Here is a 72,089-nt window from a genome sequence, read left to right on the forward strand (position 1 = left end):
ACTTAACTTTACTAGCGGTTTATTTAACTTAGGCACAAATCTTGGAGATACGAAAGACAAATTAGCACCACTATCAAAAAGTATCCGTGCCGGATTAGAGTTAACCATGAAAGTACCTGAGACAACTTAGTTCGATTGTTTGGCTTCATCATTGGTCATCAAATAGTTTCGACCCCTTGCCGTACCCGCCGCCTTCTCTAACGTTTAACATTATCATTGCGCATCTCGGGACACTCCGGCCTCTTGTGCCCTTCCTTTACACAATTAAAACAAGTGAGCTTGGTCGTGGACGATGATTTAGGGCATTCGCGAGCCATGTGCCCCTTTTAACCACAATTGTAACAAGAATAGGAAAAATCACCGGAAGTACCCTTCTTCACGCTACCAACACTCTCGGAAACCTTCTTGTACTTCTTGTTAGAAAAATTGGAATGACTAGTAGCTTCAAACTTTTTCTTGCCTAGGGTGAAGCCACTCTTTCTAAAGATGAGCGACTCGAACCCCTTGGCCATATCGAACAACTCATCAAAACTCTTCACCACATTTACACGTATCTTATCTTGATAATAATCATTCAACGTTCGGTAAAAGTCTTCCTTCAACATCTTATCATTCCCGACATACTCCGGGCAAAATTGGGTCTTGGACAAAAACACGGTTTTGAGAGTGTTCAAATCCATCGACCCTTGCCTCAAGGAACGTAACTCGTCCTTAAGCCTCGTAAGATCGGCCGAAGTTCGGTATTCGTCGAAAAACTCTTTCTTGAATTCATCCCAGGTGAACTCCATGCATTGTTCTTCGCCATAAAGTCGGATCTTCGCGTCCCACCACAATTTAGCATCACCTCTTAACATGCTACAACCATATCTCATCTTTTTATCGAGAGGTCATTCACACGTACGAAAAGCCCCCTCTATATCGGAGATCCAACGGGCACTCTTAAGTGGGTCCCGTTCACCTTCAAAGGTGGGAGGTTGAGAATCCTTGAAATTCTTAAAGAAAAAGTCCCGTCTCCTCACATTATCCTCTTGAAGAACGGCCTTAACTTGCTCCTTTACCACATTGACTAGTTGTTCGTCAATCGTATCTAGGAACATCTTTTTAACATCTTCGAGAAACTCCGCTTTTTGACGTTTAAAGATGGTCTCAACTTTGGCCGTGAACTCAACGTCCTCACTCATACTTCCATCACTGGTGTCGTGTCCATTTCTCATCTTCATTCTATAAAACGAAGTAATTAAGCAACGAAACGAAAGGTCATAACACATAGGTATATACATATACGCCACACTACCCCATCTTGCTCAACAATCGTCGGTCATCGCTCGTTTGACACGATTTGAACCAGTAACAATGGTAGCTAATCATTGTTACGTGAACACGTCGCATTAACTTGCTAGTACAACGTCCATCTCGTTTGATGATTGCTAAACACAACACAAATCAATTAGCACAATGTTAGTTCATATAAATCAAGGCACTAACAATTCCCGATTAGACCCAAAGTCCTACAAGTCCCGCATAAAGCGTACACACAATAAAGTCTAAGTCTAGGCACCTATCTCAAGTAACCTAAATCCCTTAGACCATGCTCTGATACCACTTGTAACAACCCGACATCTCAAATCCCCAAAAAAAAAAATTCTGGGCCTGACCATCTGGACGGCGTCCAGGTTTTGGGACGGCGTCCAGCTTTTAAAACTGGGACGGTGTCCAAGCAATTGGGACAGCGTCCCAATGAACTGCCAGGGACTGACCTGGTGTCCCGTTTCACGTACGCGGAAAACCCGCTTCCTTACATTTTTAAACGAAAATCTTTTTACCACAAGTCAATATAAGTGAAACTAAGAGTTTTGCATAATCAAAACAAGTTTTACATCATCGGGCCCACGTCTCCTATTTTACGAGTTTCGTTCAAAAATACAAGCTTCGACCAAATACAAGTTTAAGTTCCAAACGACACTAGAGCATGGTGTTTGGGGTTAAACTACCCAATTTCGGTCGAACTCCAAAAGCTAACACCTAAAAGCATCCCCTATCAAAACGAGCGGGAGACCACTAATCCAATTGAATGCTCTTACCCTTGTCAACGCCCGAGCCTATAAAAAGGTAAACAACGAGAGGGTAAGCAAAGCTTAGTGAATGTAATAATTATACAAATACATATATAATATACCTACTTGCAATCACTTACACAAATACCGCAAACATGCTAGCAAACACAATTAGCTTATCGTCACAAATACAAACTATAACCTCCAATAATCAAGCTAGCATAACACAAGCGTATATAACATGAACAAAGTAATATGCTTACACTACAACACAATGACCATGGTTAATCAATCGTACAAGGAACGGTGTTTAAAGACCGTCGGTGTTCACAACAACCATTAGTGCACTTAACACTTCGCACACTAACCCCTCGGGTGGCATCTTAACACTTCGATGCTTCACCCTGGGTGGCACCTTAACACTTCGGCACTTCACCCCGAGTGGTGTCTTAACACTTCGACACTTCACTCTTCACCTTACTTGGAGTGGCATCTTAACACATCGATACTTCCCTCCCGAGTGGCGTCTTAACACATCGACACTTCACTCTCCATGTGGACGTGGTGTCTTAGCACATCGACACTTCACATCTCACACTACACAAATAAACACATTATATATCTACGCATATAATTATTCCACTCACCTTAGAGTCTTCGTGAAAGATAACCGAACTTGCAACTTCAATGTAACGTACCACCACAATCAAAACGAAGCTAACGAGGATATGAACAACTTTAATGCTCGAGCTAGAACCCGAAACAAGCTTCTTCCTCTCCTATTTGAGCTTTCTCACACTTAAATGCACTCTCACTCTAGAGTTGAAGTAGATGAGGTTTGGTGGTTGGAAATAGAGTAATGAAGCTCAACAAAACTGATCTAGGGCCTTTAATTCGTCCACAAAGTGAAATTACCAAAATGCCCATCTAAAATTTTAAAAAAAATAAAAAGGCTTGTCTACCAGCCATTCTGGACGGCGTCCAGAAAGTTGGACGGCGTCCAGTCCTTTAATCTGGGATGGCGTCCCACCTGTCTGAGAAAACCGGATCTTACATCACTAGTAGTAAAAATGGTTATTTTATAACTATTATTAATATTAGCGTTATTATAGTTATCATTAAAACTAAAAGTATCATTATTTATAAATCTATCATCTTATTAAAAATTAGTATTATTACTAAGAATATTATTAGTAGTATCATGATTACTAACATCATAAGTATCATTAAAATTAGCACCCTACATAAAAATTATCATTTCTTGTATTATTATTATTATTATTATTATTATTATTATTATTATTATTATTATTATTATTATTATTATTATTATTATTATTATTAAATCTAATAGTATTAATATCAATATCTTAGTATAATCAATAATTTAAGAAACAAATGATATTTATATAAACATATACTTAATACACATAAATAAACTATACTAACACCTTATGTATTAAAACATATAAAATGAATACATTTAATTAAATAGTGAAATATATAAGTTATTAATATAAAAACTATATCACTAATAATATATATATATATATATATATATATATATATATATATATATATATTTGTTCAATTACAAGTATATGTTTTAACGTATATACAAATAATATAGGTTCGTGAATCCGAGGCCAACCCTGCATTGTTTAATGTCGTAATATGTATTTTTACTACAAAATATAGTATGGTGATTTTCATTTGCTCCCTTTTTAAATGCTATTGCAATATATATTTTTTAGACTGAGAATACATGTGCTGTTTTATAAATGTTTGATGAAATAGACACAAGTACTTAAAACTACTTTCTATGGTTGGATTATTAAACCGAATATCTCCCCTTCAAGTCTGGTAACCTAAGAATTAGGGAAATGGCCCCTAATTGACGCGAATCCTAAAGATAGATCTATGGGCCTAACAAACCCCATTCTGGAATTTGGAATGCTTTAGTACTTCGATTTAAAAAGGTGATTGCGATTGCCGTTATATAGCATACTTGCGAGTATGCAGGGGATATTCTATATGCATTATGTTAATGTCGGTTACCAGGTGTTCATTATACGAATGATTTTTATACACTTGCGAATGTAATGTTATTTATGAAAAATGAGAATCTTGTGGTCTACTATATAATTGAAAATGATTGAGTATGATAAACTAATGAACTCACCAACCTTTTGGTTGACACTTTAAAGCATGTTTATTCTCAGGTATGAAAGAAATCTTCCGCTGTGCATTTGCTCATTTTAGCGATATTACTTGGAGTCATTCATGACATATTTCAAAAGACGTTGCATTCGAGTCGTTGAGTTCATCAAGATTATTATTAAGTCAATTATAGTGGGATGTATTATGAAATGGTAAGCATAACGTCAACTTTCGATGTAAAGAAAGTTAGTCTTTTAAAAACGAATGCAATGTTTGTAAAATATATCATATAGAGGTCAAGTACCTCGCGATGTAACCAAATGTAATGTATTCGTCCAGATGGATTAGGACGGGTCGTTAGAGTTGGTATCAGAGCTGGTATAATGCCGTCCATGTGTGGCGAGTTAGTCGTAAAGGAGGTTCTCACATTGTTACCTGTGACGAAGCATTGGCTCTTACTTCTTACGATCCCTTACGAGAGTTGGCAGTAGCTGAGAGGCAGGCCCTAAAATCAGTATCTGAGGTATACTCAGTGGTCACCAGGTGGTTAGCTGGGAAGGCATTGGGTGGGACGGTGGTTGTCCCCAACTATGTTAGAGTTGGTATCAGAGCGGTGGTCTTAGTGAACCAGGTCTTGCATTAGTGTATCTAACTGATAGTTGTTTAGATTCATTAGTGAGTCTGGACTTCGACCATGTTTGCATGTCAAAAGTTTTGCTTATCATTTCGTGTCAAAAATTAACTACTTATCATCCTTAGAAAATTATCTGCTTATCATTCTTAGTCTAGACACATTTTACTGCATTGACTGCATGAATAGTGTATAGACAAAATTCATATCTTAGCGTATCTGATAATTCATATCTTAGCGTATCTGTTACTATAGACTTATCTGATATATTCCGTAAATTCCTCCGTAATCTACGAAATCCTTTGTTCTATATATATAGATATTCTATATAATTAGAATACCATCCAATAGCCGAAAATCGTTTCATATCGCAACATTCTTTATTCAATCGTACGAAATGAAACTTGCCACTAGTTCAAGTCCCTCGGATTCCGATATGGAGTCCCACTCAAGCTCCGAAAGCAGTGTAACCGGAATGGATCAACCAATTAGCCATCATCTATTCTGTATGAATTGGGGCTGGGTTCATAGCTTAGTCATTGGAGACAAGAAGAAGGTGATCCTTTCCATCCACCACATTGCCCTCTTGGAAGAACCTGAAGCACTTACCGGTGAACCTGTCCGAAACACCATTTTCACTCTCATTTCCAGAGTATCTCGTCACGATTATATACTATACCAAATTCTAGATCTTGTTTATCCGCTCGTCCGAACCGACAATCACCCCGGGGTAATAGAAGAAGTCAACGAGCTTCGTGCTCGAGTAGTGGCTTTGGAGAATATGGTGCAAAGGTTACAAACACCAGCAACAGCACCAGCAGCATAATCAGTATCACCATCATCAACGCCAAAATACCATTACCACCACTAACAACAACCGCATCGCAACCCTCAACTTCACAATCTGCCTCACGAGCATCAACGTCATATGCACCATAGATACCAAGGAATACCAACAACAGTAACTGATGAAGTATCGATTCATAACTTCATTGGAGAACTATTCTGCGGCGATTATGTAATCTCTAAAGTCTTAGAGATTATTCATTCTAGTCTCAGCCGAAAACCAAATGAGCTTAATATGATATTAACTCATTAAATATATATTACGTCTGAAGAAAATATATATGTATATATATTTTCATAAAGATTGTAATTAAAAATTATTTTGTACAAACTATTAATGTTGAAAATATTTTAATGGGAAGGTAATACCCGAGGAATATTTAAATTTCACATTAATGAGTTACACTGTACATTCTTCGAATCTGCTTCAACAGTCATTTACTATCCTACTTACATCCACATATATACCTATCCATTCACATCAGAATAACCATTTTCATTCAATTTCATATTTAGATTTTGACTTATCAGAATCTAATAAGTGGCATAATGAAGAAAACATTGGACAAAATAAAATTTGTTAGAAACAAACAAATTAACTATGAGAAATTCTATTAAGAATCCACGCTAACAAAATCCTAGCTAACTGTTCCTAGCTAACTGTTAATTTCGTATTACCTTTTATTTATCGCAATTTATTTATCGCATTTTATTTATCACAATTTTAATTCTCGCAATTTTATTTATCGTCATTTAATTTTTGTTATTTATTTTACGCACTTTAAATATCGGGACACGTATACAAGGTTTTGACATATCATATCGACGCATCTATATATTATTTGGAATAACCATAGACACTCTATATGCAGTAATGATCGAGTTCTCTATACAGGGTTGAGGTTGATTCTACAATAATATATATACTTTGAGTTGTGATCGAGTCTGAGACATGTATACGGGTCACGATACGTATTAATTAATTCGAATATTATATATTAAACTATATATGAATTATTGGACTGTTAACTGTGGACTATCGACTGAGGACTAATAACATTGGACAATTAAAATGAATTAAAATACTGATTATAACATATGAAACTAAACAATTCTTCAAGTTTGCCACTTGATCTCATCTTAAACCTCATTTGTATCTTGACGATTACAATTTGCGTTCAAACCTTTCATGATTCTTGAAAACACCTCAATCGAGAGGATGAATCAACCGTACTTCATCTACGGAAGAAAAGATTGATACATATAGTTATACACCTGAAAAACTCTCAGAACCTAGGTAAACGTTTAATACGTATCTGTGCTAGGTCCTTGGACATTATTATCAAAAGTAACCTGGCAATTCTTTTCAAAATAGACAATTTTATCACAGCTCCAGCAAATTAACTTCAATTTTTCATTCGGATTAGCCTTATTATAACCTTAATATATATAAGTTTGCCTTTCGTCAAAGTTACCGGAGAACCGTTTATATCTCACCACATTAGCAGTAAACTTACCAGCAACTTTATTACTCATTGACTTAAGTCTCTCCGAAGAACCATTGTATTTGTTCATTAAAAACCTGCCTTCAAAGAATCCAAATAATTCAGTATCTACTGAAGTCATTAACGAATACCTTGTTCCTGACTCTACACTTTTAATGACAAATCTTCATCATCAAAGATATTAGAAATTCTAAGATATCATCATATCTTTCATTATAAATATTCTCAATATTTCTGAAGATATCTTCATAAATATTCTCGTCCAATATTAATTATCTCTCTGCGCTATCTTTGATATATCATAAAAGGAAACTATTTTAGTTTCTAAAATTCTGAAAAATTAGAATTTGAATTATGGATGTTTTGAAGTAGTGTTGGAAATTGATGCATGAGTTAGTATAATATAATGACACTTGATCAATGTGATTATATTACAGTAAGTTATGCTGAGTTTTTAATGGAACTTGATGATTCACAGACCTTAACGTCATCAGGTGCCATGTTACACGACTCTTACATTCTATCTAATCTCCAAACATATCAAGAACGTATCTTCCTGATAGTTCTATCTTTTCTCGCGACTTCTGGTAATTTGAAAAGTCAGACTGAACAATCGAGACATATTGTTGCATTTAGGCAAAGAAAATTTAATTTCTTTAATTATCGAAGAATCGAATCTTATTAAGAAGATTTTCTTTAAATTTCTTGATTTTCGAAAATCAACCATGACTACGTCATCAGACAAGACGAATATGCATTTATTCATTTCACTCTTTTATGATAGCTTCATTCGCACTCTTCGAATAATCGAATTGTTTTTATCCATATTACCCACCGATGATAAAACTCTATTTATCAATTCATATGTGTCATGAAAACATACTTATTGTCATCCATGACCATTCCACTCAAATTTCGGTACGAAATTTCTTTAACGGGTAGGTACTGTGATGACCCGTAAATTTTTGATCAAATTTAAACTTAATTTTAATATAATTTCGACATGATAAACAAAGTCTGTAATGTTGAATCTCAAAATTTTGAAGTGTTTTCATTTATGCAATTACCCTTTGACTGTTCTCGATGATTCACGAACCTATCATGTATATATAAATGATTATATATGTAAATAGTTATATATAATAAATTAAATATGTTACTGAACTATTATAAGATAACTTAAGGTAACCAAAACTTGTTATTTGAATATGTGGAATATATTGACTATAGATAATTTTGAATATGATTTGTCAACGATTAAATGTATACCTTAAATTATTTGTTTCAAAATAAATAATTAATATATTTATCTAAGTAACAAAACTTAAAATTTAAAACAATTTTATATATATAATAGTTGAATATATATATATATATATATATATATATATATATATATATATATATATATATATATATATATATGATTGCAATACAATTGATGATTATATGTTTATTGTAATATATTAAAATATTAAATATTAAATATATGTATATAATTAGTAGACATTATGTAAGTAATAAATTGTGATTGAAGTATATTAAATGTAACTGCGAGTTAAATATATACTGTTATGACAAATATTATTATTACCAAATCCATTAATATCAATAATAGTAATATTAATAAATACTAAATATTAAAATTTTAATAAATTTAATATAATGATTATCAAAATGAATACTTAAAATATAAACATTATTATAAGAATGATTAAAAATTTTATTTAGTTATAATTTAGATATTATTAGCTAATATGAATAAGACATGTATCATATATTGATTATTAGTAATGTTATTATTATTACTAGTATTATAATTATTATCATAGTGATATGTTTCATAATCATTTTTATTTAACATTATTAATATCACTATTCTTAAATATTAGTAGTAGTTTTATTGTTGTTGAAAATATTCTTATTATTATTATTTCTGTTAATATTATTAATATTGTACTATAGTTATTTTTATGTTATTAATATTATTATTATTATTTTTTATTTTTATTATTGTTATTAATTATTATGATTATGATTATTATTATTATTATTATTATTATTATTATTATTATTATTATTATTGTTATTATTATTATTATTATTATTATTATTATTATTTTTACTTCTATTATTATTTAGTATTATTATTGTTATTATTATTAGTAATGTACTTATTAATATTGTTACGTATTTATTAAGTATTAGTATTAGTATTAATATTGTTAGTATTATTATTATGACTATTATTATTATTATTATTATTATTATTATTATTATTATTATTATTATTAACTATTTTTATTATTATTAGTATTATAATTATTACCAAAGTTATACGTAATATGACTATTATTATTATTATTATTATTATTATTATTATTATTATTATTATTATTATTATTATTATTATTATTATTATTATTATCATTTTGTGATTATAAGTATTAGTAGTAATATTAAAGTAAGTAGTATTATTAATGTTTATATAAGTATCATTATTAACCTTATCATAGTTATTATTATGAGTATCATTCTTAATGAACTATTACTAAAATTAATATCACTAGTAGTAAAAATGGTTATTTTATAACTATTATTAATATTAGCGTTATTATAGTTATCATTAAAACTAAAAGTATCATTATTTTTAAATCTATCATCTTATTAAAAATTAGTATTATTACTAAGAATATTATTAGTAGTATCATGATTACTAACATCATAAGTATCATTAAAATTAGCACCGTACATAAAAATTATCATTTCTTGTATTATTATTATTATTATTATTATTATTATTATTATTATTATTATTATTATTATTATTATTATTATTATTATTATTATTATTATTAAATCTAATAGTATTAATATCAATATCTTAGTATAATCAATAATTTAAGAAACAAATGATATTTATATAAACATATACTTAATACACATAAATAAACTATACTAACACCTTATGTATTAAAACATATAAAATGAATACATTTAATTAAATAATGAAATATATAAGTTATTAATATAAAAACAATATCACTAATAATAATATATATATTTGTTCAATTACAAGTATATGTTTTAACGTATATACAAATAATATAGGTTCGTGAATCCGAGGCCAACCATGCATTGTTTAATGTCGTAATATGTATTTTTACTACAAAATACAGTATGGTGAGTTTCATTTGCTCCCTTTTTAAATGCTTTTGCAATATATAATTTTTGGACTGAGAATACATGTGCTGTTTTATAAATGTTTGACGAAATAGACACAAGTACTTAAAACTACATTCTATGGTTGGATTATTAAACCGAATATCGCTCCTTCAAGTCTGGTAACCTAAGAATTAGGGAAATGGCCCCTAATTGACGCGAATCCTAAAGATAGATCTATGGGCCTAACAAACCCCATTCTGGAATTTGGAATGCTTTAGTACTTCGATTTAAAAAGGTGATTGCGATTGCCGTTATATAGCATACTTGCGAGTATGCAGGGGATATTCTATATGCATTATGTTAATGTCGGTTACCAGGTGTTCATCATACGAATGATTTTTATACACTTGCGAGTGTAATGTTATTTATGAAAAATGAGAACCTTGTGGTCTATTATATAATTGAAAATGATTGATTATGATAAACTAATGAACTCACCAACCTTTTGGTTGATACTTTAAAGCATGTTTATTCTCAGGTATGAAAGAAATCTTCTGCTGTGCATTTGCTCATTTTAGCGATATTACTTGGAGTCATTCATGACATAATTCAAAAGACGTTGCATTCGAGTCGTTGAGTTCATCAAGATTATTATTAAGTCAATTATAGTGGGATGTATTATGAAATGGTATGCATAACGTCAACTTTTGATGTAAAGAAAGTTAGTCTTTTAAAAACGAATGCAATGTTTGTAAAATGTATCATATAGAGGTCAAGTACCTCGCGATGTAACCAAATGTAATGTATTCGTCCAGATGGATTAGGACGGGTCGTTAGAATGTTCAACCTTTTAAAATTAATGTCTCGTAGCTAAATTATTATTATGTTTATTTAAGCCGAAGTAATCGTGATGTTGGACTAAATATTAAGACGGGGTTATTGGGCTTTAGACCATAATTGGGGTTTGGACAAAAGACCGACACTTGTGGAAATTAGACTATGGGCTATTAATGGGCTTTATATTTGTTTAACTGAATGATAGTTCGTTAATTTAATATAGAGATTTACAATTTGAGGTAATTATAAACAACCACATACACTCGATCGGACACGATGGGCGGGATATTTATAAATACTAATAATCGTTCATTTAACTGGACACGGGAATGGATTAATAGTCAATGGACTCATTAAAACAGGGGTGGATTACATACAAGGACACTTGGTGTAGCGACCCGACCAATCATGTTTGACGGCGCCGTCTACTTAGGTCCCGTTACGTGGTCATAAGTCTTTAAAACAACGTTTGACCAAAAGATATGTCGCATTCATTTCAAATGTAAAGATTGTTCAAAGTTTACAAGAATAGTTCCACCACAAGTTACGTTACAAAGTTATAAGTACAAGTGAAACTTATGCGACACAATTTAAAAGTAGCCAAAAGACGCTCCATGTATGCATAAATACTCGACATCCAATGCAAGTATCAAAATAATGAGCGGAAGCATCTATCATGTATCGTTCAAGGACCTGAGAAAAACATAGAAATCTGTCAACGAAAACGTTGGTGAAATCATAGGTTTGAGTAAGTAAGTACAAGTGAACCACAAGATTTGCAACAACGAGATAGTAGTAATACATTCCAAAAGTTTGTTTCACGAGCACCCAATTATCAATGCTTAACATTTCTCCCATTGAACCCCATCACTTAGTGCTAGAACATACACTGTTTCTCGAAAATATATTTCATTCGTAAACGGTAGCGAACCGTTTGAATGAGGGTTTGTCAAACCCATATGGATCCATACAACATAAGTTCTCGCTTACACCCGGCAAGTGTAACTAATGATAATCGAATTGAGGATTTTGTTCTAAACTCGTATGTAGAATGTTTGTTTTCCTGTACTTGTGTTCACCTAGTAAAAGAAATGTTTATGTTTTCTCATCCCAAATGTAAGTTCAAAAAGAGTAAAAGTGGGACTATGATCTCACCTTGAGTGCACGAGTAGTAAAGTACTTCAACAAGTAAACGTGTGCAAAGAACAATGCTAGTCTTGACCTAAACAATAGGTTGTATCAATAACGGTAAACACGATAGGTCAAAGATGTTCAATTAGTCCTATGGCTCGTTACGACTCGATTACGTAGCATGTGAATCAATTTGTCAAGTTTCATGCAAGATACAAGTATAGAAACAAGTTAGGAATGTTGCATAATCATTTGGTTAAGTTTGACAAAAAGTCAAACTTTGGTCGGTCAAAGTCAACGAAAAAGTCAACACGTTCGGGTCGGGTCCCGAACTATTTTTCTGAGGTTTTTAATCATATATGAGCATGTTAGAACAAGTTACATGTGAATCGGAGGTCCATAGCATAGCAAACATTTTCCGTAAAATGACCAACGAGGACAGTAGCCTGCCAGTGCATCTGGACGGCGTCCAGATTTGAAGGCTGGGACGGCGTCCAGACTTTCTGGACGGCGTCCAGCTTTGAATACTGAGACGGCGTCCAAGTATCTGGACGGCGTCCAGGTTGTATTTCAAGTCTGATGCAGAACTCTTAAGTGCACGAACCAAAAACCAAATAAACACAATTTATGATCCGCAAACAATCAAGTCAAGTATTTTATACCGTTGGGAAGGTAATTTGACGAAGAAAATGACTAGACACATTTCAACAAGTAATTTAACACCTACAACAACCCAAAACCGCATTAAATGTTCATAATCAAAGGTTCAAGTTCTAAAACGCATTTCATGATTCGGGTAACCAATTTACATGTATGATATGCCGTTTCGAAGGTAATCAAACACACGTTGCAACAAAACACATATCAACAATATTTCATAGCATTTGATACATCAAAAGTTCATATAAAGCTTATCAAACCCTAACCAACATCTCAAAACCAATAATCATGTTAATGTAAGGTTTTCATGCCAATCAACACACCAAAACGAAGTTAATGAAGTAACTAACACTTTGAACACACAACCATTAACATCTAAGCACATTTTATCATTCAAAATCAAAGGTTAAACTAACCCATTTCAAGTGTTCATGCTAGTTACACCAAATAACAAGATCGAGCCTACAAATTACATACACGACATCACAATGAGCCATAGACACTAACTAACACCATTTCAAGTCAAAAACACGAATTTAGAGAAATCTAGAGTTTTAGAAATGTTACCCAAACGAGATGAAGTTGGTACCAAAATGAAGAGGATGAAGAGAGGATCACGAATATGTAATTTATTTTGTTGTAAGCCTCCTAGATCGAATTTAGATGATGATTGAATGAATTTGGTAATTGTGTGTGTGTTCTTGCTAGAGAGAAAGAGAGAGATTGAGATGGTTGAATGGAGGTGATTGGGGTGGACTAGTTGACCTAGTCAACTAGTTTGCCCCGTGTCAATTTTAGTCCCTCAAGTTTGAATCGGGTGCGTGAATTACCTAATCGAGATAATTTAAAACGCGTATTAACGAAAGATGTTATAAATATATAACGGACTTTAAATTAATATAACGGAAAAGTAAATGGAAAAAGGCAGGATGTTACATTACCTACTCCTTAAAAGAAATTTCGTCCCGAAATTTAAGTAGGCGTAGTAGTCGTTGTTTCTTCCTCGAGATCTTGTGTTTCCGAATTAACGAATAGATGAGGATACTTCCTTTGCATTTGATCTTGCCTTTCCCAAGTAAACTCGGGTCCCCTTTTGGCGTTCCAACGGACTTTAACAATCGGGATTTGGCTTTGTTTCAATGTCTTGACGGAGGTGTCCACAATTGCAACCGGTTCCTCCACAAAATGAAGTTTGTCATCAATAGTAAGTTCCTCGAGAGGAATGACGATATCGGGTTCGACAAGACACTTTTTCAAGTTAGATACATGGAAGGTAGGATGAACGGAGTTTAATTGAGGCGGAAGATCTAAACGATAAGCAACGGTTCCAATACGCTCCAAGATTTCGAAAGGACCAATATACCGTGGATTTAGCTTCCCGCGTTTCCCAAAACGGATTACACCCTTCCAAGGTGCGACTTTTAACATGACGCGGTTACCAACTTGAAATTCAAGGTCGTTGCATCTTTTGTCGGTATAGCACTTTTGACGACTCCGGGCCGTCCGAAGCCTATCTCGGATTTGAACGATCTTCTCGGTTGTTTCATGAATAAGTTCGGGACCGGTGATTTGTTTGTCGCCTACTTCGGCCCAACAAAGAGGAGAACGACATTTTCGGCCATATAATGCTTCGAATGGTGCGGCGTTAATACTCGCGTGATAACTATTGTTGTAGGAGAATTCGGCGAGAGGCAAGTGCTTATCCCAAGCTTTTCCAAAGTCGACAACGCAAGCTCGTAGCATGTCTTCCAAGGTTTGAATTGTGCGTTCGCTTTGTCCGTCGGTTTGTGGATGATATGCGGTGCTCATGTCTAAACGCGTTCCCAATGCTTCTTGCAAAGTACTCCAAAATCTAGAAACGAAACGGTCATATCGGTCGGAGATAATCGATAAAGGTACACCGTGTCGGGCTACGATCTCCTTAATGTAAAGTTGTGCAAGTTTCTCCATTTTGTCCGTTTCTTTCATGGCAAGGAAGTGTGCGGATTTGGTGAGACGGTCAACAATAACCCAAATGGTATCATAACCGCCCATCGTTTTTGGTAGCTTGGTGATAAAATCCATCGTTATCCTTTCCCACTTCCATTGCGGGATCTCGGGTTGTTGAAGTAGTCCGGACGGTCTTTGGTGTTCGGCTTTGACTTTGGAACATGTCAAACACTTGGAAACATAAGTAGCTACGTCCCTTTTGATGTTCGGCCACCAATATAGTTGTTTAAGGTCGTGGTACATCTTATTGGCACCGGGGTGAATCGAGTATCGTGACTTATGGGCTTCATCTAAAATAAGGCTTCGTAGGTCCCCATAACTAGGCACCCAAATCCTTCCGGCGTAATATCGGAGTCCGGTCTCCCTAATTTCGAATCGAGAGACGAGAATGTTCAAGAGCTCGTGTGAAAGGTTTTCATCCTTGAGAGCCTCATCTTGGGCTACCCGAATTTGGCTATTAAGGTTTGTGTGGATGGTGATGTTTAAGGCTCGGACACGAAGAGGCACCGCTCTTTCTTTTAGACTTAAGGCATCGGCTACTACGTTTGCCTTCCCGGGATGGTAACGAAGCTCGCAATCGAAATCGTTCAAAGTTTCAATCCACCGTCGTTGTCTCATGTTTAGTTGCTTTTGATCGAAGATGTGTTGAAGGCTTTTGTGATCGGTGAAGATAGTACTCTTGGTTCCATAAAGATAGTGTCTCCACATTTTAAGTGCAAAGACAACGGCTCCGAGTTCGAGATCATGAGTCGTGTAATTCCGTTCATGAATTTTTAGTTGTCGAGAGGCATAAGCAATGACTTTCTTCCGTTGCATCAATACACACCCAAAACCATGTTTCGAGGCATCGCAATATACAACAAAATCATCATTGCCTTCGGGAAGTGACAAGATAGGAGCGGTGGTTAGCTTTGTCTTCAAGATTTGAAACGCGGATTCTTGCTCGGTCGCCCAAATGAATTTCTTTCCCTTGTGAGTTAATGCGGTTAGAGGACGTGCAACCAAAGAGAAGTTTTCGATGAATCTACGATAGTACCCGGCGAGACCCAAGAATTGACGAATGTGAGTAGGAGTAGTAGGAGTCTCCCATTTACTAATGGCTTCGATTTTCGTGGGATCGACTTTAATACCTTGATCACTTACAACATGACCAAGAAATTGAACTTCCTTCAACCAAAATTCACACTTGGAGAATTTGGCATAAAGTCGTTCTTGTCTCAAGAGTTCAAGCACAAGTCGAAGATGTTCCTCGTGTTCTTCTTCGCTTTTCGAATAGACTAAAATATCATCGATGAACACGATAACGAATTTGTCAAGATACGGTTTGCACACGCGGTTCATAAGATCTATGAACACCGCCGGTGCGTTAGTGAGACCAAATGGCATGACAAGGAATTCATAACTACCATAACGAGTCCGGAAAGCGGTTTTGGAGACATCTTCCCCCTTAACCCTCAATTGATGATAACCCGAGCGGAGATCGATTTTTGAATATACACAAGACCCTTGTAATTGATCAAAGAGGTCATCGATGCGAGGGAGAGGATATCGATTCTTAACCGTTAATTTGTTTAGTTCACGATAGTCAATGCACATTCGTAGGGATCCGTCTTTCTTTTTAACAAACAAAATCGGAGCGCCCCAAGGTGAATGGCTAGGTTGGATAAAACCACGATCAAGTAGTTCTTGGATTTGACTTTTCAATTCTTGCATTTCGGACGGAGCGAGTCTATATGGTGCACGTGCTACGGGTGCGGCTCCCGGAATAAGATCGATTTGGAATTCAACCGGTCGATGAGGTGGAAGACCCGGAAATTCATCGGGAAATATATCGGAAAAGTCACTAACAATTGGCACATCATCGATATGCTTCTCATCGGACTCGACTTTCTTAACGTGGGCAAGGATCGCAAAACAACCCTTACGGAGTAGTTTTCTAACTTTAAGGCACGAAACGAGGTTGAGTCTGGTGCAACTCTTATCGCCATAAACAATCAAAGGTTCACCATTCTCGATAGGAATTCGGATTGCGTTAAGATCACAAAGGATGTGAGATTTCATTTTGACTAACCAATTCATACCGATTATTACATCAAAGCTTCCTAGTTCCATGGGTATCAAGTCAATTTCAAATTCCTTACCCAAAATGTTTAACGTACACCCTCGGTAATATGTGTCGGCACTTAATAGTTTCCCGTTAGCCACTTCAATGGTATAAGTGGTATCTAATGGAAGAGGTGGAGTGCTAAAAGAATGAGTCAAAGTCTTGGATACAAAGCATTTATCGGCACCCGAATCGAATAAGCAAGAGACATAAGAATTGTTGAGAAGAAACGTACCCATGACTAGTTCAGTGTCATCCCGGGCTTCCTCGGTGTTGATGTTGAAAGCTCGGCCGCGCGTATTGGGGTTATCTTTCTTCTTTGGGCATGCATTTCTATAATGACCCGTTTGGCCACATTCGTAACAAGTGCCCGTCTTTGGTGCATTGGGCCACTTTCGAGCGACGGGAGTGGCACTTTTACAATCGTTGGCCTTATGACCAACTCCTTGGCACCGGTGGCAAATTAACTTACTACATTCGCCAAAGTGATGTTTGTTGCATTTGTTGCAAAGAGGTAGGTTCCCGGCATAACCCTTCTTGCCGTCGGAGGTGTAAGGCTTCTTAGCAAAGTTGTTGTTGTTTGATTGGGAGGGTTCCCACTTTCTTTTGTTGCCGCCCGATTTATCCTCGGCCTTAGGTGCCGGAACTACGATTTCGTCAACCGTTTCTATCAATTTACGGGCCATGTTCAAAGCTTCTTGATGATTAGTGGGTTTGGATGACATTACTCCGTGTTTGATACTCTTTGGAAGACCATCCATGTAAAGTTCAACCCTTAAAGATTCGGGGTTCACAAGATTTGGGCACATCAAGGCTAGTTCGGAAAATCGTTGATTATAAGCCTTGAGATCGTTTCCGATCGCCTTTAAAGTTCTTAGCTCTTGTTCGAGCCTCCGGGTTTCTTCACGAGGGAAATATTCGACAATCATCTTTTCCCTCAAGTCGGCCCAAGAGAGGGCGTGAGCTTCATCGGTACCCACCGATTGTACATAAGTATTCTACCATGTAAGAGCGACACCGGCGAAGGTGTGAGTGGAGTATTTGACCTTGTCTTGGTCCCGACAACCGCTTATGCTAAAGACGGCTTCCGTTTGCTTAAACCATCGGGTGAGCACAACCGGTCCCCCGGTTCCATCGAAAGTGTGAGGTTTGCACCCCATGAAAGCTTCATAGGAGCATCCCTCGTTTGAGTTACCGGCTCCATTGTTGTTGTTGTTGTGGTTGTTGTTATTATTGTTGTTGTTGTTGGATGAGTGACCGGCCATGGCCGCATCTACGGCGGTAGCTATCATCCGTTCGAGAGCTTGTTCAGGAGTTTCATTGCGGCGTACACGACGAGGAGCCATTGTTCCTTCAAGACACAAGAATATCATTGATTAGTATTCTCAATAATACTAACCGTGATATAGAATAAAGATAAAGGGAAGTTTTTCCTCGACTCGCCTTAAATTCTTTATGTCATAATGTCGGAACGTTCATATGAGTCACCGTAATATAATCCCGGAAATTATATTACCCTGATTCATATGTGCATTCGACATCATTTCATATAGTCAAGGTGGCGTGTCAATCAAATTAAACAACGTGAGATTAAGATGAACTAAGAGTAGATATGAGTAGAAGCATTCGAGTATAAATGCACAAATAGTCAAGTAATTCCTACTTCAAGTCTATATGCCGGTTGTAGTCTAGACTCACCAATGTACCCTATGACTCGAGGTTGACACCAATGAACTCTAAATCCCTACAACCAACGCTCTGATACCATCTGTAGCGACCCGACCAATCATGTTTGACGGCGCCGTCTACTTAGGTCCCGTTACTTGGTCATAAGTCTTTAAAACAACGTTTGACCAAAAGATATGTCGCATTCATTTCAAATGTAAAGATTGTTCAAAGTTTACAAGAATAGTTCCACCACAAGTTACGTTACAAAGTTATAAGCACAAGTGAAACTTATGCGACACAATTTAAAAGTAGCCAAAAGACGCTCCATGTATGCATAAATACTCGACATCCAATGCAAGTATCAAAATAATTAGCGGAAGCATGTATCATGTATCGTTCAAGGACCTGTGAAAAACATAGAAATCTGTCAACGAAAACGTTGGTGAAATCATAGGTTTGAGTAAGTAAGTACAAGTGAACCACAAGATTTGCAACAACGAGATAGTAGTAATACATTCCAAAAGTTTGTTTCACGAGCACCCAATTATCAATGCTTAACATTTCTCCCATTGAACCCCATCACTTAGTGCTAGAACATACACTGTTTCTCGAAAATATATTTCATTCGTAAACGGTAGCGAACCGTTTGAATGAGGGTTTGTCAAACCCATATGGATCCATACAACATAAGTTCTCGCTTACACCCAGCAAGTGTAACTAATGATAATCGAATTGAGGATTTTGTTCTAAACTCGTATGTAGAATGTTTGTTTTCCTGTACTTGTGTTCACTTAGTAAAAGAAATGTTTATGTTTTCTCATCCCAAATGTAAGTTCAAAAAGAGTAAAAGTGGGACTATGATCTCACCTTGAGTGCACGAGTAGTAAAGTACTTCAACAAGTAAACGTGTGCAAAGAACAATGCTAGTCTTGACCTAAACAATAGGTTGTATCAATAACGGTAAACACGATAGGTCAAAGATGTTCAATTAGTCTTATGGCTCGTTACGACTCGATTACGTAGCATGTGAATCAATTTGTCAAGTTTCATGCAAGATACAAGTATAGAAACAAGTTAGGAATGTTGCATAATCATTTGGTTAAGTTTGACAAAAAGTCAAACTTTGGTCGGTCAAAGTCAACGAAAAAGTCAACACGTTCGGGTCGGGTCCCGAACTATTTTTCTGAGGTTTTTAATCATATATGAGCATGTTAGAACAAGTTACATGTGAATCGGAGGTCCATAGCATAGCAAACATTTTCCGTAAAATGACCAACGAGGACAGTAGCCTGCCAGTGCATCTGGACGGCGTCCAGATTTGAAGGCTGGGACGGCGTCCAGACTTTCTGGACGGCGTCCAGCTTTGAATACTGGGACGGCGTCCAAGTATCTGGACGGCGTCCAGGTTGTATTTCAAGTCTGATGCAGAACTCTTAAGTGCACGAACCAAAAACCAAATAAACACAATTTATGATCCGCAAACAATCAAGTCAAGTATTTTATACCGTTGGGAAGGTAATTTGACGAAGAAAATGACTAGACACATTTCAACAAGTAATTTAACACCTACAACAACCCAAAACCGCATTAAACGTTCATAATCAAAGGTTCAAGTTCTAAAACGCATTTCATGATTCGGGTAACCAATTTACATGTATGATATGCCGTTTCGAAGGTAATCAAACACACGTTGCAACAAAACACTTATCAACAATATTTCATAGCATTTGATACATCAAAAGTTCATATAAAGCTTATCAAACCCTAACCAACATCTCAAAACCAATAATCATGTTAATGTAAGGTTTTCATGCCAATCAACACACCAAAACGAAGTTAATGAAGTAACTAACACTTTGAACACACAACCATTAACATCTAAGCACATTTTATCATTCAAAATCAAAGGTTAAACTAACCCATTTCAAGTGTTCATGCTAGTTACACCAAACAACAAGATCGAGCCTACAAATTACATACACGACATCACAATGAGCCATAGACACTAACTAACACCATTTCAAGTCAAAAACACGAATTTAGAGAAATCTAGAGTTTTAGAAATGTTACCCAAACGAGATGAAGTTGGTACCAAAATGAAGAGGATGAAGAGAGGATCACGAATATGTAATTTATTTTGTTGTAAGCCTCCTAGATTCAATTTAGATGATGATTGAATGAATTTGGTAATTGTGTGTGTGTTCTTGCTAGAGAGAAAGAGAGAGATTGAGATGGTTGAATGGAGGTGATTGGGGTGGACTAGTTGACCTAGTCAACTAGTTTGCCCCGTGTCAATTTTAGTCCCTCAAGTTTGAATCGGGTGCGTGAATTACCTAATCGAGATAATTTAAAATGCGTATTAACGAAAGATGTTATAAATATATAACGGACTTTAAATTAATATAACGGAAAAGTAAATGGAAAAGGCATGATGTTACACTTAGTGTAATTGTTAACAACGTATTAAAACCTTGGGTTACACACAGTCGATAACCTGGTGTAATCATTAACAAAGTATTACTACTTTGTTACAGTTTAAGTCCCCAATTAGTTGGAATATTTGACTTCGGGTATAAGGGTAATTTGACAAGGACACTCGCACTTTATATTTATGACCGATGGACTATTATGGACAAAAAACCAGATGGACATATCGAATAATCCAGAATAAAGGACAATTAACCCATGGTAATAAATTAAAATCAACACGTCGAACATCATGATTACGGAAGTTTAAATAAGCATAATTCTTTTATTTTATATCTCATCGTACTTTTATTTACTGTCATTTTATTTATCGTCATTTTATTTATCATACTTTAAATTATCGCACTTTTAATTATTGTACTTTTATTTATCGTCATTTACTTTACGCTTTAAATTAGTCATATTTATATTTAATATTTCACATTAGGTTTTAATTGTGATTTAAGTTTTAAAATCGACAAACCGGTCATTAAACGGTAAAAACCCCCTTTTATAATAATACTACTATATTACTTATATATATATTTATACAAATATAGTTTAAAATATATATATATAGCGTTAAACTCAGCTAGCTCCCCGTGGAACGAACCGGACTTACTAAAAACTACACTACTCTACGATTATGTACACTGCCTATAAGTGTTGTAGCAAAGTTTAGGTATATCCATTCAAATAAATAAATAAATAAATAACTTGTGTAAATTGTATCGTATTTAATAGTATTTCGTAGTAAAATATAATCTATTTCGTACTACACCTCGAACAACATCAATGACTTGAATACGAATAAGCAACGAAAAATTTTATTTAATGAGTAACGAAAATTTTATAGAAATCATTTTAGGTGACAATGTAAGAAAAGAAGTGAAGTTCTTAGTAAACTAGGGTTATGTACAACATGTACTATTCTAAGTGAAATATCTTTTGAATAAAAGATTTGATTCGTAAAAGTGAAAGTAAAATTTCATATGTACTAGTCAAAAATAAATAATTATCTACTTTATTTTATATAACATATACGATTTCAAAATTTTGCACGAATGGCAAATAAAATAAATTTACTTGTATAAAACTTTGAGAGGATCACATAGTAAAATAGTGTGTGAAAATTTTTGGCAAACAAAATTTTCATATTTTGGAGGTTACAAGTTGGAAAAAGATTGATGAGGATTGAGTAAAAGATTTTGAAAAGTTCAGGTGATATTTGAGGTAATAAAACTATTGAATTTAAACATGGTTGATGACTATTAGTAGGGCGTAAGTCCTTTGACTAAAAATGCTTAAGTGTGAAGTTGTTGCATATAAGTGAGATACGAATGGGAGAGTATGAGGATGATAATTAACCACCCATCGATGTTGGAAAATTTCGAATTGGTATGACTAATATCGAAGTAGGAAGGATGATTGTGTAATTATCATCGAATAAGAAATCTCACGGGATAAGTTAGGATTCAGAGTCGCGTAAGAGTGAGTATCAAATAAGATTCTTGGGTAGTCCTTAATATAGAATTCGAATCGCTGAAGTGACGGGATATAATTTCTTTTATGTATCGTTGTGCAGGTTGGTCCATTGTATCGGTTCCTTTCATGGCTAGAAAGTAAGCAGATTTGGTGAGATGGTCAATAATAACCCAGATAGTGTCCTAACCGCCTTACCGTCTTTGGTAGCTTAGTGATGAAATCCATTGTTATTCCTTCCCATTTCCATTGTGGGATTTCGGGTTGTTGTCATGCAACTAATAGGGTTCAACTTCGGGCTATTTCTCTCCCCGTAAACTATTAACAACTCACCATTCTCGCGAGGTATACGAATGACCTTCTCACTATAAGTAACTTTCGCTTTCATCCTTGAAAGTCAGTCCGTTCCAACTATTTCATCAAAGCTTCCTAACTTGATGAGTATTAGGATAATCCTAAAGTCCATTCTAACTTTTACATCAAGCTTCCTAACTTGATGAGTATTAGGCTAATCTTAAGGTTCATTCCAACCAAACCTTATTACACTGCCTTGAAAAATTCTATCAATCCTCTCAAATAACATCTGCTTGTGCATAGGTAACTAATCCCTTCCAACTACTACATTAAAACTTCCAAGTTTTGTCAACATGAGGTCATCTCCAAATGACCCACCTGTTAAATTTAAGGTATTACCTTAAATTATTCCTCCATTTCTGCCAGCTTACCATTAGCTTGTCCTATAGAATACTTAACTCTCATGGTTATTAATGGCTTATTAGTAATAACACTAGGGTTCTTAGATATAAGGTTTCTATCGCTCCAGTATTAAACAACTTCGAGACAATAAAACGTTGTGACGAAACGTACCCTAACCAAAATCAGGATCCATGCGAGTTTCCATAGCTGAGATAACGATTGCTCTACCGCAAGTAAGTCCAAAGTTTTTCCTATTTGAGAACTTTCTCCTTAAGTGTCCAGGGTGTGTATATCTATAATAAATTTTCGGGTTATCATTTCTGAAATCAAGGCCCTTACAGTATCTGGGCTTAGTGGTTATTCCTACCTCTAACAGACCAAAATGCGTACACTCTAGCGGTTCCTACCAAAATTCCCTTTGAATCATATTCCTTATATAGTGACATTGGGAATTCTGCATGATTTACTTCAATATAATCATGCTGGCCTGGCGTCATTATATTGTACTAAATCGTACGTTCATTCCAATATCACTCCATATGGTTAATGTAACTTGATCACTTTAAGTTCTACTAAATTTCATCTAACGGTGCTTTATCTATGCCATCTCAAAACAAAACCTATATAATTAATCCCATCATTTCTCGGTGTGGGCGTGTAGGTTCCGTAGGTCATACATCAATGCCTAAAGGTCCTAAAATTTCTTCAATATGTTCGGGTTTAAGTAACGTTGTTAGGATCCTTTCTAGAAATTCAATCTGGGTCTCGTGTCGAGTTGTACGTGTAGCAAGTAGTAATACGATATGCCTTGAGGCGACTCCCAAGTCTTTGGGTATGGCTGAGCATCAGTGGAAAATACTATGACCTTGTGAAAGGAGATGTCTTCCTGACTTCTCCAATGCCTATGAGTGTTAGGGACCTAAGTCCAGAAGTGTCGTTAGATCGTTGAGTAGTGGTGTAGAATGAAAGAGATAAGCGACGGTCATGAAAGCGTACAGGATACGAGCCAACTTGCGGGAACTGAACAACCTTCTAATGTTCATATGTTGTACGTGGCTAATTAAGGTGAGCTTGGGGTGCGGTTACTCCGATAAGTCCTCACATATCTCCTCCTCTGAGGATCAACTTTAGTGGGTGTGTAGTCCGAGGGGTACTCCTCCTAGCTTGTGTGAAGTAATGTCTCGATCTCTGGAACAGTGGAACGGTAGTAGCAGGTGAATTACAATACTAATCCTTAGGGTTAGACGAGTGGGAAACGGAATCAGAAAAACATCTGAACTAGGAAAGATAAATTCTCCAAGTCGGTACAGATAAAAGCAGATGGGTAGCAAGCACAAAATCAGGTACAGTAACTACAGCAGCCTAGATCGTCTACAGCAGTACATAACATGGTAATAATAACAGTATCAACTGAAGTATCATGCAAAAAGCAGGTAGTAGCATGCAGTAGCGAGAATAAGCAGCAGCATACAGTAAGTTCACATAGCAGTGAAAGTAGGCAATAGCATGCAACAAGTTCATATAGCAGTAAAAGTAAGTAGTAGCATGCAGTAGTAGTAAGCAGTAATATAATACAGTAGCATGTAGCAGTTCTGCAGAAATTGGTAAACAAGCAAGTTGTAGATTAGTCCTATTAGTGAATCCTACTCGGCCTGGTTTAGACTCACTAATGCAACCTAATTCCCTACAACCAATGCTCTGATATCAAATGTGACGCCCCGTACAAAACCATCGTGTACGGTTCATTAACAACAGGATCATTACAAGGTCAAACACTACATGCTGTTTGAAAACCAGTTTTACATTCATAAAAAGATAGCGTTTTACAAAAGATAACGTGCTTCTTATGAATAGAATCATAAACTTAAGTACGTGACCAAAATGTCGTTACAAAGCCATTGTTTGAAAATAACGTAAGTTACGAATGCAACAGAAAAGTTCCATGATTGAGACATCTCTAAGTAATGCAGCGGAAATCTAACACAACAGGTCCGTAACAGCAATTCTATAACATCAAGACAGCAAGTCTAACAGCGGAAGTAACAACGTCTAAGCACCTGAGAAATACACGCTTAAAAAGTCAACACGAATGTTGGTGAGCTATAGTTTGTTTGTAATTAGTAATGTAATGTAGACCATGAGATTTTAGTGCTTCAAGCAGCGTTTCAAAACAGTATGATAAAGTATATGCTTAACTGTGGGCACCCGGTAACTAGACTTAACGTATGTATATCACCCCCTAAAAGTGCACTTGGCGAGTGCGTTTGTCCTCGAAGTATTAAACACCCGTTGAATGCTAGCGTGACTAGCCCGAGTGGAGATGTCAAACCCTATGGATCCATATCTAATATTCGCGTTCACCGGTTCAAAAACCAATGATTAAACGTTACCGTGCTAAGGGGAAAGTTTATGCCGTTATATAACCCACACATATGTAAAGTTTAAGCACTCATGTATAGTATGTAAAGCATAAAAAGCGTATGTATTCTCAGTCCCAAAAATAGTATAAGTAAAAAAGGGAAGCTATAACTCACAGTGAATAAGCAGTAAAAGTCGATATGAAACGTATGCAGGTAGTAAGTCGGTCCGAAAGGTCGTCAACCTAAGTCAAAGGTTACTAGGTCAGTATGTTGTCTCAAAAGGTTAAAAAGTGCATAAATTAAGTTTAAGTGTCATTATCAACATCATCATTATCATCATCATTCATCAACACTAAGGTAAGTTTAACAAGAACAGAGATCGAAACAAAAGGCTAACTTCGGATAGCTGTTACGACCTCTATACAAATTGAAACGACGCGTAGTCAGTAGCCATGGCTCTGTATGTGAGTCCTCTAACCGCTGACCAATTTTTAGAAAATAACTCATCTTCCTTTGACCGTGGTGACGGTTTAAGTGCGAGTAGGTCAGAAATTTCAGCACAACGTTACAAAGGCGTAGTGACTTTCGGAAGGCTATAGATCCTAAACCGTATATCGGATTAAGTCGAGGCCCGAAAATCATCTACTCGAAACGAACTATCTGAAAATCAATTTTCCAGAATCCCAGGAGTCTGATCAGACCCCAAAAAACAGCAAACAAATGCTCCGGTGAGATTCTTGGTGCTTGATGCTCATCACGGTTCTCATCCTTGATGCTTGTAAGCTTTAAGTGTACAACTCTTTGATGTTTTAGCATCACTTTGACCAAGGTTCAACCATCAATACACAACTAAAAGTAAAATCTATCATTCTACAAGTTTTAAACATCAAGATTGCCTCTTTATTGCATAGATCCAATAAAGCTTCAACCTTTGTCCTTTTTACACAAGTTTATGCATCTCCATCATATGTGATGATGAAGACTTGATCTTTATCATCACAACAAACACAAAAAGGTTCCAAGTGAGTGAGATCTACAATAATAACTTAGATCTCAAATATTAAGAAAACCCTAAGCTAGAAAGCTTGGATCTTTACAAGATTAATGAGACCATAAGCTAGAAAGCTAAGATCTTTAACAAAATAATGAAAGTAATGAGACCATAAGCTAAAAAGCTAAGATCTTTAACATAATAATGAAAGCCTAAGCTAGAAAACTTGGATCTTTAGTGTTCTTGAAGATCTTGAAGCATAAAGCTTGGATCTTTAAGATACATGAAGATCATAAACACAAGTTTTGATCTTTATAACAAAACAAAGAAATTTCAAGCTAGATCTAACAAGTAAATGAAGATTCCAAGCTAGAAAGCTTGAATCTTTCATGTTCTTGAAGGATTCAAACCCAAGTTTGAATCTACAAGATATAACAAGATCAAAAGCTAAAAGCTAGATCCAATAAATGATGATGATGATGTCGTGTAGATGAAGGGAAGAAGAAGAGAAAGAAAATTTAAAACTTACACCTTTTAGAGTGAGAAAGACTAGAGAGAATTAGAGAGTAAGTGTGTGTAATTTGTAAATGAAATCAAGTGTGAAATGAATGGGATAAGCTTGGTATTTATAGGAAATGAGGGTGTGGGGAGGGTATCAAAACCGTAGGTAGGGAGGGGGACAAGTAGGGGACAATTTTTGCTTTTTGGTTAATGGTTGTCTAAAGTTGGTGCTTATGTTAGGATCCCATGCAACATTAAGGATAATGCTTAACAAAAATGCTAGTATGTTTCCTCTAATAAATGAGTTTTTGTCTTGCATTTAATTGAGTCATTACCCATTAATAATTGGGCTAATTAAATAGTCCACTAGCTAGAGTATGGTGGGCTAAAGTCCAACAAGGTAGAAAGTCCAACAAGACTAACTAGTGTGTTCTAGTAAATTACTAAGCGTAATTAAGCATCCAAAAACCCAAGTAATAGTTATTATAAAATAACAATTAGTATTACGTAGTCATAATATTCCGATTATGACCAAAGTTAAACCTGTACCAAGTACATAGCTCGTTTCAAACGTCAAGTGACACCAACGGTCTTAAAAGCATTCGGGGATCAAGTTAAGTGATTACACACTTAATAGCACGTTGTAAGATATTAATGAAAGTAATTAATCATTAAATAAGATCCCAGAGCATATACTAGCTTAGTATGCACATATACGCAGTTTCGTGAAAGCACAAATCACAAAAGCAAGTCGAAAAAGCTGGGTCGTTACACAAATAAGTTTTATTAATATATAAAAGTACACGAATAAAACTAGCAAGAAGCTAGATAGACACGATATCACACTCCAAACGCACAGTTAAAAATGCACAACACACAAGAACACGAAACTAGAGGAAACAATAGCTCGAGAACAAGACACGACACTAATGGAAAGACACCGCGACTAGTTGTAGAATCTATGTTTCTGAATTCGAGAACGCGCATGATGAGCAACATGAGCAACAACCAACGTCATCATCATCCTCTTCCGAATGTTTCATCACCTTCTCGATAAAATATCTATCTTGCCATCGCGAGTTATCCCGACTTCGGCTACGCTTGATATTTCTCCTTCCCCAAACATATTTAATGAAACAACTTTTAATCAATGGATGGACTTTTCTCTTTTTAACATGAAAGTGAGATACCGCGGTAGATGTTGAATTGTAGACCCCGTTATGCAAATCGACGCAATCCTTTTTGTTTAAGCCAGGGTCACCCATATCACGTTCATCTTCATCTGAACAAAGCTTAACCCATCTGAAACAGTCCCTTTTGAAACAAAGCCCATCACATGATCATTTGAAGCATTAGGATAATCTGGCCCAATAGGCAAGTCATCCTCAAGCCCAACATTATTTTGAAAATTCGTTAGAAATCTCATCTCATCCCTTTTGTCACGCGTGTAGATGCAGTCATCGATACATGTGCAGCCGTCATTGGGGATCGTGACAGAAACATAAGCACTCGACCTTTGAGTTTCACCTGACAACAGAGCATCATCTGAATTAATTTCCGGTGTGGAAAACTTCCGCCGGAGAAACATCAGACGGAGCTGGAATGAATTCACCATCTTCGACCTCATCTGCAGGCTCACGATTAAATAAATCATCGACAACTTTATCATAGAAACCTACATCATCCACACTTGACGAAACTTGAACCCCCATGCTAGTATCTATGGCAGGCGCCGAAGGGGCCGAAAGATTACTGGAGATACCATGGGACTTTTTTAACCCATCTCTGCCAGCAACTTCAACCTTATTCAATTCAACCAAAGACCAAGATAATCGATCTTTGTTAAAGCTAAATACAAGGTTGTGATTACTCACTAATTCAGGGAGATAAAATTGATACATCTACCTCCTACCCTTATCTCGATATGATTATACACAGGAAACTAAAACTCCCTGGATTCATGATTATGACCTACAAGTGAGTCTGCAAAGCTTTTTCCTTCCCATTGAATTGGTTTTGTCGGACCACGATTTCAAGGAGCTGGCGGAAAGTCCTCAAAACCATCGACATTCAGATTGCTCCCACAATCCTTACTCAGAGGACGATTAGCTACCTTCCTCTCCACAGCCTTGTAAGCACGAATCCATCTCCCATTAACTTGTAGGAATGATGTGACATTATGGTAAATGTTATGTGACATTATGGTAAATGTTATGTTATAATGTCGTAGAGTTGTAAGGAAGATTATTCTGACGTGGATATATTTTTTTTGTGTAACATATATCTAATTAAATAAATAAAAATGATTTATTAGATTAGATATATTTAATTAGGTACAGTAGCTTCTGGATCTGGTATCTTGCAAGCATAAGGCTCAATAGCAGTAGTAGCCTTATCTGTAACAACAACAAATGGAACAATTTAAGTTAGCAATAGTAGAACCAAATAAATTTTACTCAACAATTGCATCTGATATTAGTTTCTGGGAAATGACTTGTGTTTTGGTCATTCCTTCGATTGAGACGGAGTGTGGTGTCTGTAAGAGCAGTCGTGACTCTGCCGACTCAGATTGTGTAAGATATTTGTCAGGTTTAAATGTTATAATGTGACTCTCATCTACGGTATCTAGAGTATTGGTTGTTTGTGCAGCAGCTTGAGCTGGCTCAACATGATGAAGAGCTGGTTTAAGTCTGCTTTGGGAGTGAGATATGTTTTCTGCTGGTATACTGTCAGCAGATGATATCTTTTGAAGTATGTTTCTGAAAAGTGTGGTAGTGCTTGGTTAGATGAATATGTATTCACACTTGTTTTGAAACCATCAGGATAAGGAGAATTAATTGTACCTTTGACTTCAGTTTGATCAGTAAGAACAACAGAAAGCACAGTGGAAATAACAAGCGCTTCGCAAGCAAAAAAATTGATGAACCGAACATAATCGCCGTTTGGTGCGTATCTTTACGGTTTTTTGTGCGTATGAGTATAAAATTGAAATGGGCGCTTATGACATCAATACACACGTATCGTGCGTTTTGCAGGTTACATAGTGTGTATATACTAAAACGTGCTATGCCTGGTGCACTATCCGTGGTGCACCATGCGTGTATATGGTTGGTTAGTGTGTGAGCACCATAGGTGATGCAGTTTGGGTGGTATAACAAGATAACAAGCAAGTATGCTCGTTATGTTCAGTGTTCACGCATCACACACGAGCATCCACGCAATCATGCGTGTTGAGTGGTGCATAGATATGAAGTGAGCGTATGTTATAATTTCCATTTTTCTGAGACATATCGTTAAACACCTCTACAAATAAAGTTTGACCGATGTTTAATTGACCGATTTCCCAGTTTTTCACCCGATATTATATCCCGCCCAAACACGAGGAAGAAGAACTGCTCAAACGTGCGTTACGATTTACGAACACGCAAATAATCCTCGACTCATCGATCAAAATCACTAAATCAGGTTTCTTTTTACTTCTCACTCTTGATTTATTTAACCAGTTCAAAGATTATTCATTGTTTGGGTTTATATACTACATCATTTGAAGTTGTACTTTCGTTCATTGTTAATCTTCAATGCTAATCAAATTAGTTAATTGTTCTTCATATTCATAATTAAAATTAGTAGTACCGTTATAAAATTACAGTGCTACCTGTAGCGCGTGATATCTGTATGTGAAGAAATCATCGTGTTGTTGTTTTATGTATATATACGTTTTATATACCACAATTAACAAATTATTGAATAGCTGTAACATAATAATTGTTTAATAAAATTCGCTCAAATACACACAATTTATATATGCAAACTATACTATTTCGAGCTTTTACTCGCATTACTCGAGTATGTGATATACATCAAGTGCCTTCTGAACTATTTATTACTCACAATTCGTTTATTCTTCAACGTAAAAATACACGTTGATCTGTCTTGCTAAGTAATCACTGAATCCTTCTTTGTCGGTGATGGTGGTTTTGGATGAGTAGACTTGCCGGTTATTGCTTTCTTAACTTTCGCGAGTGAATGCTTTACCTTTGAACCAACACCTGATAGTATATTATGAGATTTTTTAGGAACCTTGACTTCTTCCATATCTTTTGATGCTTCTACAAGAACCTCTCCTTCATTTTCGTCATCCGTTTTCACTTCACACTCATCGTTTTCTTCTTTGACTACTTGTTGATCTTTTATCTGCAGCGTCTGGTTGTCTTCGGTTACATTTACGACTTCAGAGGTTTCTTGCGTCCGTTCTTGTAGTTTGTCAGTAGACAATTGATTAGTTGGCTCTGCTGCTTCAGACTTCTCTTTTTCATCGCTTGTTTTCCGCTCATCTTTTAATACGATACTGCTGTTTTGTGGTTCGGTTGTTGAAGTCTGAGTGACTTTGTTTTCTTCCACGTCAGCAGTCATTGACTTTGCAGTTGACTCTACTGTATCAACGTTCTCGGTTAAGAGCTTGCTCTCAATTTCAAGTGGCTCGTTTGGTGACTGCTTATACACACTGCGAGTTGAAACTTGGTATACTGGTTTATTCGGCCGAGTTTGACTATTTTTCAAAAGATCATCTGTAGCGTATTTATCAAGAGTCACTGGTGAATCAACATCAAGTGGTTCCTGTAAACGATTACTAGTCTGTTAGTTGTGAGAAAGGCTAATAATATTACTTTACATATATTTAATGTTCTTTTTTTCGCCTTATGTTATAGTTTATTCAGTTGATGATGATGTTACCTGTTTCATTACGGTATCACATGTTGACTTGAGAGGCTGATCTTCTTTTACAACTCCTTCTACTGCCTCATAGGTGTCATCTGTCATATTATTTGGATCAACGACCGATGGATCCTCAAAGTTCACACTTTTAAGTTCAGGTTCCATTGTTAAATTTCTCACCTGTTTAAAAACAACGAAGACATGATTCCAAAATTAATAAAATTGAAATGTGGATCGAACATGTATCATGATGTGGATGAAAAGTGCATACATTTCCAATAGAATTTGCAGCCTCAATGTTTTCATCTGCTTCTTTTTTCTGCTCTTTTTGACTTTCCTGGTCAACTAATTCCGACGTTGCTTGTTTTGTGTCGAGATGTGGTGGCTCAATCGTTTTAGGAGGATCAACAACTTCAAGTCCGGAGATATGTTCCTGAGGCTGTAGTGCCTCATTATCTTTGTTTAGCATATCACAAGAATCATTTTGTTCGTTTTCGTCTATTTTAGAAATTATTGTGGAAACTTGAAGCGTTTCTGTCTTTTCTACTGGTAAACTCACCACCTCTTTATCTTTAGTCTCGTCTTCAATATCTTCAGTCGTGGTTGTAATTTCTGGTTCATGTTTCGCCGGAGGCATCTTGGTGGAAGCTTCCGGAAGATTGCTTGTTGAAATTGTAGAAGCTTCTTCACCCTCTGGCACATATTCAACAACTGCAGATGCCTGAAGATTAGCAGCCATCGTATCTTTAACTGGAACTTTTGTCTCGAGTAGTTCATCAGAAATTGAACTCGACCTTTCAATCTGCTGAATCAGAACATCTGTGAGTAACCAGTTGCTAAAGCAACATTTTTGTGAAATATAATATTTGAAAGTTCGATCTGACCTGCGAAACTTCATTTTCGGCTGATGTCAATTTACTACATACAATATCCTCATTTTTGTCATCTTTGATGCTTTTATTTTCCTCGGCAGTTTCATCTTCTAAAAGAACCTATAAATCAGGGTATGAAACAACATGCCAATATAGGAGTTAGAACAAGGATTGTTGTATATCTTGATAATGGGATTTTAAAAGTTATGTTGCCAAAATAAAAGCGTACGGAACCAAGTTGTGTATATCATGATAATGGGATCAGTATGTAGAGTTCTTATTGTGCCAGTTAAGTTTGTCCGGGTCCGATTTTATACATTTTAATGAGAAATAGTTGAGGAAGTTCTACCTCTTTCGTTTGCTCGAAACGTTCATGTACAGTCACTTCTGCCACTGCATCGTTGCACGACTCATCAGTAACCTTTTCTGCTACTTCCGCTTTTACTACCATATCTTCTTTGGCATCACTCACTTCAGTTACATACAATAACTGCATCGTAAACAAGACTTTTAGTTTTCTAAATTTATCAGGAGTTATTATAGAGGATATCCATGAAAAACTTATCATCCTTGTGCACTATAATCTGAGGTGTAATTTATCTTAATATATTCAATCGAATTACTATAGTACAAGCGTAGACTTAAATAATCGTGTCATCTGGGGTTAACTTTTCTTACCTTCTCATTTGATACTCCACTCGAAAGTGTACTATCTTCTGCAACTTGCATATTTTCCGGTTTTATTTCACTTTCTGCTCGCAGCTCTGTTACTTCCGTGTTTTCACCTGGTACCAGCTTTGATAATTCTATCTGCTTGAAAATTATTTTAATGTTAAAAATGGATTAGTGAAAAAAAGTTAAAATCGTAGTTTTATTCTTGTCATCTTTACTGACCTCATTTGCTAATTCCTTTTGATTTGATGTTGATGCATTATCAACTTCATCTGTAGTAGCATGATCTTTTTCAGAAATTTGTCCTTTGACTTCATTACTTTCATTGTTCTTTTCTGTCTCTACTTCAACCTGCTCAGTCCATATAATATAAATTGGTATGTAAATAAAAGTTATAGATTGTCTTCTAAACAAAAAAATCACAGTTGACTGTCTTTGACTTACCTCATCAGTCAAGATAATCGTCTTTGTTGTTTCATCTACACCTTTAATCTGAGTATCAGGTGCATGTGTAACATCTCCTTCTAAATCCTTTTCGTTTGTATGCTCTGACTTGGATTCCAATGTCTGGTCATAGATGATGCTTTCAGAACTGACGTCTGATTGTTCTGGTTGTGGCGTTGTTTCATTAACTTGATCGTTTTCAGTCAAAGATTCTGATGTGGTATCGAGTTTTTCATGCAGCTCACGATTCTATATTAAAAAACAGTAAACAAATAAGTTATATAAAGGCTTTGTTGCATTAAAAAGATGATTAATTATTTTCCTTCCTTCCAAAATTAAATGGGTAAAGTAATCTATTATCCAACCTCTTTGGTTAAAATCGTTTCTTCTATGTTTAAGTCACTCTTCTTCGCTTCCTCACTTAAAAATACGTTGCTTTTGTTTTGCAGTTCGTCCTTACTTTCGGTTTCGGCTGTATACTCAACAGTTTTTAAGACAATGCTTTCTTCTTTCACTTTTAAGTCTTCTGAATCAACAAGTGCTTCAGTGGTTTGTACATCACAAACAGATTCAAGAGCCTGTGTGGGTAACTTCTCCCTTTCTGATGGATAAGCAGTCGCCTCTATATTTGACAAGTCAACTTGAGGTTCTGACGTTGCAGCATCTTCAAGAGATGGAATACTTTTTTCCTTTGATGCCTTATCTACACTGTCATTAATTACTTTTGACTCGCAACTGATATCTTTCACCATCTGTAAATCTTCCGTCACCTCGGGAGTGTTAACAAATACTGGATCTGAGTTCGATATCTGCTAATAAAGTTTTCAATGTTAATAAATACCTGTTAATATGTATAACAATCATGGATGCAGACCTCTTGTACAACATGATAGAAGAAAGTCTAGTGTTATTATAATTGCTTACCTCATCAGTCAAGATGACATCATTTACTACATCACTGCTGTCCTCTGTGCTAGTAAGCTGACTTTCTTGTGTAACATCCTCTTCCAAATCTCTTATTTCATACGATGAATCATTCTCCCCAGTTAGTTGCAACTGTGTCACGTTCTCTCCAGTGGTGATGTGTGATTTCTCTGGTAGCTGTTTAAATTCATCTGGTAGCTGTTTAAATTCATCAATATGATCATTAGGCATCTATGCGTAGTATCACACGTATCATGAAATGTTTAATGTTGCATAAAGAAAAGGAAAAACTTAGATCTTACTAGTCATAATTTAGAAACTATTGTTTGTGTCGAAGCTAAAATATTGGTAGGAAAAAAATATATCTGCCTTTATGACAATGCTAGTGTACCATTTTGTGGCAATATGCGCACTAAGTTGAACAAATTTAGAGTAAGTTTTTAATTAGTCTCCAGAAAATGTTAATCAAGCTAGAAAAGAAATGCAAGAAAAGATGTGAACTGTAGCGGTGTTGTTTATCTATCTGACCTCATTACTTGAAATTTCTGTTGTTGTAGTTCCTTTTTCTTCATCCACACAAGTTGCTATGTCAGAATCTATTGATTTGGACACCACTTCGGATACTTGTACTTCAGATACAGATTCGAGATCTATTGGCAAATTGGCACTTTCTACTTTTGGCTTAATTGAATCCGAAATGTCTTCTGTTGACTTTTCTAAGGAACTGGAGGGCTTGATATCTTCTTTAGGCTCCACTGCTATCGTTTCCCTACTGACATCTTCAGTCGAGATGACCTCATCTTCTATTTCGCTGATGTCATATGTTCTGTCAATTTGATTATCTTCGTCTAGCTTAACTTCAACTTTCTTGTCTTCTCCTGAATTAGTTTCTGCTTCTGTAATAATTTCTTCAACATTATCTGCACAAGACTTTACAGGTTCGTTAACAATCTCCTCATGCTTTACCACTTCTTCTGATTTAGCCTTTTCCGTGCTCGTTGCTTCACACGCTTCCTTAAGAAAGGAGCTTTCTGACTCACCTTCTTCTGTTATGACATTGGAGTTGATTTTTTCGGTATCTTCATCTACATTTTCTCCACTTTTCACAAATCCATCTTGGCTTTCACACGCCTCCTCGAAAGTCTGTTGCTTGATTACTGTTGTCTGTACTGTTTTCTGCATTAATGAAAGTCGGGATAAGCACACAATAAATGAAATAAAGTAATGTTATGAATTAAAAGATCATTTCATTTTTGTTTTACCTCATCAGTTAATATATCTTCTTTTACAGCTCCTTTATCTTCATCCATTGGCAATGTTGTTGCTGTAATAAGACTCTCCTCTTTCACCTTTGACTCGTCTGACGTGTGCACCACTTCAGGGATTGGTACTTCAGATACCGATTCAAGATCTGTTTTTGGGTTCTCTGAATTTGAATTTGAATTTGAGGGTGTGATATCTTCTCGAGGTTCTACTGCTGTTGTGTCATTTACATCGATAATTGTTTTCTTTTCTGTATCTGCTGTACTTGGAATTTCATCGCTTTTGCATTTCGGTTCGTCCTCAATTTCAGTTTCGGCTGTATACTCGACAGTTTTTGAGACAATATTTTCCTCTTTCACTCTTGAGTCTTCTGAATCAACAAGTACTTCATTGGTTTGTGTGGATACCTGTTAATATGTATAGCAATCATGGATGCAGACCTCTCGTACGACATGATAAAAGAAAGTTCAGTGTTAATAACTTGCTTACCTCATCAGTAAAGATGACATCATTTACTACATCACTGCAGTCGTCTTTGCTATTAAGTTGACTTTCTTGTGTTGCATCCTTTTCCAAATCTCTTATTTCGTACGATGAATCGTTCTCGCCAGTTAGTTGCAACTGTGTCACGTTCTCTCCAGTGATGTGTGATTTCTCTGGTTTCTGTTTTGATTCATTAATATAAATCATCAGGAAACATTACTTGTGCAAGTTGGCATCTTACGTATCGTGAAATATTAAATGTTGCATAAAGACATGGAAAAACATGGATCTTAAGAGTTTAATTTAGAAACTATTGTTTGTCTCAAAACTAATTTATTGGTAGGATTGCGTTTATGACAATGCTAGTCTACCTCTATGAAGTTAATTTTGTGGCAGTATGCGCATTGAGTTGAACAAATCTAGAGTAAGTATTTAATTAGTCTCTAGAAATGATAATAAAGCAGAAAAGAAATGCAAGAAAAAGATATGAACTGTAACGGTGCTGTGTATCTATCTGACCTCATTACTTGAAATTTCTGCTGTTGTAGTTCCTTGTTCTTCATCCACGTAAGTTGCTATTTTGGAATCTTCTGATTTTGGCACCACTTCGAGAACTTGTACTTCAGATGCTGATTTGATATCATCTATTGGCGAATTGCCACTTTCTGCTTTTGGTTTAATTGAATCTGAAACGTCTTCTGATAACTTTCGTAAAGAACTGGAGGGCTTGATATCTTCTTTAGGCTCCACTGCTATTGTTTCGTTACTGACATCTGCAGTCGGGATGACCTCATCCTTTTCCTGATTTTCTTCTTTGCTCACTATTTCATTCTCATCGAGTTTCGTATCAGAACTTTCTGAATGGTTTACCACATCTTCTGATTCAGCCTTCTCTACTTCCTTAAACAAGGAACTTTCAGACTCACTTTCTTTTGTTTTGACAGTAGAATCGATTTTTTCGGTATCTTCATATCCATCTTCACTCTCATATCTCTTTTCCTGCAAGTCTTCTTCTTTAAATGCTGCATCGTGTGTGCTTGTAACTTCATCCTTACCTTGTCCTTTTATCAAAATGTTAACCTCCTGACCCTTTTCTTGATCTTCATCTTTGGAAGTTGTCACCGCTTTCTCATTTATCTCCATATTTGTCTCTTCACACGCCTCCTCGAAAGTCTCTTGCTTAATTTCTGTTGTCCGTTCTGTTTTCTGCTTCAGTGAATTTCAGTTTAAGCACACAAGAAGTGAAATACTAATGTTATGAATTTACAAGTACATTTTCTTTCTGTCTTACCTCATCAGTTAAAATATCTTCTTTTACATTTCCTTTCTCTTCATCAACTGACAATGTTGTTGCTGAAATAAGATACTCTTCATTGACCTTCGACTCTTCTGACGTGTGAACCACTTCAGGGACTTGTACTTCAGATACAGATTCAAGATTAGGTATTGACAAATTCTCACTTTCTGCTTTTGCCTTCTCTGAATTTGAAGTGTCGTTTGTTGAAGTTTTCAATGCTTTCGAGGGTTTGATATCTTCTTGAGGTTCTACTGCTGTTGTGTCGCTTACAGTGATAATTTTTTCCTCTGATACTTCATCCAGACTAAAAGTCCGTTCTTCAATGGACTCACTACCTCCATGTGAGATTATCTTTTCCTCTGTAGTCGTACTGCCATACGTATCTTCTTTTTTGTCACAGGATAAATCTTCATCCTTTTTTGGAATCTCGTCTTCTGCCTTTTCACCTATTATTTCCATTTGAGATGCCTGCAACTCATCGACAAGTTGTTGCTTAGGTTGTTCAACCTCCGTTGACATCTGGTTAACATGTTTATGTTACTGATAATAATAGAAATGGGAAATAAAGTTTGCTTAAGTTAGTTTGTTCTTCCAATTGACTTTTAACTCACTGACCCCCACCCCAAAAACTGTTAAAGAAAGTTGAGAAGTTTGATGCTTGCTTATTATAACCTTGCAAGTTTTAGCTGAATGATTCACAAGTAAACATTGTGATACTTCGAGATAAGTTACGATAAACGTGAATTACCTCTTGACTGTCGATTGATTTGTCCTCTGCTTTTTCTTCTTCAATGATTTCTTCAGTTGTTGCACTCAGACCGTGCCCCTCCTCGGAATAGGCCTCAGTGGTAGCATGCGCACCGATCTCTGTTTCTTTTATTTCCTCGTTTGCTACATTCTGGGAGCTTATAACATCATTCTCACCACCTTTAAGTTCTGACCTCTTAAGGTCGTGATCCTTTTCAACTTCTACCTCTTTGTTCACTTTATCATCCTCATCCAATGTCGTGCTTAAACTTTCAGAATGTTTTACGGCTTCTTCAGATTTAGCCTTCTCCGAGCTTGTGGGTTCACATACTTCCTCAACTAAGAGGATTTCAGATATCTTGGTTTGGTCGTCATGATTCTCTGTACCCTCTTTGACAATCTTTTCATCTTTTTCGGTTGTTTCTTCTTCTGGTTTTGTTTCTGTAGTTTCATTTGTTTCAACACTAGATTTGATTTCTTCTGTATCTTCAACCTCACTTTCTTTCGAATTAACAACCACGGGTTCATTCTCGTCCTGTTGGTCTTCGTCATCTTTCTCAATTGCTTTCTGTACGCACTCTCTTGTTTCAACAAATTCACGTACATTGCTTTCAAGAACGTAGTTCTTTTCATGCAAGTCTTCTTCAGAAACTGGAGTTGCGTCCTCGAGCTCTTGTTCCTTTCCTTCATCTTTACTCAAAATTTCTACTGTTTTCTCATCAAGATTTATATTGGAACTGTCGAAAATCTTTACATTTTCTTCAATTTCAGCATTCTTTAATTCAGTCTCTTCACATACTTCCTCGACGACCGAATTGCTAGAATTTTCCTTTCCGACATTATCATTTTTTTCATTCTTTGTAACCTCTTCTTCCTTTTCTTCATTTGCATCAACATCTGGTTTGATTTCTTCAGTATATTCATCTTGCTGAACTTTGGAGCAAGACTCTTGAAACTTGTCAACACTTTCTTCAGGCTTTTGTTTATTGTCGAGTGCTCGATTCTCATACTGCTTACTCACCTGTATGAGAAAACAGTTAATACTCCGTAGTATACAAGAAGAAAAAAAGATAAGAAACATGAGAAGTTGGATGCATAGGCTTGAAGTTTGTAAAACTCTCTTTGTGGCAACATATTTCATTGCCCATTCTTCAAAAATGAATAACCAGAAAGTTGCTATAAACTACTTCAATGCTAATTAAACGTTGAAGGAGAAGAGCACTGGACATCATAATAATGCCTAGAGCTAGTAAGAATTAGAATTAAAAGGTTTATTCATTAGTCTATAATTGATATTGATAATTGATAATTAGTCTAATGCACATTATTAATGTTCACTGTTAATAATGTTAACCCAACTTGGTAGTCATTCTACACCTGGCCAACATTTTTTTAACTAGCTTCTTTCATTTGTTCAATGGCATAAAATGAATATGTCCTTTAACATGTGTAAAATTTGTATTCTTTGTATTCTAGCTTACTTAGAGTTTTGTTAGGGCATAATATATATGGTAGTTAGATTCTCCTACTATAAGGCAATTGCTTAATGATTAATAATGCATATTTTAGTTTAATGATGCACAAATAAAGTCTATTCGGATGATTAAAGAATACTTAGAATGACAATGAATTACCTCTTGAGCCTCAATTGATCTGTTCTCTGCTTCTTCCTTAAAAATCTCCTTAGGCATTGCACTCAGACCCTGGCCCTCCTCGAAATAGGCCTCTGTTGTAACATCTTGACCGAGCATTGTTTCACTTTTATCCTTGTCGGATGCATTTTGTGGCAAACAAAACTTTTGTTCCTTTTCTTCATCTTCATCTATGCTCACTATTTCATTTTCATCAAAAGATGTTAGCCCTTCTTCAGGTTCTGCCTTTTCCGAGACGGTCTCTGTGCTGATTTCGCCAACAGCCTCTTCATCATTCTTTTCTTCAATTTCTGTTTGTGTTGAGATGTACACATCAATAGGTTGCTCTGTTTTCTCTGGTTTCTCGTTGCTAGATCTGGCTTCTTTTGTACCTTCCTTTATACTTTCTTTAGCTTCGACAACTTCAGCTTCAGTCTCAATCTCCTTTGGTTCATCCTTTGTAGCCTCTGTTTGTGTTGCGATACAAACACTCACTTCTTCATTTGGTACAACACTTGGTTTATATTCTTCGGTGTAATCCTCTGGCTCGAGTTTTGAAACGGATTCTACAGTTTTGTTAACACTTTCGTCGGGCTTTTGTTCGTTTGTTCCATCTTCATATGGAATGTTTGCCTATGTATTATGAGTTGAAACGTAAGTAACAGAAGATGATAAGTTTGATATATAGGCTAAGAGAGCTAGTGAAAACTGAAATATCTTTACAGCCTTAAATATATATCGAGCAGCAGTTGATATAAACTACTTAATAACATGGTTTCCCCTATAATGGAAACTTATAGTAGAAGGGTAAGAGCAGTTGATATAAATGTTATACATGTGCTGTGCACCACTAAACATACCAATAAAAATCCAAAACTGAGGCTACTTAGTAGCTCTATCACTACTATATGTTCAATAACATGAAAACCGATTCAGTTATATGTTTTTAGATGTTTCAATATGTCTTAAAACTGTATTAGTTACTTATTTATAGCCTTTATCCTCTATTATTTTGTTAGATTTTCCACTAATTATGGAGTGTGACTGCTTATACTGCAGACATCAACATCATTAAGATTACTCTGATTAATTATTGCATATTTAGTAGGAATGATTAACCAGTGTAGGATACAAACAAATTACCTCTCGCGCTTCAATTGTTCTGTCCTCTGCTTCTTCCTTCAGGTTCTCATCCGAGATCACATCGTGAGTTTCTTTTATATCATCGGACGCATTTTGTGAGCTCGTAATATCATTACTACCGCCTTGGTCTTTGTTTGTTACATGCAGCTCCTCTTTCTTTTCTTGATCTTCATATTTGTTCACTATTTCTTCAGAATTTTCAGGATGTTTTAACCCCTCTTCAGTTTCAACCTTCAAGAGAACATCTTCATGTATTTTCTCAGCCATGAGGCTTCCAGACATACTCGTTTGACCATCATCGTTTTCATGTGCCTCTTTATCATAAATATCTACATTTTCTGTCTTTTCTTCATCTGGTTTTGTTTCTGTTGAGACACATATATCTGGGGGTATGATATTTGTTAACGGTTGTTTCTCTGTTTCTTCTGGTGTGTTGATACTTGATCTGATCTTCTCAGTATCTTCTTCTAGCGTGCTGACGTGTTGTTCCTCATCTTCGTCTTTTTCTAGCATGCTAACCTTTTGTTCTGTTTCCTCATATTCAGCCTTCTTTGAACCGGTTTCTTCACTTATGTCTTTGAACGAGGGGATGTCTGACTTTTCAGCCTCTTTTTCATCTTTTTTCTCATATTCTGTAGTCTCTACTTGAGATACCGTTTGTGGTGAGATGCAAACATCAACAGGACTATTATGCACCAATTCATTTTGCTCTGCCGTTTCCTCAATTTTGACACCTGGCCGGATATTTTCATTTACTTCTCCCAGCCGCATTTTCTTGACTTCATCAGACTTTTCCTCACTGTTATCCTTTGCTCCATTTTCACTCTGCTGATTTGCCTTTAAGAAAATATATTTTCAATTCATTGTATGAAAGAGAGAAGACATGATGAATAGGCATAAAGTTTCAATGTAAGTTTCATGTATAGATATCAAGTTTTTGAGACAAATATTTTAGTAGAAACTTATGTCATTGTTCTTTCTTAAAGTGTGTTGAACAGACTAATAACATGCGTAGTTGTAAAATTCCCCCGACTAGGCCGACTAGACTTGACTTGTCAAGATTTTAAAATTGTCCGACTAGTCTCTGACTTTAATTATTCGGTCATAGTTGTCAAAAGTCCAATGTAGTCGGTCAAAGTCAGGTTTATTTGTTCAAAGTCTAATTTATTCGGTTAAATTTGGTGTAAGTCGGTCAAAGTCATATTTATTTGTTCAAAGTTAGTTAAAATTGGTGAAAGTCGGTCAAATACAATCAAAGTTGGTCAATGCCTTCCTAATTCCCGACTAGTCTAGACTTACGTATTAGTCCCAACAAAGTCTTGACTAACATGTTTTACACATGTCATATTATAAAATGTGAACTATCAATTCCAGTAGTTATGAAAATTGTGTTTGACAGACAAAAAAAAAAAAAAAAGAATCGTTTAAATTGAGGTTATTTCTATCACTACTTTGACATGAAAACCAATTTGTTTCTATATTTGTAGATGCTTTTACACTCTGTTCCAGAGTTCTAGTCGGGTAGAAGAGGGAACAAAAAAAAAAAAAAAGATAAGAAAATGAAGTTATTATAATTTTATAATTTATAATTCTTGCTTATAATAAGCATTGTTAAATTTCTTTATTACTTAATCAAAGATCTATAGTATGTTATATTTACTATTAGACACTTTAGTGCGTAAACTGCATGTGTTAGTTTGAGATTTTCCACCTACTAGGGAGTGTGACAACTTACTAAGAATGAACATTTCTGCATTAATATGCAATAATTGGAAGCAGGAACTAGTAAAACCTTGTAGAATAGTCAGGTATTTAGGATGAGTATAAATTACCTCTTGAGCATCAATTGATCTGTCCTCTGCTTCTTCCTTCAGGTTCTCATCTAAATTTACAGCGTTTGTTTCTTTTATATCATCACATGCATATTGTGAGCTTGTAATTTCATCCTCATCGCGTTGGCCTTTGTCTGATACATTAAGCTTTTGTTCCTTTTCTTCATCTTCATCTTTGTTCCCTATTTCATTGGAACTTTCAGGATGTTTTAACACCTCTTCTGATTCAGTCTTCTCCGAGACAACGTCTTCATGCATTTTCTCAACCACGAGGCTTTCAGACTTGGTTGTTTGACCAACGTCGTTTTCATTGACCTCTTCATCATTCTTCTCTACGTTTTCCATTGTTTCTTCATCTGGTTCTGTTTTTGTTGAGACGCAAATATCTGTGGGAATGATGATTTCAGTATCTTCTACTAGAGAATTGACATCTTGTTTCTTTTCATCACCTTCGTCTTTTTCTAGCATGCTAACCTCTTGTTCTGTTTCCTCATATTCGGCCTTCTTTGAACCAGTTTCTTCACTTACGTCTTTGAACGAGGGGATGTCTGACTTTTCAGCCTCTTCTTTATCCTTTTTCTCATATTCTGTAGTCTCTACTTGAGATATCGTTTGTGGTGGGATGCAAACATTAACGGTACTATCATGCACCAATTCATTTTGCTCTGCTGTTTCCTCTATTTCGATACCTGGCCTGATATTTTCATTTACTTCTTCCAGCTGCGTTTTCTTGACTTCTTCATCAGGCTTATCCTCACTGTTGTCCTTTGCTCCATTTTCACTCTGCAGATTTGCCTTTAAGAAAATATATTTTCAATTCTATGTATGAAAGAGAGAAAAGACATGATGAATAGGCTTAAAGTTGCAATGTAAGTTTGATGTATAGACATCAAGTTTGTGAGACATATATTTTAGTAGAAACTTATGTCATTATTCTTTCTTAAAGTGTGTTGAACAGACTAATAACATGCATAGTTGTAAAAGTACCCCGACTACGCTGACTAGTCAAGATTTTAAAATTGTCCGCCTAGTCTCCGAATTTAATTTTTCGGTTAAAGTTGTCAAAAGTTCAATGTAGTCGGTCAAAGTCAGATTGATTAAAGTATGATGGTTAAAATTGGTGAAATTCGGTCAAAGTCATATTTATTTGGTTAAAGTTGGTGAAAGTCGGTCAAATACAATCAAAGTTGGTCAATGTCTTACTAATTCCGGACTAGTGTTGACTTACCTGTTAGTCCCTATAGAGTCTAGACTAACTAGTCCCCGGCTAGCGACTTTAACCACCTTGATAACATTTTTTAAGCATGTCATTTTATAAAATGTGAACTATCATATTCAGTAGTTATGAAATATATGTTCGACATACAAAAAAAAAAAAAAAAGAAGAATCGCTTAAACTGAGGTTATTTCCATCATTACTTTGACATGAAAACCAATTTGTTTCTATAAAGAAAGTAAAGAAATTGAAGTGGTTATAATTTTTATACTAGTGTTCATAAGTTGTAACGAAAAAGAAATGAAGTTATTATAATTTATACTTTTTACTTATAAAAAACATTGTAAATTTCTTTATTACTTAATCAAAGATCTATAGTATGTACTATTAGACCCTTTAATGCGTAAACCGCATGTCTTAGTATGAGATTTTCCACCTACTAGGGAGTGTGACAACTTATTAAGCATGAACATTTCCGCATTAATATGCAATAATTGGAAGGAGGAACTAGTAAAACTTGTGGAATAGTCAGGTTATTCGGATGATTATAACTTACCTCTTGAGCATCAATTGATATGTCCTCTGCTTCTTCCTTCGGGTTCTCATCTAAAATTACAGTGTTTAATTCTTTTATAACCTCGGATGCATTTTGTGAGCTTGTAATTTCATCCCCACCGCGTTGGCCTTTGTCTGATTCATTAAGCTCTTGTTCCTTTTCTTGATCTTCATCTTTGTTCCCTATTTCATTGGAACTTTCAGGATGTTTTAACCCCTCTTCTGATTCAGCCTTCATTGAAACAATGTCTTCCTGTATTTTCTCAACCATGAGGCTTTCAGACTTGGTTGTTTGACCAACATCGTTTTCATTGGCCTCTTCATCATTGTTCTCTACGTTTTCCGCCGTTTCTTCATTTGGTTCTGCTTTTGTTGAGACGCAAATATCTGTTGGAATGACATTTTCAGTATCTTCTTCTAGCACGTTGACGTTTTGTTCCTTTTCATCATCTTGTTCTTTTTCTAGCATGCTAATCTCTTGTTCGGTTTCCTCATATTCAGCCTTCTTTAAACCAGTTTCTTCACTTACGTCTTTGAACGAGGGGATGTCAAACTTTTCAGCCTCTTCTTCATCCTTCTTTTCGTGTTCTATAGTCTCAGTGATGTCCGTTGCTCCATTTTCGCTCTGCTGATTTGCCTTCGATAAAATATATTTTCAGTATTTTGAATGAAAGAGACAAAAGAAACGATGAATAGGCTTAAAGTTGCAATGTAAGTTTGATGTATAGACATCAAGTTTATGAGAAATATATGTTGATAGCAACTTATGTCATTATTCTTTCTTAAAATGTGTTGAACAGACTAATAACATGTCTTATGCGCCTGTCTTTTTGTAATATGTGAATCATCATTTCCAATAGGTATGAAATAATTGGAAGGCAGAACTAGTTAATATTTGTGAAATAATCAGGTTATTTAGGATGAGCATGAAATACCTGTTGAGCATCAACTGATACGTCTTCTGATTCTTTCTTCTGGCTCTCTTCATAGATTACAGCACTTGTTTCATTCTTATCTTCGCTGGATGCATTTTGCGTGCTTGTAATTTCATTCCCGCCTTCTTGAATATTTTCTGACACATCAAGCTTTTGTTCCTTTTCTCGATCTTCGTCTTTGCTCACTATCTCATTAAAACTTTCAGTAAGTTTTAACTCTTCTTCTGATTCAGCCTTCTCTGATATAACGTCTTCATGTATTTTCTCAACTACTAGGCTTCCAGACTTGTTCGTTTGGCCATCATCATTTTCAATGGCCTCTTCATCATTCTTTTTTACGTTTTCCGTTGTTTCTTCATTTGGTTCTGCTTTTGTTGACATGAAAATATCCTTCTGAATGACATTTATCAACGGTTGTTTCTCTGTTTCTTCTGGTGATTCGATACTCAATCCGATCTTTTCAGTATCTTCGACCAGCGTGTTGACGTCTTGTTCCTTTTCATCTTCTTCTAGCTTGCTAACATCTTGTTCTGTTTCGTCATATTCAGCCTTCTTTGAATCTGTTTCTTCACTTGTTGCTTCTTTGAACAAGGGTATATCAGACTTTTTATCATCTTCTTCATCCTTTTTCACATGTTCTGTTGTCTCTACTTGAGATTCCGTTTGTGGTGGGATGTAAGAATTAGCAGTGCTATCAGACAACAATTCATTTTGCTCTGTTTTCTCTTCTATTTCAGCAGGCTTTTCGTCATTGTTGTCCTTTGCTTCATTTTCACTCTGCTGATTTGACTTTAAGAAAATTTATTTTCAGCTCTTTGTATTAAATAGAGAATAGACGTGATGAATAGGCTTAAAGTTGCAATGTAAGTTTGATGTATAGACTTCAAGTTTGTGAGAAATATATTTTGATAGCAACTTATGTCATTGTTGTTTCTTAAAATGTGTTGACCAGACTAATACTAACATGCGTGGTTGTAAAATTCCTCCAACTAGTAAAGATTTTGAATAATGCGACTAGTCCCCAACTAGTTTTCAACTAGTCTCCGACTTTGCCTTATTCGGTCAAAGTTGTCAAAAGTCCAACGTAGTCAGTCAAAGTCAGCTATATTACTTCAAAGTCAGACTTATTATGTCAAATTTGGTCAAAGTTGGTCAAATATAGCAAAATGATGTCAATGTCTGACTAGTCCCGATTTGGCCGATTAGTCTGTACAAGGTCTAGATTGACTAGTCTCCGACTAGGGACTTTAACCACCTTGATAACATGCTTTACGCATGTCATTTATAAAATGTGAACTATCATTTCCAGTTATGAAATATGCGTTCGGTAAATTGAATTAGTACTATATGTTTAATGTCATGAAAACCAATTTGTTCCTATATTTGTAGATGCTTTTATTTAGTCAAAGATCTATACTACATATTGTTTAGAGCCTTCAGCGTGTAAACTGCATGTGGTAGTTTGTGATTTTCCACCTACTAGGGAGTGTGACAACTTATTAAGCATGAACATTGGAAGGAGTATAAATTACCTCTTTAGAATCAACTAATCTGTCCCCTGCTTCTCTCTTCTGGTTCTCTTCAGAAATTACAGCATTTGTTTCTTTCTTATCTTCGCTCGGTGCATTTTGTGAGCTTGTAATTTCATTCCCGCTTTCTTGAATATTTTCCGACACATCAAGCTCTTGTTCCTTATCTTGATCTTTACATTTGCTCACAATTTCATTGGAACTTTCGGGAAGTTTTAACCCCTCTTCTGATTCAGGTTTCACGGACACTTTCTCTTCAAGCATTTCATCATTCTTTTCGACTTTTTCTGCAGTTTTTTCTTTTGGTTCTGTTTGTGTCGAGATGCAAACATCAACCGGAACATCATATAACAATTTTTCTTGCTTTGTTTCATCTGTTGACTCGATACTTGATCTGATTTCTTCAGCATCATCCTCTACATATTCTTTTACTTCGGCGATTTCGTATTCAACTTCACTTTTCTTTTCATTTTCTTTTTCTTCCGGTTCGTGATATACAGCGTTCTCAGAACCAATTTCTTTGCTTACTTCCTTGATCAAGGGGACGTCAGACTTTTCAGTCTCTTTGTCATCGTTTTTTTCACTTTCTGTAGTATCTACTTGAGATTCCGTTTTTGTTGAGATGCACACATCAGCAGTGACATCATGCAACAATTTATTTTGCTCAATATTTTCCTCTATTTCGACACCTGGCTTGTTTTCTTCAATTTCTTCCTCTTGTTCAATTTTCTTGACACATTTCTCGGGTTTCTGTTCACTGTTGTCATCTTCTCCTTTTTCATACACCTCACTTGCCTATATGTAAAACATATATATAACTTTGAATGAAAGAGAAGAGGTAAACAGTTGTATTAAATGGTTTCTTTTTCATAATACCATTATATTATTCCTAATAGTTTTGCATTTTGTGTACTTCTATAGAGTGACATTCATCTCTACTACATGTTCTTAATATCATATTATTAAGACTTTAACAAACGATGTAGCAGAGAACAATATTACAGCTATTGCATTATGTAATGGATAAAAAGCAATAATTTTAGCTCAATTTATGTATTTAGACATTTAAAGTACTTATAATAACTATGATTAAAGTTTGATTACCTCATTAGCATCATGTATTGTGTCCTCTGTTTCCTCCTTGAGGAAATCTTTAGGCTTTTCAATCGGATTCTGCTCCTTGAAATCAACAACGATGGTAGCATTTTGACTAGAATTTGTAACATCATCATTATCATCTTGTTCTTTCTCTAACGTTTCTTTCTGACTCGATAACTTGTTGTCATAAAGTTCTAATGCGACTTCAGATTCAGCCGTCTCTTCACACGCTTCCTTCTCAATAACCGCCTTGTCATCGTACTTCACTTCGTTTCGTATATTTTCGTTTTTAGGTTCTGTTTGTGTTGAAACCGCTTCAACGCCTTCATCATCATTTGTTTTCCCTGCATACAAGGTTTCGGTAGCCTCACAACTTTCTGATGCGTTGCTTTTGACCATGGGAACCGAGAGAGTTTCAAAAAAGGTTTCACTCTCGTGGGTCGGTTTATCGGTTTCTAATTGTGTATATACAGTTTCTGCCACTTGGCTGCTAGTTTCAAGGGGCTTATGCCCCGACTCGATTTGCTTCACTTTGTTGACAGCAAGTTCTATTACTTTTTCGTCCAAAATTTCACTTGACAGTGCGTTATCTTCCTTTTCATCTTTCTGTAGAAAAAAAAAATTAATATTATGCTATCAAAATCAACTATATACTGTACTTTTGGTTTGAACATGTAAACAACATATTATTTTCTGAATCTTTATCTCTAACAGGTAAAATAAAAATTGGTTAAGAGGAAATGAGTTAAAAGGGTCAAACAAGTTAAAATTCATCCAAAGAGTTCTTGAATACATAAAATCCTGTAAATCATTTCTTTTATTATTAATTTATGGAAATAATAGATAGAATTATGTAATCATATTTGTAACACAAAGTATTTCCTAAAAAAACAGAATTTTCGAGTCTGCCCAACCATGAGACAAAAGTACCTTTAGCGTCTAGCACTAGTTTCGACATGTTACCGAACCTAAAAGGTACCTGTATCGTCTACCACTCATTTTATCATGTTACCAAATCTGTCTGAGTCGCCAGTTTTGCCACCTTTAGTAACTAATTACAACAAACATATAGGCTACTTTTTTTCAAGCAAAGCTTATGATCACTATTTCATACTTGAAAACACTAAATGGTTTGTCTAGCTGTGTTCAGGCATAATTGCCATGTGATTTGCCTTCTGCAAGACTATGTTCAATTTTTTTTTTTTTTTTTTTTTACTAATTACGTACATGGAAATCTTACTATTGAAAAGCTTCTAACTATTCAGAACTTTTTGGTTTCTTTTGCAGATTTCACTATATATGATATATCCATATATTATATTTCGCTATGATCAGAGTCCGTAAATATCAGGTACATTAATTACACGTATTATACGTTATGATGTTGATCAGTAGATCAAACTAGTGATGACACATCATAAAAAACAAATAGAATCAGGATAATATGATCACTGCAGTACAAAAAAAAAAAAAAAAGAAGAAGAAAAAGAATATGATCACTAACCTTTAAACAAACGGATTCGGGAATAACAGTTTCGGTTGCCATTGCTCATGTACAGTCAATAGCAATATCTCACAGTTAAATATATGAGATGATCACTAGAAAGTTTTTATAAGCTTTATTATTTTGTTATGGCTTCACCTTTTAAAATTGGCTACTATATATATCTACACCATATGGCCCCTTGATTATTACTTATTGATGAAGTTGGCAGAAAATGACAAAATTGCCACTTGGACATTGCTTTTAGTACATCTTTGATGTAGGGATGACATATCACATGCTGAGCCAGGCTAATACATTACTACTAACTCACTTTTTTTAATAATTGATCATGTTGTTTCAAGTAGTACAAACACTGTAGAATGTACTATTTCATTTTCCAGGAGTACAAGTCACCAATGCATGAAGAGTAGTTATAGTTTCATCTCTTAAAAGGTAACCTTAACCAGATCACTTCAATTATATTTTTGGAACAAAACACACACACACTTTTGTCCATGACGGGACCGAACTCATAACATCAAAGTTAATAAGACTCTTTGATACCGATGGACCAGAAGCCCTTTGGTAGATAACTTCAATATTAATCACTAAGAAACACATTTAAATCATCTGTTTAGCGTTACACTGTGTTTAGGACATGCATTTTAAGCATCTTTGGATGAACACAAGTTTGGATCTTCTGATATGCTTTTGGGACCTAATCAGTAAATGGATATTTCTATCAATCTAAATCGAGTTTACACGTCAGTGGAACGTCGCCATATACGGTGGTCCAAAGGTGCCATCATATCGACTAGACGAGTAATTGAATTATTGTTTGTGGAAATGTTATTGATCATTGATCATAAATAGTCAAAAGATAAACATAATGATAATTAAGACTTTTTAATCACCAATAGAAATCAGTTCCTTGTCACTCAAAGTTGTTAGGTTTATGTTTTAGTTTTACTCAAGGATAACTTATAGTGGTTTGACACTCAAGTTATTTTAAGGGTAAATGGTAATTTTCTATCCAAGTTACTTGTAGAGTGCTATTATCTTTTACTTCGATGTATGTGGCACAATCAGGTTAATTCGCAACTGTTTCCGACTGCTTTCTGTTGGAGATATGGGGAACTTTAAACAATTAGAGGGAAGATTCCAGGAAACTCACACGAAGCTTCCACGAAGTTGTTAGGAAACTCACATGTAGCTTCCACGAAGTTGTTAGGAAACTCACATGTAGCTTCCACGATGTTGTGAGGAAATTCACATGTAGCTTCCACGAAGCTGTCAGAAAACTCGCATGTAGTCTCCATGAAGCTGTCAGGAAACTCACATGAAGCTTCAAAGAATTGTTTTTAACTTACTCCTTAAATCATTCTATAAATAGACCCTCTTGTAACTCATTGTAAACACACCACAAATATTCAGTAAATACATTCTCTAGTTGGTCCGTGGACTAAAACAATCACAACGATTGCATATAACCACGTTATCTCTTGTGTCAATTTACATTTCTTGCATTTATAATATTTCGTTCATTAAGTGGGTTAGTAATCTTGTAGAATTACTATCGGTGAGTGATCTTGTTGAATCACTTACGTTGTTTTGGGTCCTAGTATCCTTACAACTGGTATCAGAGCAAAAGGTTTCGTTAAGGGAACGATGGCGGAAGACGGGAAGTTTAGAATCGACCGATTCGATGGGAGAGACTTTGGCTTTTGGAAGATGAAAATTGAAGATTACTTGTATCAAAAGAAGCTACACCAACCCTTGTTAGAGACCAAGCCTAAAAGCATGAACGATGCCGATTGGACGCTTTTGGATCGTCAAGCTTTGGGCGCTATTCGTCTTTCACTTGCTAAGAACGTTGCATACAACGTTGTGAATGAGAAGACGTTGCTTGCTTGAAAGCACTCTCTAACATGTATGAGAAACCTACCGCTTCTAATAAGGTATTTCTCATGCGTCAATTGTTCAATACAAAGATGAAAGAAGGTACGAGTGCAACGGATCATATCAATGAATTTAATAATATCGTTTCAAGGCTTGAATCGGTAGAGATTAAGTTTGATGATGAACTAAAAGCACTAATCTTGCTTTCATCATTACCGGAAAGTTGGTCGGGTACGGTTACCGCGGTTAGTAGCTCTACGGGAACTACTAAGCTAGCGTTTGAAGCAATAAGAGATTTGATTCTTGGTGAAGATACTCGTAGGAGAAACTCGGGGGAATCGACATCCAGTTCTTTGTTAAGTACCGACAACCGTGGTAGGAAATTTGATTGCGGTGAGAAGAAGGGTAGAAAGAAGTCTAAGAAGAGGTATCCATCGAAAGATAGAAGTGAAGCTGTTTGTTGGGGTTGCAATCAAAAAGGGCACTTTCAAAGGAAATGTAAAAATGGTCCGGCGAAAGGTGTGAACTTTATCGCGGAAGAAAGTGATGATGCACTTTTATGTAGTGTTGAAAATTCTATAGAGTCTTGGATTTTGGATTCGGGAGCTTCGTTTCATGCTACTCATGTCAAAAGCATGATGCAGAATTTTCGTTCATATCAAGGCAAGGTGAGATTGGCAGACGACAAACAATTCAATATAGAGGGCATTGGAGATGTTGTATTGAAGACTACTCTTGGCTCTAATTGGACTTTGAAAAACGTAAGATACATTCCTAAATTAAAAAGGAAACTTATTTCAGTTGGTCAATTAGATGATGAAGGTAACGCGGTTACTTTTGAAAACCGCCAATGGAAGGTGGTTAAGGGTAGTTGTGTAGTGGCTCGTGGACATAAAAGGGGAACTCTTTATATGGTTTAAGTGTTTGATGAAGACACGGTGGTTGCTACAGTTAATGTTGAGTCCGAATCAACTCTATGGCACCGAAGACTCGGGTATATGAGTGAGAAGGGTATGAAGATGCTTGTTTCGAGTGGGAGAATTCCGGATTTAAAAAAGGTAGAACTTGGGTTTTGCGAACCATGTGTATATGGGAAGCAAAAGAAGGTGACTTTTGGGAAATCGGGAAATGCTCCTAAGTTGGAGAAATTGGAGCTTGTTCATACGGATGTATTTGGTCCAACGAATGTAGAATCACATGGAGGTTCTCGCTATTATGTCACCTTCATTGACGACTCCACTCGAATGGTATGAGTTTATTTTCTTAAAGCTAAATCTGATGTATTTAATACATTTGTGAAGTGGAAAGCTATGGTAGAAAATGAGACTAACTTGAAGGTCAAGTGCTTGAAGTCGGATAATGGAGGGGAATATGGTAGTCTTGAGTTTAAAGACCATTGTGCAAAGCTCGGTATTAGAATGTTGAAAACAGTACCAGAAACACTGCAACACAATGGGGTCGCCGAACGTATGAATCGTACGTTAAATGAAAGGGCTATGAGTATGAGACTACATGCCGGTTTGCCTAAAATGTTTTGGGCGGATGCGGTTAACACGGCGGTTTATTTGATAAATAGGGGACCCTCAACACCGTTGGGTTTTCGAATTTCCGAGGAAGAATGCCAAGATAAGAATGTGAGTTATAATCACCTTAGGATCTTTGGGTGTAATGCTTATGTGAAGACCAAAGATGCGGATAGAGACAAGCTTGAAGCTAAGTCAAAGAAGTGTACTTTCATAGGTTACGGGTCGGATGAAATGGGTTATCGTTGTTGGGATAATGAGGCTAGAAAAGTGATTCGTTCTCGTGATGTTACCTTTGATGAAGATTCGGTTTATGGCAAACCGGAAACGGGGAGTTCTAAACCGGGTCATGTTACTTTTGACGATGTTTCTATTGATGATCTTGCAGGTTCTAGTGGGAGTACGGGTAACAATGAATTGCCAATTAACGGTGAGGCGTCAGAAAATGCTAATGATGGAAATGATTCGGAAAGCGGTGATGATTCCGAACATAGTGCGAGTTCTATTGATGAGGAGGACACAAATGAAACCGGTCCAACCATTTCGGTTGCTCTTACACTAAGACGCTCGACTAGAGTGCACAAACCTAATCCTAGGTATTCTCCATCAGCAAACTACTTGCTCTATACCGAGAATGGTGAACCCGAAAGTTACTTTGAGGCAATGAAGACAAAAGAATCCATACAATGGGAGCTTGCCATGAAAGAAGAGATGGGGTCACTTGAGAAAAATAAAACTTGGTCACTAGTGAAGTTACCTCATGATAAAAGGGCGTTGCAAAGTAAATGGGTGTATCGAATCAAGAATGAGTTGGATGGCAAGAAAAGGTACAAGGCTCGTTTGGTGGTTAAAGGCTTTCAACAAAAGAAAGGAGTTGACTACCAAGAGATATTTTCACCGGTGGTGAAGATGACTACTATTCGTTTGGTACTTTCTATGGCTGCATCCGAGGACTTACATCTAGAGCAACTAGATGTGAAGACCGCATTCTTACATGGTAACCTTGATGAAGAGATCTATATGAGGCAACCCGAAGGCTTTGAGGTAAAGGGTAAAGAGAAGTGGGTTTGTAAGCTAAAGAAAAGTTTGTATGGATTGAAGCAAGCACCTCGGCAATGGTACTTGAAGTTTGACGAGTTTATGAAGAAGATTGGTTTCTTAAGATGTGAAGCGGATCACTGTTGCTACTTGAAGAAATTCAAGTCTTCTTACATAATCTTATTGTTGTATGTTGATGACATGTTACTTGCAGGTTCCAACATGTCCGAAATCAACAAGTTGAAGGGATTACTTTCCCATGAGTTCGAGATGAAAGATCTTGGTGGTGCTAGGCAAATACTTGGCATGAGTATTGTGCGTGATCGTGTGAAGGGTACTCTATACTTGTCTCAATCCAAATATATTGAGAAAGTTATAGAGAGGTTTAACATGGAAAATTCAAAGGATCGTTCTATGCCTTTGGGTAGCACGATAAAGCTATCGAAAAGTCAATCACCTAAAACGGAAGAAGACAAAATGGAGATGGAAAAGGTTCCATATGCATCGGCCGTGGGTAGTGTTATGTACGCCATGGTTTGTACAAGACCCGATATTGCTCACGCAGTGGGAGTTGTAAGTCGTTATATGTCTAATCCGGGGAAAGAGCATTGGGAAGCGGTTAAATGGTTACTTCGTTATTTGAAAGGTACTTCTAATATGGGATTGTGCTTCTCTAAAAGCAATGTCATACGTAGAGGTTATGCGGATGCTAATTTGGGTGGATGTGACGATTCGGGGAAAAGCACTACGGGTTATGTTTTCACAATAGGGAAGACGGCGGTTAGTTGGATGTCTCGACTACAAAAAAGTGTTGCTTTATCAACCACCGAAGTCGAATATATGGCTATTGCAGAAGCTTCTAAAGAGCTTGTTTGGTTGAAAAACTTCTTAGGTGAGTTGGGTAAAAGACAAGACTATTGCGTCTTGAATTGTGATAATCAAAGTGCGGTTCATCTTGGGAAGAATCCGGTGTTTCATAGTCGTACGAAACACATCAAGATAAGGTATCATTTTATTCGACAACATATAAATGATGGTACTTTATTATTGGAGAAAATCCTTGGTACGAAGAATCCTGCTGATATGTTTACTAAGGTTGTTACGACAGAGAAATTGAAGTTTTGCATTACCTCAATTGGTCTTCTAATGAATTGATGAGAGAAGACCCCAACTAGAGAATTAGAGAGTTAATGTTTCAATTCTAACAAGTAGTGTTGAAGACCTTGTATCGAAAGTCTGCTCATCCGAAGTATGTGTTGAGTGTGCGTGTCCCAAATGGAGTTTGTCGGTATAATGGTGATTTAACATTCTTGGTTAGATCGTTGATATTTTGGGTTGACGAAGGTTGGGTTTGTTCAAAGTCTCCAAGTGGGAGATTGTTGGAGATATGGAGAACATTAAACAATTAGAGGGAAGATTCCAGGAAACTCACACGAAGCTTCTACGAAGTTGTTAGGAAACTCACATGTAGCTTCCACGAAGTTGTTAGGAAACTCACATGTAGCTTCCACGAAGTTGTGAGGAAATTCACATGTAGCTTCCACGAAGCTGTCAGGAAACTCACATGTAGTCTCCATGAAGCTGTCAGGAAACTCACATGAAGCTTCAAGGAATTGTTTTTAACTTACTCCTTAAATCATTCTATAAATAGACCCTCTTGTAACTCATTGTAAACACACCACAAATATTCAGTAAATACATTCTCTAGTTGGTCCGTGGACTAAAGCAATCACAACGATTGCATATAACCACGTTATCTCTTGTGTCGATTTACATTTCTTGCATTTATAATCTTTCGTTCATTAAGTGGGTTAGTAATCTTGTAGAATTACTATCGGTGAGTGATCTTGTTGAATCACTTACGTTGTTTTGGGTCCTAATATCCTTACACTTTCCCTAACATGCTACTACTATACAATCTTGTATGGTTACTTAAGTTCTTTTAAGGTGACAGTTAAAAAGTAGTTGGTTATACGAGTACGTGGTAACGGCTTTAAAAACTCATAAATTGTATATTGGGAAAATGGCACCAAAATGTATTGAACTTTCATCAAAATCCTATTGTATGCATTCAACTTTATATTTTCTCTTATTGTATGCATTCAACCTGTTGTAACAGGTTACCTTCTAGGTCACCTTCTAAATATTTACATCTTTAGTCCCTCATATTTGTAAATTCTAATTTCATTAGTCCTTCTATTAAACAAAACATTTATATCTTCATACATTCATCATCTTCATCTTGTCTAAATTATATATTAATTATATATCCATAAATAAGTGTGTAATATTGATCATTTTGTTGGATTTATATACATGTTTTATTGCTCAAGTTGATGCACTACAACAAAATGATGAATGTCTTTAAGATTGGTTCCTGAACATTAGTTGCAGAAGAACATATAACTCATTTCTTTTAGGACTGGTTCCGATCTGTATCAGTATTCTGTAATATGTTGTAATTTACTAAATCTTCTTTCTTTTAAACCCTTTCAATTGGTTTGAAGTCAGCGGAGAAGATCGTATTCAATTTCTTCACAACCAAAGTACCGCAAACTTTGAAGCACTTTCCGAAGGAAGGGTAAGTCTTTGAGGTATTAATTTAGATGTGCTGTTGAGCTATTCGTGGTAGTAACTCTTGTCGAAGTTCATGTAATAATGTTACTGAATCTTGTAGGGATGTGACACTGTCTTTGTAACTCCAGCTGCTCGAACAACTGATATTGCACATGCATGGATCATGGTAATATTATTCCCCTATATTTTCTATAAATTGCTTCAAAAGTTTTTAAGACTTAAAAGTGTTACTGATTTTGCAGAAAACCGCTATTACACTTGTTGTATCACCATCAACAACTGGAAGTATCATTGAAATGCTCAGGAAGTATGTAACTACTCTTTTGTATTTACTAATTCGTCGTTTCACATTTATTATATATGGCATTATAGGTTTTTTTTAATATTGATGTTATACTTGCTAACTTGTCCAAAAAGATATTATACGAGTAAACACATATTAATATATATTCAGCATCTAATGATCTTCTTATAAAATATTTATATTGGGAGTGTAGGTACATATTTTTTGCTGATAAGGTAGAAATTGAAGACATTAGTAACAAGACATGCCTGTTTGCACTTATAGGACCTAAAAGCAATCAAATATGGCTCTCATGTTTAACTTAAGCTTCCTACCGATGCTCAATTGTATTCTCTATTTTTGAATTTTTCTAATCTTTGGCATTGTAACAGGTGATGGTGGATTTAAATCTCGGTGATCTTATTGGACAGCCTTATGGGTCTCATAAGCATTATAATGTGAGTCCTTTCTTTAGAGTTTAGACAAGATGAAGATGATGAATGTATGAAGATATAAATGTTTTGTTTAATAGAAGGATTAATGAAATTAGAATTTACAAATATGAGGGACTAAAGATGTAAATATTTAGAAGGTGACCTAGAAGGTAACGTGTTATAACAGGTTAAATGCATACAATAGGAGAAAATATAAAGTTGAATGCATACAATAGGACTTTTGAAAGTTGAATGCATACAATAGGATTTTGATGAAAGTTCAATGCATTTTGGTGCCATTTTCCCTTGTATATTATCATCTTGTGTACCCTGTTATTTTAATTTCATATATTTTAAGATGGTGGGGGCTTGTGAAGTTTTTGAGTAGCTTCTCTAGTGATGTGAATTCAAAGAATATTAGCCGATCAAAGTATACAGATAGGTAATCAATTTGTATTAATATTCATTGGCAGATGCTTTTTCTGAGTCACGATATTGACAGGTGGATTGGAAATTCAATTAGCTTTCCTATATATTTTACATTAGGGGCATTGTGGTCATTTCGAAAAAGGGAATATCAAGGTATCCCGACCACTGGCAAGATGTTGGTGGCCGGAAGTGGTGAAAGCAAACCGGGTGACTTGTGTTTTTGAATACTCCTATCTTTTTAAAGGAGTATTCCAATCGCATCTTTATGATGCTCGATGAGCTTAATTTCGATTTACGATATTCATTTTAGACTAAAGGGGTGGTTTCCTACGCATTTGAGCCTAAATATGCTTGATCAGTAACTATAGATAGCCAAGGCTTGTATTTGTGAGTGGTTGAGGTGGTTGACTGTTCAAGATTTGCTATTCTGTGAGATTTGATTATGGTTTAAAAAAATTGAGATACACAACAAAGTAACAAACTACTTACCTTCCTACTTTTTTGATAATTAATGTTTTGTAGAGCCTAAACATCCCAAAACCACTGATGGTTATCAAATTCTCGCTTAAACTAACAAATAGTTAAACATGTTTTTTTCATGATAAGCTACCCCATAAATAAAGGAACATAATAATGATGTACAGTTACTTGTTTATTGAGATCATTTTACCACTTAAGACGTTCATCACCAGGTCTAATATGAATTCTAAATGATAGTAACTAGAAAAAATTTCGACCGCGCGTTACCGCGGTTGTATTCAACGCGTGGTCGAATTTGGATATACGTTGTTTGGTACTTAATATATATAGTAGGTTGAGTTGTTTGTTGGACATGTATGTATATGTATGAAATACAGCCCGAAATATTTAATTTTTTTTAACGATGTCCGTTTTGCGTATAGTTAGTCTCGTTGTGTTCGTAAAATTATTTCGAGTTGAACGGTGGTCTCGAAAAAATTTAACTCGCACCGAGCGAGAATATATGGCCCGTTATTTAGTGTTTTTTTAAGGATGTCCGTTTCGCGTATAGTTAGTCGCGTTGTGTTCATCAGATTTTTTTGAGTTGAACGGTGGTCTCAGAAAAATTTAACTCGCACCGAGCGAGAAGATCGGGCCCGTTAAAAATTCGGATGTAATTAGTTTCTTTTATTTTAATAAAATTAAGTAATATTCCAGGTAACACGTTCCCCGTAGCATGATATTGTCCGCTTTGCAGAGATAGGGACGTACCCTTGTCTCCCCTGTAGGTTGCTCACGGATTTTTCTTGGCGACCACACACGACGAACACTTTCCCAGGAGGTCACCCATCCTGGTAGTGCTCTCGCCTGAGCACGTTTAACTGCAGAGTTCTAATGGGATCTGCTGCGCTTGTGGTCCCAAAACGCGTCATACTAGGAAAGGTATCCACACCCTTATAAGGCATGCTTCGTTCCCCTCTCCAACCGATGTGGGACGGATGTAACACGGATGTTACAATCCTCCCCTCTAATGGAACACAGCGTCCTCGCTGTGCACGTTTGGTCCGGGGCCTGGCTCTGATACCATCTGAAATGTCCCGTTCTTATTGATTAAAAACGTTCCATATTAATTGATTTCGTTGCGAGGTTTTGACCTCTATATGAGACGTTTTTCAAAGACTGCATTCATTTTAAAACAAACCATAACCTTTATTTCATCAATAAAGGTTTAAAAAGCTTTACGTAGATTATCAAATAATGATAATCTAAAATATCCTGTTTACACACGACCATTACATAATGGTTTACAATACAAATATGTTACAACAAAATAAGTTTCTTGAATGCAGTTTTTACACAATATCATACAAGCATGGACTCCAAATCTCGTCCTTATTTAAGTATGCGACAGCAGAAGCTCTTAATAATCACCTGAGAATAAACATGCTTAAAACGTCAACAAAAATGTTGGTGAGTTATAGGTTTAACCTATATATATCAAATCATAATAATAGACCACAAGGTTTCATATTTCAATACACATCCCATACATAGAGATAAAAATCATTCATATGGTGAACACCTGGTAACCGACATTAACAAGATGCATATATAAGAATATCCCCATCATTTCGGGACACCCTTCGGATATGATATAAATTTCGAAGTACTAAAGCATCTGGTACTTTGGATGGGGTTTGTTAGGCCCAATAGATCTATCTTTAGGATTCGCGTCAATTAGGGTGTCTGTTCCCTAATTCTTAGATTACCAGACTAAATAAAAAGGGGCATATTCGATTTCGATAATTCAACCATAGAATGCAGTTTCACGTATTTGTGTCTATTTTGTAAATCATTTATAAAACCTGCATGTATTCTCATCCCAAAAATATTAGATTTTAAAAGTGGGACTATAACTCACTTTCACAGATTTTTTACTTCGTCGAGAAGTAAGACTTGGCCACTGGTTGATTCACGAACCTATAACAATATATACATATATATCAAAGTATGTTCAAAATATATTTACAACACTTTTAATATATTTTGATGTTTTAAGTTTATTAAGTCAGCTGTCCTCGTTAGTAACCTACAACTAGTTGTCCACAGTTAGATGTACAGAATAAATCGATAAATATTATCTTGAATCAATCCACGACCCAGTGTATACGTATCTCAGTATTGATCACAACTCAAACTATATATATTTTGAAATCAACCTCAACCCTGTATAGCTAACTCCAACATTCACATATAGAGTGAAATGTCCCGTTCTTATTGATTAAAAACGTTCCATATTAATTGATTTCGTTGCGAGGTTTTGACCTCTATATGAGACGTTTTTCAAAGACTGCATTCATTTTTAAAACAAACCATAACCTTTATTTCATAAATAAAGGTTTAAAAAGCTTTACGTAGATTATCAAATAATGATAATCTAAAATATCCTGTTTACACACGACCATTACATAATGGTTTACAATACAAATATGTTACATCGAAATCAGTTTCTTGAATGCAGTTTTTACACAATATCATACAAACATGGACTCCAAATCTTGTCCTTATTTTAGTATGCAACAGCGGAAGCTCTTAATATTCACCTGAAAATAAACATGCTTTAAACGTCAACAAAAATGTTGGTGAGTTATAGGTTTAACCTATATATATCAAATCGTAACAATAGACCACAAGATTTCATATTTCAATACACATCCCATACATAGAGATAAAAATCATTCATATGGTGAACACCTGGTAACCGACATTAACAAGATGCATATATAAGAATATCCCCATCATTCCGGGACACCCTTCGGATATGATATAAATTTCGAAGTACTAAAGCATCCGGTACTTTGGATGGGGTTTGTTAGGCCCAATAGATCTATCTTTAGGATTCGCGTCAATTAGGGTGTCTGTTCCCTAATTCTTAGATTACCAGACTTAATAAAAAGGGGCATATTCGATTTCGATAATTCAACCATAGAATGTAGTTTCACGTACTTGTGTCTATTTTGTAAATCATTTATAAAACCTGCATGTATTCTCATCCCAAAAATATTAGATTTTAAAAGTGGGACTATAACTCACTTTCACAGATTTTTACTTCGTCGGGAAGTAAGACTTGGCCACTGGTTGATTCACGAACCTATAACAATATATACATATATATCAAAGTATGTTCAAAATATATTTACAACACTTTTAATATATTTTGATGTTTTAAGTTTATTAAGTCAGCTGTCCTCGTTAGTAACCTACAACTAGTTGTCCACAATTAGATGTACAGAAATAAATCGATAAATATTATCTTGAATCAATCCACGACCCAGTGTATACGTATCTCAGTATTGATCACAACTCAAACTATATATATTTTGGAATCAACCTCAACCCTGTATAGCTAACTCCAACATTCACATATAGAGTGTCTATGGTTGTTCCGAAATATATATAGATGTGTCGACATGATAGGTCGAAACATTGTATACGTGTCTATGGTATCTCAAGATTACATAATATACAATACAAGTTGATTAAGTTATGGTTGGAATAGATTTGTTACCAATTTTCACGTAGCTAAAATGAGAAAAATTATCCAATCTTGTTTTACCCATAACTTCTTCATTTTAAATCCGTTTTGAGTGAATCAAATTGCTATGGTTTCATATTGAACTCTATTTTATGAATCTAAACAGAAAAGTATAGGTTTATAGTCGGAAAAATAAGTTACAAGTCGTTTTTGTAAAGGTAGTCATTTCAGTCGAAAGAACGACGTCTAGATGACCATTTTAGAAAACATACTTCCACTTTGAGTTTAATCATAATTTTTGGATATAGTTTCATGTTCATAATAAAAATCATTTTCTCAGAATAACAACTTTAAAATCAAAGTTTATCATAGTTTTTAATTAACTAACCCAAAACAGCCCGCGGTGTTACTACGACGGCGTAAATCCGGTTTTACGGTGTTTTTCGTGTTTCCAGGTTTTAAATCATTAAGTTAGCATATCATATAGATATAGAACATGTGTTTAGTTGATTTTAAAAGTCAAGTTAGAAGGATTAACTTTTGTTTGCGAACAAGTTTAGAATTAACTAAACTATGTTCTAGTGATTACAAGTTTAAACCTTCGAATAAGATAGCTTTATATGTATGAATCGAATGATGTTATGAACATCATTACTACCTTAAGTTCCTTGGATAAACCTACTGGAAAAGAGAAAAATGGATCTAGCTTCAATGGATCCTTGGATGGCTCGAAGTTCTTGAAGCAGAATCATGACACGAAAACAAGTTCAAGTAAGATCATCACTTGAAATAAGATTGTTATAGTTATAGAAATTGAACCAAAGTTTGAATATGATTATTACCTTGTATTAGAATGATAACCTACTGTAAGAAACAAAGATTTCTTGAGGTTGGATGATCACCTTACAAGATTGGAAGTGAGCTAGCAAACTTGAAAGTATTCTTGATTTTATGAAACTAGAACTTTTGGAATTTATGAAGAACACTTAGAACTTGAAGATAGAACTTGAGAGAGATCAATTAGATGAAGAAAATTGAAGAATGAAAGTGTTTGTAGGTGTTTTTGGTCGTTGGTGTATGGATTAGATATAAAGGATATGTAATTTTGTTTTCATGTAAATAAGTCATGAATGATTACTCATATTTTTGTAATTTTATGAGATATTTCATGCTAGTTACGAGTACGAATACGGGTGCATACGAGTAGAATTGTTGATGAAACTGAACGAGGATGTAATTGTAAGCATTTTTGTTAAGTAGAAGTATTTTGATAAGTGTATTGAAGTCTTTCAAAAGTGTATAAATACATATTAAAACACTACATGTATATACATTTTAACTGAGTCGTTAAGTCATCGTTAGTCGTTACATGTAAGTGTTGTTTTGAAACCTTTAGGTTAACGATCTTGTTAAATGTTGTTAACCCAATGTTTATAATATCAAATGAGATTTTAAATTATTATATTATCATGATATTATCATGTATGAATATCTCTTAATATGATATATATACATTAAATGTCTTTACAACGATAATCGTTATATATATGTCTCGTTTAAAAATCATTAAGTTAGTAGTCTTGTTTTTACATATGTAGTTCATTGTTAATATACTTAATGATATGTTTACTTATCATAGTATCATGTTAACTATATATATATATATCCATATATATGTCATCATATAGTTTTTACAAGTTTTAACGTTCGTGAATCACCGGTCAACTTGGGTGGTCAATTGTCTATATGAAACATATTTCAATTAATCAAGTCTTAACAAGTTTGATTGCTTAACATGTTGGAAACATTTAATCATGTAAATATCAATCTCAATTAATATATATAAACATGGAAAAGTTCGGGTCACTACAGTACCTACCCGTTAAATAAATTTCGTCCCGAAATTTTAAGCTGTTGAAGGTGTTGACGAATCTTCTGGAAATAGATGCGGGTATTTCTTCTTCATCTGATCTTCACGCTCCCAGGTGAACTCGGGTCCTCTACGAGCATTCCATCGAACCTTAACAATTGGTATCTTGTTTTGCTTAAGTCTTTTAACCTCACGATCCATTATTTCGACGGGTTCTTCGATGAATTGAAGTTTTTCGTTGATTTGGATTTCATCTAACGGAATAGTGAGATCTTCTTTAGCAAAACATTTCTTTAAATTCGAGACGTGGAAAGTGTTATGTACAGCCGCGAGTTGTTGAGGTAACTCTAGTCGGTAAGCTACTGGTCCGATACGATTAATAATCTTGAATGGTCCAATATACCTTGGATTTAATTTCCCTCGTTTACCAAATCGAACAACGCCTTTCCAAGGTGCAACTTTAAGCATGACCATCTCTCCAATTTCAAATTCTATATCTTTTCTTTTAATGTCAGCGTAGCTCTTTTGTCGACTTTGGGCGGTTTTCAACCGTTGTTGAATTTGGATGATCTTCTCGGTAGTTTCTTGTATAATCTCCGGACCCGTAATCTGTCTATCCCCCACTTCACTCCAACAAATCGGAGACCTGCACTTTCTACCATAAAGTGCTTCAAACGGCGCCATCTCAATGCTTGAATGGTAGCTGTTGTTGTAGGAAAATTCTGCTAACGGTAGATGTCGATCCCAACTGTTTCCGAAATCAATAACACATGCTCGTAGCATGTCTTCAAGCGTTTGTATCGTCCTTTCGCTCTGCCCATCAGTTTGTGGATGATAGGCAGTACTCATGTCTAGACGAGTTCCTAATGCTTGCTGTAATGTCTGCCAGAATCTTGAAATAAATCTGCCATCCCTATCAGAGATAATAGAGATTGGTATTCCATGTCTGGAGATGACTTCCTTCAAATACAGTCGTGCTAACTTCTCCATCTTGTCATCTTCTCTTATTGGTAAGAAGTGTGCTGATTTGGTGAGACGGTCAACTATTACCCAAATAGTATCAAAACCACTTGCAGTCCTTGGCAATTTAGTGATGAAATCCATGGTAATGTTTTCCCATTTCCATTCCGGGATTTCGGGTTGTTGAAGTAGACCTGATGGTTTCTGATGCTCAGCTTTGACCTTAGAACACGTCAAACATTCTCCTACATATTTAGCAACATCGGCTTTCATACCCGGCCACCAAAAATGTTTCTTGAGATCCTTGTACATCTTCCCCGTTCCAGGATGTATTGAGTATCTGGTTTTATGAGTTTCTCTAAGTACCATTTCTCTCATATCTCCAAATTTTGGTACCCAAATCCTTTCAGCCCTATACCGGGTTCCGTCTTCCCGAATATTAAGATGCTTCTCCGATCCTTTGGGTATTTCATCCTTTAAATTTCCCTCTTTTAAAACTCCTTGTTGCGCCTCCTTTATTTGAGTAGTAATGTTATTATGAATCATTATATTCATAGATTTTACTCGAATGGGTTCTCTGTCCTTCCTGCTCAAGGCATCGGCTACCACATTTGCCTTCCCCGGGTGGTAACGAATCTCAAAGTCGTAATCATTCAATAATTCAATCCACCTACGCTGCCTCATATTCAGTTGTTTCTGATTAAATATGTGTTGAAGACTTTTGTGGTCAGTATATATAATACTTTTGACCCCATATAAGTAGTGCCTCCAAGTCTTTAATGCAAAAACAACCGCGCCTAATTCCAAATCATGCGTCGTATAATTTTGTTCGTGAATCTTCAATTGTCTAGACGCATAAGCAATCACCTTCGTTCGTTGCATTAATACACAACCGAGACCTTGCTTTGATGCATCACAATAAATCACAAAATCATCATTCCCTTCAGGCAATGACAATATAGGTGCCGTAGTTAGCTTTTTCTTCAATAACTGAAACGCTTTCTCTTGTTCATCATTCCATTCAAATTTCTTCCCTTTATACGTTAATGCAGTCAAGGGTTTTGCTATTCTGGAAAAGTCTTGGATGAACCTTCTGTAGTAACCAGCTAGTCCTAAAAACTGGCGTATGTGTTTCGGAGTTTTCGGGGTTTCCCACTTTTCAACAGTTTCTATCTTTGCCGGATCCACCTTAATACCTTCTTTGTTCACTATGTGACCGAGGAATTGAACTTCTTCCAACCAAAATGCACACTTTGAAAACTTAGCGTACAATTCTTCCTTCCTCAATACTTCTAACACCTTTCTCAAATGTTCACCGTGTTCTTGGTCATTCTTTGAGTAAATAAGTATGTCATCAATGAAAACAATGACAAACTTGTCAAGGTATGGTCCACACACTCGGTTCATAAGGTCCATGAACACAGCTGGTGCATTAGTTAAACCAAACGGCATGACCATAAACTCGTAATGACCGTAACGTGTTCTGAAAGCAGTCTTTGGAATATCATCTTCTTTCACCCTCATTTGATGATACCCGGAACGTAAGTCAATCTTTGAATAAACAGACGAGCCTTGTAGTTGATCAAATAAGTCATCGATTCTCGGTAGTGGGTAGCGGTTCTTGATGGTAAGTTTGTTCAACTCTCGGTAGTCGATACACAACCTGAATGTACCATCTTTCTTCTTGACAAACAAAACAGGAGCTCCCCACGGTGATGTGCTTGGTCGAATGAAACCACGGTCTAAAAGTTCTTGTAATTGGCTTTGTAGTTCTTTCATCTCGCTGGGTGCGAGTCTGTAAGGAGCACGAGCTATTGGTGCAGCTCCTGGTATAAGATCTATTTGAAATTCAACGGATCGATGTGGGGGTAATCCCGGTAATTCTTTCGGAAATACATCAGGAAATTCTTTTGCGACGGGAACATCATTGATGCTCTTTTCTTCAGTTTGTACTTTCTCGACGTGTGCTAGAACAGCATAGCAACCTTTTCTTATTAGTTTTTGTGCCTTCAAATTACTAATAAGATGTAGCTTCGTGTTGCCCTTTTCTCCGTACACCATTAAGGGTTTTCCTTTTTCTCGTATAATGCGAATTGCATTTTTGTAACAAACGATCTCCACTTTCACTTCTTTCAACCAGTCCATACCGATTATCACATCAAAACTCCCTAACTCTACTGGTATCAAATCAATCTTAAATGTTTCGCTAACCAGTTTAATTTCTCGATTCCGACATATATTATCTGCTGAAATTAATTTACCATTTGCTAATTCGAGTAAAAATTTACTATCCAAAGGCGTCAATGGACAACTTAATTTAGCACAAAAATCTCTACTCATATAGCTTCTATCCGCACCCGAATCAAATAAAACGTAAGCAGATTTATTGTCAATAAGAAACGTACCCGTAACAAGCTCCGGGTCTTCCTGTGCCTCTGCAGCATTAATATTGAAAACTCTTCCACGGCCTTGTCCATTCGTGTTCTCCTGGTTCGGGCAATTTCTAATAATGTGGCCCGGTTTTCCACATTTATAACAAACTACATTGGCATAACTTGCTCCGACACTACTTGCTCCGCCATTACTCGTTCCGACACCATTTGTTCCTTTCGTTCTATTAACCCCTGGTTCGTAGACCTCACACTTCGCCGCGCTATGACCATTTCTTTTACACTTGTTGCAAAATTTGGTGCAGAACCCCGAGTGATTCTTTTCACACCTTTGGCATAGCTGCTTCTGATTGTTGTTGTTATTGCGGTTATTATTGTTGTTGGGATGATTGTTGTAGTTGCTGTTGTTGTTGTTGTTGTTGTTGTTGGGCCGTTTGTTGTAGTTGCGATTGATGTTGTGATTGTTGGGATAATTGTTGCGATTATTGTTGTAATTGCTGTTGTTGTTGTATTGGTGATTCTTATCACCGTTTTCCTCCCACTTTCTTTTGACTTGCTTCACATTGGCCTCTTCAGCAGTCTATTCTTTAATTCTTTCTTCAATTTGGTTCACGAGTTTGTGAGCCATTCTACATGCCTGTTGTATGGAGGCGGGCTCGTGTGAACTTATATCTTCTTGGATTCTTTCCGGTAATCCTTTCACAAACGCGTCGATCTCCTCTTCCTCATCTTCGAATGCTCCCGGACACAATAGGCACAATTCTGTGAATCGTCTTTCGTACGTGGTAATATCAAATCCTTGGGTTCGTAACCCTCTAAGTTCTGTCTTGAGCTTATTGACCTCGGTTCTGGGACGGTACTTCTCGTTCATCAAGTGCTTGAATGCTGACCACGGTAGTGCGTACGCATCGTCTTGTCCCACTTGCTCTAGATAGGTATTCCACCATGTTAACGCAGAACCTGTGAAGGTATGCGTAGCGTACTTTACTTTGTCCTCTTCAGTACACTTACTTATGGCAAACACCGATTCGACCTTCTCGGTCCACCGTTTCAATCCGATCGGTCCTTCGGTTCCATCAAATTCCAAAGGTTTGCAGGCAGTGAATTCTTTGTAGGTGCATCCTACACGATTTCCTGTACTGCTAGATCCAAGGTTATTGTTGGTATGTAGCGCAGCCTGTACTGCGGCTATGTTTGAAGCTAGAAAAGTACGGAATTCCTCTTCATTCATATTCACGGTGTGTCGAGTAGTCGGTGCCATTTCCTTCAAAATAGTTAAATGGAACAAGTTAATCATACAGAATATTAAGAGTAGTTAATAGTATTTCGTAGCATAATATGAACTCATTTATAAAAGCTTTTTCTTCATATTAGCATTTTATAAGTTTAAATTCGGGTAGTACCTACCCGTTAAGTTCATACTTAGTAGCTAATATACAATTCAACTACTACAATTCTATATGAAAAACTGATTATAATAATATTTCGCGTTCAAACTTTTATACAATATTTTACAAACTTACAATACCGCTTATTTTACATAAAGCATGAAATATAGCACACAATAACTTTGATACAAGATAGTTGTGAAGATAATTCTAGCTAGTACACAAGTCGTTCAGCAAAGGCAATAAAGACACGTAATTCATACGTCCAGAAACAAGTCATGCATTCTGGTTTTACTAGGACTACTTCCCATCCTTGGTCTTGTGCAACATAACTGTTATGGCCGTTGATAAGACAGCGTGTTGTAACGTCGTCAAAGGGACGAGGGTTACGTAATGTCCAACAGTCCCGTAATAATCTAAAAACCTCATTTCTTACCCCAATTACCGACTCCGTCACTTGTGGAAACGTTTTGTTTAATAGTTGTAGCCCGATGTTTTTGTTCTCACTTTGGTGAGAAGCGAACATTACTAATCCGTAAGCATAACATGCTTCTTTATGTTGCATGTTAGCCGCTTTTTCTAAATCACGAAGTCCAATATTCGGATATATTGAGTCAAAATAATTTCTTAACCCGTTGCGTAAAATAGCATTTGGGTTCCCCGCAATATATGCGTCAAAGTAAACACATCGTAACTTATGGGTTTCCCAATGTGATATCCCCCATCTTTCAAACGAAAGTCTCTTATAAACCAAGACATTCTTGGAACGTTCTTCGAATGTCTTACAAACTGATCTCGCCTTAAATTGTTGTGCCGAGGAATTCTGGCCGACTCTAGACAAGATTTCATCAATCATGTCTCTGGGTAGGTCTCTTAAAATATTGGGTTGTCTATCCATTTTGTTTTTAAACTGTAAAATAGACAAGAGTTAGATTCATAAAAAAATACTTATTAATACAAGCAATTTTTACATATATCATAAAGCATAAGAACACTATATTACATATATTACACCACACGAATACAACTATCTTATTCCGACTCGCTCGTTTCTTCTTCTTCGGTTTTGGTTCGTTTTGCCAAGTTTCTAGGGATATATGATGTTCCCCTAATACGAGCTGTCGTTGTCCACATTGGTTTAGAAAAACCTGGTGGTTTAGAGGTTCCCGGGTCATTGTTACAACTTAAGGACTTCGGGCGTTGACGATACATATAAAGTTCATCGGGGTTAGAATTAGATTTCTCTATTTTTATGCCCTTTCCCTTATTATTTTCTTTTGCCTTTTTAAATTCAGTTGGGGTAATTTCTATAACATCATCGGAATTCTCGTCGGAATCCGATTCATCGGAGAATTGGTAATCCTCCCAATATTTTGCTTCCTTGGCGGAAACACCATTGACCATAATTAACCTTGGTCGGTTGGTTGAGGATTTTCTTTTACTTAACCGTTTTATTATTTCCCCCACCGGTTCTATTTCTTCATCCGGTTCCGATTCTTCTTCCGGTTCCGACTCTTCTTCCGGTTCCGACTCTTCTTCCGGTTTCTCTTCGGGAACTTGTGAATCAGTCCACGAATCATTCCAATTTACATTTGACTCTTCATTATTATTAGGTGAGTCAATGGGACTTGTTCTAGAGGTAGACATCTATCACATAATATCAAACGCGTTAAGAGATTAATATATCACATAATATTCACATGTTAAAAATATATAGTTTCCAACAAAATTTGTTAAGCAATCATTTTTCAAGTAAACACGGTCAAAGTCCAGACTCACTAATGCATCCTAACAAACTCGATAAGACACACTAATGAAAAATTCTGGTTCTCTAAGACCAACGCTCGGATACCAACTGAAATGTCCCGTTCTTATTGATTAAAAACGTTCCATATTAATTGATTTCGTTGCGAGGTTTTGACCTCTATATGAGACGTTTTTCAAAGACTGCATTCATTTTTAAAACAAACCATAACCTTTATTTCATAAATAAAGGTTTAAAAAGCTTTACGTAGATTATCAAATAATGATAATCTAAAATATCCTGTTTACACACGACCATTACATAATGGTTTACAATACAAATATGTTACATCGAAATCAGTTTCTTGAATGCAGTTTTTACACAATATCATACAAACATGGACTCCAAATCTTGTCCTTATTTTAGTATGCAACAGCGGAAGCTCTTAATATTCACCTGAGAATAAACATGCTTTAAACGTCAACAAAAATGTTGGTGAGTTATAGGTTTAACCTATATATATCAAATCGTAACAATAGACCACAAGATTTCATATTTCAATACACATCCCATACATAGAGATAAAAATCATTCATATGGTGAACACCTGGTAACCGACATTAACAAGATGCATATATAAGAATATCCCCATCATTCCGGGACACCCTTCGGATATGATATAAATTTCGAAGTACTAAAGCATCCGGTACTTTGGATGGGGTTTGTTAGGCCCAATAGATCTATCTTTAGGATTCGCGTCAATTAGGGTGTTTGTTCCCTAATTCTTAGATTACCAGACTTAATAAAAAGGGGCATATTCGATTTCGATAATTCAAACATAGAATGTAGTTTCACGTACTTGTGTCTATTTTGTAAATCATTTATAAAACCTGCATGTATTCTCATCCCAAAAATATTAGATTTTAAAAGTGGGACTATAACTCACTTTCACAGATTTTTACTTCGTCGGGAAGTAAGACTTGGCCACTGGTTGATTCACGAACCTATAACAATATATACATATATATCAAAGTATGTTCAAAATATATTTACAACACTTTTAATATATTTTGATGTTTTAAGTTTATTAAGTCAGCTGTCCTCGTTAGTAACCTACAACTAGTTGTCCACAATTAGATGTACAGAAATAAATCGATAAATATTATCTTGAATCAATCCACGACCCAGTGTATACGTATCTCAGTATTGATCACAACTCAAACTATATATATTTTGGAATCAACCTCAACCCTGTATAGCTAACTCCAACATTCACATATAGAGTGTCTATGGTTGTTCCGAAATATATATAGATGTGTCGACATGATAGGTCGAAACATTGTATACGTGTCTATGGTATCTCAAGATTACATAATATACAATACAAGTTGATTAAGTTATGGTTGGAATAGATTTGTTACCAATTTTCACGTAGCTAAAATGAGAAAAATTATCCAATCTTGTTTTACCC

The 72,089-nt window shown here is 35.7% G+C and overlaps 1 protein-coding gene and 1 long non-coding RNA gene across 2 annotated transcripts; one reads left to right on the forward strand and one right to left on the reverse strand.

Moving 5' to 3' along the window:
* Nucleotides 1–30,986: 30,986 nt before the first annotated feature.
* Nucleotides 30,987–50,240, reverse strand: LOC139888945 (uncharacterized). Its single transcript, XM_071871926.1, has 24 exons — nucleotides 50,108–50,240; nucleotides 48,610–49,209; nucleotides 47,509–48,300; nucleotides 45,977–46,765; nucleotides 45,043–45,678; nucleotides 43,271–44,065; nucleotides 41,439–42,275; nucleotides 40,299–40,928; nucleotides 38,666–39,685; nucleotides 37,912–38,436; nucleotides 37,140–37,826; nucleotides 36,627–36,800; nucleotides 36,137–36,544; nucleotides 35,403–36,050; nucleotides 34,875–35,051; nucleotides 34,316–34,759; nucleotides 33,951–34,199; nucleotides 33,729–33,857; nucleotides 33,513–33,644; nucleotides 33,184–33,324; nucleotides 32,847–32,954; nucleotides 32,234–32,767; nucleotides 31,981–32,142; nucleotides 30,987–31,863 (listed from the first exon to the last, which is right to left on the reverse strand). Exons 1-24 carry the CDS (start codon nucleotides 50,147–50,149, stop codon nucleotides 31,183–31,185), a joined length of 11,340 nt encoding a protein of 3,779 aa, XP_071728027.1. The 5' UTR covers nucleotides 50,150–50,240; the 3' UTR covers nucleotides 30,987–31,182.
* A 6,674-nt stretch (nucleotides 50,241–56,914) lies between these two features.
* On the forward strand, nucleotides 56,915–58,094 carry LOC139892002 (uncharacterized). Its single transcript, XR_011773947.1, has 4 exons — nucleotides 56,915–57,130; nucleotides 57,227–57,292; nucleotides 57,369–57,433; nucleotides 57,802–58,094. It is a non-coding gene; the product is annotated as an uncharacterized lncRNA (long non-coding RNA).
* Nucleotides 58,095–72,089: the final 13,995 nt, after the last annotated feature.

The sequence above is a fragment of the Rutidosis leptorrhynchoides genome, chromosome 2, assembly GCF_046630445.1.
Source record: "Rutidosis leptorrhynchoides isolate AG116_Rl617_1_P2 chromosome 2, CSIRO_AGI_Rlap_v1, whole genome shotgun sequence".
In the NCBI taxonomy this organism is placed as follows: domain Eukaryota; kingdom Viridiplantae; phylum Streptophyta; class Magnoliopsida; order Asterales; family Asteraceae; genus Rutidosis; species Rutidosis leptorrhynchoides.

Excerpts from the sequence above, each read along its gene's own strand:
- LOC139888945 (XM_071871926.1), bottom strand. The coding sequence starts at position 50,149 with ATGGCAACCGAAACTGTTATTCCCGAATCCGTTTGTTTAAAG. Across the intron at positions 38,437-38,665 it reads AATCAATCGACAGTCAAGAG|ATGTCAACGGAGGTTGAACA; the intron begins GTAATTCACGTT and ends CATGTTAACCAG. Across the intron at positions 34,760-34,874 it reads ATGTCATCTTGACTGATGAG|ATATCGAACTCAGATCCAGT; the intron begins GTAAGCAATTAT and ends CTTTATTAGCAG.